A 63220-nucleotide genomic window follows, 5' to 3' on the forward strand; every position below is an offset into this window, starting at 1 on the left:
ATAAAATAGTAATAATAGTAGGGGTGGCTGAGTGGCAGATAGAGCATTGGCCCTTGAGCCAGGAGCACTTGGGTCCAAATCCAGCCCCAGACACCCAAAGATCACCCTGCTATGTGGCCCCAGGCAGGCCACCCAGCCCCATTTGCCCTGCACCCTTCCCCAAATAATAATAACAAAAAATGTGCTTCAATCTTTGTTCCAACACCAACAACTCTGTCATGGGTGGATCACATTCTTTATGATAAGTCCATCACACAAGTTGCTTCCATATTTTTTCAATGTTGCCATTGCTGATCGCAACTCCCTCCTTTCTTATTTCTCCACTACCATGTACTATATTTTCTCTCTCCTTTCACTCTGACTCTGCTGTAGGGTCACTGAGTGGCACAGCAGACAGATCCCTGGTCCTGGGGCCAAGAAGCCCTGAGCCCCCATACCACCCCTTAGGCCCAGAATCCACCTGGCCCTATGTTCCTGGGCAGGCCTTCCAATCCCAGCCCCTTGCTAGAAGTAAAAAAGAAAATGTGTTATATCTGACCACTCTCCCCCCATGGTCCATCCTCTCCTCCTTTATTTACATCCCCACCCCTTCCCCCTGATCCCCCCTCCTTCTTACTCCAGTTGTCTATACCCCATTGAGTATATTTGCTGTTTCCTCTCCTAGCCATCTCTGATGAGAGCAAAGGTTCCCTCATTCCCCCTTGCCTCCCCACTTCCATATCATTGCAATAGCTCATTGTAATAAAAGAAATCTTATTATGTGAAATATCTTGAACTATTCCCCCTCTCCTTTTTCTTTCTCCCCTTCCATTTCCCTTTTTTTCTATTGACTCCATTTTTACACCATATTTTATCTTCGAATTCAGCTTTCTCCTGTGCTTCAACTATAAAAGCTCCCTCTACATGCTCTATTAACTGAGAAGGTTCATATGAATATTATCAGTATCATTTTTCTATCCATGCCGTTCATCCTCATTAAGTCCCTCATATTTCCCCCCTCTCCTCCAATCTCCATGCTTCACCTGAGTCCTGTATCTGAAGATCAAACCTTCTGTTCAGCTCTGGCCATTCCAAAAGGAACATTTGAAATTCCCCTGGTTCATTGAAAGTCCATCTTTTTCCCTGGAAGAGGACATTCAGCCTTGCTGGGTAGTTCATTCTTGGCTGCATTCTAAGCTCTTTTGCCTTCCGGTATATTGTATTAGCCACCATTGATCACATTGAAGGCTGGAACTGGCAGGATGACTTCTTCATTGCCTGCAGGATTGTTTCTCCTTTTAGTTCGGGTTTTGGATTTGATTGCTTTAAAAGGTCTTTTGTTGGCAAAAGAAAAATTTTGTAATCCTTGTCTCTTTGTAAATTGGGGATAAAAGCTATTTCAAGGAATTTGGCAATATTGGTTTTGTTAAATTGACATTGTGTACTCTATTTTTTAACTTTTGTTTACAATTTATGTGGCATTCATTATGTAATAATTTTGTTTCAAAAACAATAAGGGGGGCAGCTAGGTGGTGCAGTGGATAGAGCACCAGACCTGGAGTCAGGAGTCCCTGAGTTCAAATCTGGCCTCAGACACTTAATAATTACCTAGCTATGTGGCCTTGGGCAAGCCACTTAACCCCATTGCCTTGTGAAAACCTAAAAAAACAAACAAACAAAAAAAAAAAAACAAGAAGGGGGATATGTTGGGAACCATTGTGTGTGGGATTATTGTGAATTATCTTCACCTGGTATCCTTGAACACCAGAATCATATCTTACTAAGTGCCACAGGAGTGGGAGTGGATTAGAGACTGGAAAGGTATTTGTTCACTGGTGTTTTGGTGAATAAATGGAGCACTTAGAGATCTTCATGGAGTACTTGTCTCCTTTGTAATCCTTTTCTTCCGCCCCTCCAACAGTTCCTGGGAAAGATAAAGGAGTCCAGGAACATAAGTCCAGGAAAGGGACTGAACAGACTGCCAGGTATTTTATATTGTCTGAAGTTACTTTGAATGGGCTTTCTCTTTCTAGTTCTTTCAGCTGTATCTTGCTAGTCACATATAGAAATCTTGAGGATTTATGAAGGTTTATTTTATATCTTGCTACTTTGCTAAAGTTGCTAATTATTTCTAGTTTTTTAGATGATTTTCTAGGTATACCATCATGTCATCTGCAAAGAGAGTTCTGTCTCTTCCTTCCAAATTCTAATTCCTTCAATTTCTTTTTCTTCTCTTATTGCTGAGGCTAACATTTCTAATATGATATTGAATAGTAGTGGTGATTATAGGCATCCTTGTTTCACCCCCTGATCTTATTAGAAATACCTCTAGACTACCCCTATTGCATATAATGCTTGTTGATGGATTCAGATAGATACTACTTACTATTCTAAGGAATGTACCATTTATTTCTATACTCTCTAGTGTTTTTAGTAGGAATGGGTGCTTTATTTTTTCAAAAGCTTTTTCAGCATCTATTGATGTAATCATATGATTTCTGATAGGTTTGTTATTGATATAATTAATTATACTAACAGTTTTCCCTTGAACCAACCCTGCATCCCTGGAACAAATGCTACTTGGTCATAATGTATTATCCTAGTGATAACTTGTAATCGTTTTGTTAAGATTTTATGTAAGATTTTGTCATCTATATTCATCAGGGAGATAGGTCTATAATTTTCTTTCTCTGTTTTAACTATTCCTGGTTTAGGTATCAGCAGCATATTGCTGTCATAGAAAGACAGGCAGAGTTCCACCTTCACCTATTTTTCCAAAGAGTTTATATAGAATTGGAACTAATTGTTCTTCTTCTTCAAATGTTTGATAGAATTCAATTGTGAATCCATCTGGCCCTGGAGATTTTTTCTTAGGGAGTTCAACAATGGCTTGTTGAATTGGAAACAGAATTAGTAATCTTAACTGTAAATATGAATGGAATGGATTGGTCCATAAAACAGAAGTGGATAGCAAAATGGATTAAAAATCAGAAGCCTACAATATGTTTTTTACAAGAACCACATTTGAAGCAGAGAGACACACACATAGGGTGAAGGTAAAAGGATAGAGAAAAATATATTAAGCTTCAGGGGATTCAAAAAAACAGGGAGAGCCATGCTGATCTTAGATAAAGCAAAAGCAAAAATCAATCATATAAAAAGGGAGAAGGGAGAAGGAAGGAAACTATAACTTCTTAAAAGTCACCATAGGTAATGAAGTTATATCAGTATTAAACATGGATGAACCTAGTGGTTTGGCATCCAAATTCCTAAGGAAAAGTTGAATGAATTAAAAGGAGACATAGACAGCAAAACTTTAATGATGGGTGACCTCAATCTCCCTCTCTCAGAACTAGATAAATTTAATCACAAAATAAACAAGAAGGAAGTTAAGAAGGTGAATGAAATCTTAGAAAACTTAAGATATGATAGACCTCTGGAGAAAACTTAATGGAGATAGAAAAGAATACACCTTTTTCTCAAAAGTACATGACACCTACACCAAAATTGACCATGTACTAGGGCACAAAAACCTTAAAATCAAATGCAGAAAAGCAGAAATAATAAATGCATACTTCTCAGTCCATGATGCAATAAAAATTACATATAATAAAGGGTCATGGAAATATAAACCAAAAACTAATTCAAAATTAAATAACTTAATTGTAAATGAGTATATCAAGCAGGAAATCATAGAAATAATCAATAATTACATTCAAGAAAATTATAATTATGAACCAAAATTTATGGAATGCAGCCTGGGCAGTTTTGAGGAGGAACTTTATATCTCTAAAAGCTTATATGAATAAAATAGAGAATGGGGAGATCAGTGAAATAGATAAGCAACCAAAAAAATTAGAAAAAAGAACAAATTAAAGATCCTCAATTAAAATAGCAAATAAGAAATTTTTACAATCAAGGAAAAGAGTAATAAAATTGAAAGCAAGGAAATCATTGATCTCATAAATAAACCTAAGGGTTTTATGAAAAAGTCAAGAAAGTAGATAAACCTCTGGTTAATCTGATTAAAAAAAAGAAACAAGAAAATCAAATTACCAGTATCAAAAATGAAAAGCATGAACTAACCACCAATGAGGAAGAAATTAAAAAAGATAATTCAGAGCTAATCTAAGCCAAGAAATTAACCTGAATTAAATGAATGAATATTTACAAAATAAAACTGCCCAGATTAATAGAAGAAGAAATAACATACTTAAAATTCCCTATTTCAGAAAAAAAATTGAAGAAACCATCATTAAATTCCTTAAGAAAAAGTCTACAGGTCCAGATGGATTTACAAATGAATTATACCAAACATTAAAGGAACGATTAATTCCTATTTTACATGAACTATTTTTAAAAATGGGGAATGAGTCCTGCCAAATTCCTTTTATGACATCAGCATGGTGCTGATACTTAAATCAGGAAGAAACAGACAAAGAAAATTATAGATCAATTTCCCTAATGAACATTGATGCAAAAATCTTAAATAAAGTTTTAGCAGTGAGAGTACAGCAATTCCTAGGATAATATTCCATGATCAGGTAGGATGTAAACCAAGTAGGCAGGGATGGTTCAATATTAGGAAAATACTCAGCATACTTGAACACATCAATAGCAAAACCAACAGAAATCATAAGATTGTCTCAATATATGCTGGAAAAACCTTTGACAAAATAAAACATTCATTTGTATTAAAAACACTAGAAAGTTTAGAAGTAAATGGAGTTTTCTTTAAAATAATAAGTAGAATTTATCTAAAGCCATCACCAATATTACATGTAATGGGCATAAAATCAGAATATTTCCAATAAGATCAGGGGTGAAGCAAGGTTGCCCATTATCACCATTACTATTCAATATAGTATTAGAAATGTTAGATTTAGTAATAAATGATGAAAGAGAAATTGAAGGAATCAGAATTGACAAAACTTTCACTCTTTGTAGATAATACAATGGTATAACAGGAGAACCTGAGAAAATCATCTTAAAAACTCCTGGAAACAACAAATTCAGCAAAGTTGCAGATGTCAAATAAACCCATGTAAATCATCAGCATTATTCTATATGAACTACAAAGCCAAAGAGCAAGATATAGAAAGAGAAATTTCAGTTAAAGTAACTGTAGATGACATTAAATACAAAAGGGATCTACCTCCCAAGACAAAGCCAGAAACTATATGAACACAATTATAAAGCACTTATCAACTAAATAAAGTCAGACCTAAATAATAGGGAAAATGTTGCTCATAGTTAAGTCAACCTAATAAAATAAAAATGACAATTATTAAGTATCTGAGGCCAGATTTGAACTCAGGTCCTTCTGATTTCAGGGCCTGTGCTCTATCCATTGCATCACCCAGCTGACCCCCCCAGAAAGACTTCTTAGAAGAGATTAGAAAGGAGTTTAAAAATGAATTGGAAAAATTGGAGAAAAGTAACATGAGAGAAAATTAGAACTTTGCAAGAGGAAATTATCAACTTGCAACAGGAAAACAAGAATAGAATTGAACAAATGCAAAAAAAGAAAATAATTCTCTCAAAACTACAATTGGGCAAATGCAAAACTTCTTCAAAAGTAGAATTGACCAATTGGAAAAGGAGTTGAAAATAGTAAATGAAGAAAATTCTGCTCTAAAAAAAGGATTGGAATCTGTGGAAAGTAATGATTTCATAAGACAACAAGAATCTGTTAAACAAAACCAAAAAAATGAAAAAATAGAAAAAATGTAAAATACTGCATTGGCAAAACAACTGACCTAGAGAATAGATTCAGGAGAGACAACTTAAGAATTGGGTTTCCTGATAACTTTGAGGACAAAAAAAAAAAGCCTAGATGGGTACTTCAGGATATAGGGAAGGAGAATTGCTCTGAAAGCATAGAACTAGAGGGCAAAATAATTATTGAGAGGATGCTTCAATGCCCTCCTGAAAGGGATCCCAGATTGAAAACATCAAGGAATATTGTCACCAAATTCCAGAGCTATCAGATAAAAGAGCAAATCCTGCAAGTAGTAAGAAAAAAAATTAGATATGAAGGAGCCATAGTAAGGATTATACAGAACCTGGCTGCATCAACCTTAAGGGATCAAAGGGCCTGGAATATGATATTACAAAGAGCAAGGGAGCTTGGAAAACTGAGCCTTTTCTTCTAAAGGAAAAGATGGATATTTAACAAAATTAGGAGAATTTCAACGTTTTCTGATGAAAATACCAGAGTTAATAGAAAATTTGGACTTCAAACAGGAGAGTCAAGAGATACATGAAAAGGTAAAAAAGGGAAAACAAAAAATAAAATTGCTATCCAGTAAGATGAAACTAGCTATATCCCCACCTGGGAGAAAGATTCTCACAACTGTCAAAAACTGTAACTCTATTAGAGAGAATACACTTAGCCATAAGTAATGGACACTCATGATTTGTCTGTGACTCTGATAGAATGATTTTTAAAAAATATCTCCTTAAAAGCGGGGAGACGGATGAGAGGATGGAGGAGATTGAATGGGGTAAATCACACTACATGAAGAGGTACAAAGGAGCTATTGCACTAGAGAGGAAGAAGAAATCTCATCAGGTTTGGCTTAAAGTTAACACACACATTCTGTTAAGAAATTTATCTTACCTTTCAAGTATTAAAGAGGGAAAGGGAGAGGCATGAAGAAAAGAGGAAGTGACAGAAGGAAGTGAAGGAAGAAGGGGCAAACGGGAAGGGAAAAGAAAGGGGAGGGGAGTTGGATATAAGGGGGCAAACACATTGAAGGTGGTGGTATTCAGAAGCAAAATACTAGGGAATATGGATAAGGTGAAAAAAGGGGAAGGGAAGATAGTATGGAGGGCAATAAAGAGTTAATAATTAAAACTTTGAATGTGAATGGGCTGAACTGTCCCATAAAATGTAAGCAAGTAACAGAATGGATTAAAACCCAGAATCCTACAATATGCTGCTTACAAGAAACTCATTTGAAACAGAGAGATCATAAAGAGTAAAGCTAAAATGTTGGATCAGAATATATTATGCTTCAGCTAAAGTGAAAAAGGCAGGTGTAGTAATCCTTATCCCAGACAAAGCAGCTGCAAAAATAGATCTCATTAAAAGAGATAAGGAAGGAAACTAAATTCTTTTTTTAGGTTTTTTTTTTTTTGCAAGGCAAATGGGGTTAAGTGGCTTGCCCAAGGCCACACAACTAGATAATTATTAAGTGTCTGAGACTGGATTTGAACCCAGGTACTCCTGACTCCAGGGCCGGAGCTTTATCCATTTCACCACCTAGCATCCCCAGGAAACTATATTCTTCTAAAAGATACCATAGATAATGAAGCAATTTAAATACTAAATATGTATGCACCAAGTGGTATAGCATCTAAATTCTTAGAGGAGAAGTGGAATGAGTTACAGGAAGACATAGACAACAAAACTCTCCTGGTGGGAGATCTCAACCTCCCTCTCTCAGAATTAGATAAATTTAATGATAAAATAAACAAGAAGGAAGTTAAGGAGGTAAAAAGAATATTAGAAAACCTAGATATGATAGACCTTTAGAGAAAATTGAATGGGGACAGAAAGGAATATTTTTTTTCCTGCAGTACATGGCACCTACACAAAAATTGGACATCTAAGAGGGCATAAAAATCCATAATCAAATGCATAAAAGCAAGCCACAATGCAATAAAAAGCACATTCAATAATAGGCTATGGAAAGATAGACCTAAAACTAATTAGAAACTAAATAACTTCATTTTAAAAAATGAGTGGATCAAACAACAAATTATGAATAGAATTAATGATTTCATCCTAGATACTGACAATAACAAGACAACATACCCAAATGTATGTGATACAGTCAAGGTAGTTTTTGGGCATATATATTATATCTTTAAATGTTTACATGAATAATATAAAGAAGAAATCAGTGAACTAATCATGGAGCAAAAAAAAATTAGAGGAAAAAAAATTTTTAAAACCCCAATTAAATACAAAATTAGAAATTCTAATACTTAAAGGATAAATTAATAAAATTGAAAGCAAAATAACTATTGAAGCCCATGAGTTGGTTTTATGAAAAAACAATAAAATAGATAAACTTTTGGTTAATTTGATTAACAATAAAGAAAAAAAACCAAATTATTAGTATCATGAAAAAAAGGTGAACTCATCACCAATGAGGTAGAAATTAAAGTAATAATTTGGAACTATTTTGTCCAGTGGTATGCCAATCAATTTGAAAATCTAAGTGAAATGGATGAATATTTACAAAAAGATAAATTGTCCATGTTGAATAAAAAGGAAGTTAAATATTTAAATAATCCTATCTGAGAAAAAGAAATTCAACAAGCCATCATTGAACTCACTAAGAAATAATCTCCAGGGTCAGATGGATTCACAAATGAATTCTATCAAACATTTAAAGAACAATTGGTTCCAATTCTATATAAACTCTTTGGAAAATAGGCAAAGATGGAACCCTGCCTCACACCTTTTATGACACCAATATATGCTGATAACTAAACTATGAAGACTCAAACATAGAAAGAAAATTATAGATCAATTTCCCTAATGAATATAGATGCAAAAATATCAAATAAAATCTTGCAAAGCAATTACAGCAAGTTATCTCTCAGATAAATACACTATGACCAAGCAGGATTTATTCCAGGAATGCAGGGTTGGTTCAATATTAGGAAAACTGTTAGTATAATTTACTATATCAACAAGAAACCTACCAGAAATTATTTGATTCTCTTAATACATGCTGAAAAAGCCTTTGACAAATTACAGTACCCATTCCTACTAAAAACACTAGAGAGCAAAGGAATAAATGGATTGTTCCTTAGAATGATAAACAGTATCTATCTGAAACCATCATCAAATATTATATGCAATGGGGATAAGCTAGAGGCATTCCCAATAAGATCAGTGTTGAAACAAGGATGACTGTTATCACCAATAAATCACAAATAAAATCAGATTTAAATAACTGGGCAAATATCAACTGATAATGGATAGCCAAGCTAATATAATAAAAATGACAGTTCTGCCTAAATTAGATTACTTATTTAGTGCCTTACCAAACTTCCAAAAAATTATTTTACTGAGCTAGAAAAAAATTATAATTAAATTCATAAGAAAAACAAAAAGTCAAGAATATTCAAGGAATTAATGAAAAAAGTACAAAAGAAGATGGTTTAATCTTACCAGATATAAAATTATATTATAAAGCATCAGTCTTTAAAACTGCCTGGTACTGGCTAAGAAATAGAGTGGTAGACCAGTGGGATAGACTAGGTATAAAAGAGATAGCAAGAAATGATTATAGTAATATGCTATTTGATAAATCAAAAAACCCAATTTCAGGCATAGGAACTCTCTCTTTGATAAAAACTGTTGGGAAAATTTTAAGTTAGTATGGCAGAAATTTGGATTAGACCAACATCTCACACCCTATACCAAGATAAGATAAAAGTGAGTGCCAGATTTAGACATAAAAGACAATATTATAAGCAAATTAGGAGATCAAGAAATAGTTTACTTGTCAGATCTATGGAAAGGGAAGCAGATATGATCAAGGAAGAGATGGAGAGCATCATTAAAAACTAACCTCATAATTCTGATTACATTAAGTTGAAAAGCCTTTGCACAAACAAAACCACTGTAACCAAGATCAAAAGAAATATAAAATTGGGAAACAAGTTTTACAACTAGTGTTTCCGACAAAGGATTCATTTCTAAATGAGTCAAATTTATAAGAGAACTGAGTCAAATTTATTTTTAAAAAACCAAGCAATTCCCCAATTGTCAAATGATCAAAGGATACGCAAAGGCAATTTATAGATGAGGAAATCAAATCAATCCATAGTCATATGAAAAATTGCTCTAAATCATTACTGATTAGAAAAATACAAATTAAAGCATCTCTGAGGTACCACCTCACACCTCTCAGATTGGCCAATATGACTAGAAAGGGCAATGTTCAATGTTGGAAGGGATGTGGGAAATCTGGGACACTAATGCATTGTTGGTGGAGCTGTGAACTGATCCAACCTTTCTGGAGAGCTATTTGGAATTATGATCCAGCAATACCAATTACTGGGTCTATACCCTGAAGAAATCATGAAAAAGGCTAAGAACATCATTTGTACAAAAATATTCGTAGCTCTGTTTGTAGTGGCAAAGAATTGGAATTTGAGGGGATGTCCATCAATTGGGGAATGACTGAACAAACTATGGTATATGTACGTTATGGAACACTATTGTTCTATTGGAAACCAGGAGGGATGGGATTTCAGAGAAACCTGGAAAGACTTGCCTGAGTTGATACTGAGCAAGATGAGCAGAATCAGAATATTGTCCACCCTAACAGCAACATAATCAGGCACAATTTTAGGGTCTTTGTGATGGAGAATATCATCTGTAACCAGAGAAAGAACTGTGGAGTTTAAACAAAGATCAAAGATCAAAACAGTAGATCAATACCAACTTTTTTACATATTATTTCATTTTTTTCTCACAAACATGTATCAATAAAATTTTAGGATTCATTTTTTTCTCCATCATTCTCTCTTCACCATCCTTCAGAAAATGATAGACATTTGGATATAGTATATACATGAGCTATCATCTGAAACCTGCCTACTCTGTCTTTAACCCTTTATCAATTGGTAAATGGTTTGTATTCTTATAAATTTGACTCCATTTTCCTATATAACTGAGAAATTTCCCCTTGTTCAGAGGCACTCACTATTACGATTATTTCCCAGCTTTCTACTTTCCTTTCTTTCTTGGTTACATTGCTTTGATTTCTGCAATTTTTTTAAAATTCAAAATAAACTGTTTGCCATTCTGTCATACTTTATTTGTCATACCATTCCTTGTTCATCTAATTTCCTTATGCTCTGCCCATTTATGTCAAAATCAGAAACATATTTTGATCTCATTTTGTGACATGATATAAGGTGTTAAATTAAACCCAACTGATCAATATGCTTTTCCAGTTTTCCCAGTAGTTTTTTTTCTGAGTCCTTTTCACAAAGGTTAGGGGAAGCAATTTTTTTAAACTAGAAAACTTTTTATTATAGGTAGAGCAACACAATTTAGATGATTCCAATCTTGATGGCAACATCTAAAGCATCATAGTCTGAAGCAAATAAGACATAGGCCTACTTCTTCCCATGAGGCTGGATCAGTGTGTTGATATAAGCCACATCAATATCTTCTTTACTGCCTGTTTGATTTGATAATTATGACCTTGATTTTTTCAATGAAGACTTGGGTGTTGTTGACCTCAATCTTCTTCAAAGAAGATTCAGTGGTTAAGGGAAACTTAATGATGGCATTGTTATCAAGCTTGTTTCTCCAAGGGGGCACTTTTTCCAAGGTTAGTAGAGATGCCTTCAAAGTCTTGGTGACTTATTGTAATGTAGGGGTCATTCGAATCTTCTTTTTGTGGCTATGCACACCCTTCAATACCATTTTCAAAGCCTTCAAAGTCTTGGACTTTGTTTCTATCTTGGGGAATGTAAGAGAAACTCCTTCCCTTTTTTTACCTTCAGTGCAATCTTGGGGGAAATGGAATGCATATTTTTTTATTTTTTTAATATTTATTCTCATTTTGTACAAATAATTTTTTGACATTATTAAAATATTCTTGTTCAAGAGTAAATAAAATACCCTCCCCCCATAAATATAGACTTGCTTGAGTGATAAAGTAAAGGGAAGAGAAAAACATTAAAATTAAAAAAATAATAGTAATAATTGTAGATATGGCCAGGTGACGCAATGGATGGAGCACCAGCCCTGGAGCCATGAGCACCCGAGCCCACATCCGGCCCCGTAGACCCAACAATCACCCAGCCGTGTGACATTGCAAGTCACCCAAACCCCACTGCCCTGCAAAAACCAAAAGAAAAAGAAAAAAAAGACCCAAAATAAAATAAAATAGTAATAATAGTAGGGGTGGCTAGGTAGCAGACAGAGCATTGACCCTTGAGCCAGGAGCACCTGGGTCCAAATCCAACCTGAGAAAACCAACGATCACCCTGCTATGCGTCTCCAGGCAGGCCATCAAGCCCCATTTGCCCTGCAACCCCCCAAATAATAATAATAATAATAAATGTACTTCAGTCTTTATTCCAACACCAACAACTCTGTCATGGGTGGATCACATTCTTTATGTTAAGTCCATCGCAAAAGTTACTTCCATATTTTTCCACCGTTGCCATTGCTAATCGCAACTCCCTCCTTTCATATTTCTCCACTACGAGGTACTATATTTTCTCTCTCCTTTTACTGACTCTGCTGTAGGGTAGCTGAGTGGCACAGCAGACAGATCCCTGGTCCTGGGGCCAAGACACCCTGAGCCCCGACACAACCCCTTAGGCCCAGCATCCACCTATCCCTATGGTCCAGGACAGGCCATCCAATCCCAGCCCCATTCAAGAAGTAAAAAAGAAAATGTGTTATATCTGACCATTCTCACCCCATAGTCCATCATCTCCTCCATCACTCACATCCCCCCCTTCCCCCTGTCCCCCTTCTCTCCTTACTCCAGATATCTATACCCCATTGAGTATATATGCTGTTTCCTCTCCTAGCCATCTCTGATGAGAGCAAAGGTTCCCTCATGCCCCCTTGCCTCCGCCCTTCCATATCATTGCAATAGCTCATTGTAATAATTTTCTTTCTCGCATTCCCCTTTTTTTCTATTGACTCCATTTTTACACCATATTTTATCTTTGAATTCAGCTTTCTCCTGTGCTTCAACTATAAAAATTCCCACTACCTGCTCTATTAAATGAGAAGGTTCATATGAGTATTATCAGTGTCATTTTTCTATGCAGGAATACATGCAGTTCATCATCATTAAGTCCCTCATATTTTCCCCTTCTCCTCTACTCTCTATGCTTCACCTGAGTCCTGTATCTGAAGATCAAACCTTCTGTTCAGCTCTGGCCATTCCAAAAGGAACATTTGAAATTCCCCTAGTTCATTGAAAGTCCATCTTTTTCCCTTGAAGAGGACATTCAGCCTTGCTGGGTAGTTCATTCTTGGCTGCATTCTAAGCTCATTTGCCTTCCGGTATATTATATTCCAAGCCCTACCAGCTTCCAATGTAATTGCTGCTAAGTCCTGCGTGATCCTGACTGCAACTCCACGATATTTGAACTGTGTCCTTCTGGCTGCTTGTAATATTTTCTCTTTGACTTGGGAGTTCTGGAACTCGGTTATAATATTCCTGGGGGTTGGTTTTTTGGGGATCTCTTTCTCAGAGGGATTGGTGGATTCTCTCCATTTCTATTTTGCCCTCTGCTTCTAGAATGTCAGGGCAATTTTCCTGTAGTAATTCTTTGAAAATGATGTTAAGGCTCTTTTCCTGATCATGACTTTCAGGTATTCCAATAATTTTTCAATTATCTTTCCTAAGTCTGTTTTCCATATCAACTGTATTTTCAATGAGATATTTCACATTTTCTTCTAATTTTTCATTTTTTTGGTTTTGAAGTATTGATTCCTGATTTCTGGTAAATTCATCAATCTCCCTGAATTCTATTCTTTGTCTGAAGGTTTTGTTCTCCTCAGAGAGTTTTCTTATCTCTTTTTCCATCTGGCCAATTTTGTTTTTTAAAGCATTGTTCTCCTCAATAACTTTTTTAACTGTTTTATCCATTTGACCTAAGCTGGTTTTTAGCATGCTATTTTCTTCAGCATTTTTTTGGATTTCCTTGACTAAGCTGCTCACTTCATTTTCATGTTTTTTGTTTTGTTTTTTTTTTCATTTACTGAGTATATATATATCCATGTATTGTGCTAAGTCTTGACAATGCAAATACATAAGAAATCTAGTCTCTGTCTTCAAGGAGTTTGCATTCTTTTTTTAAATTAATTTTTATTAAAGATATTATTTGAGTTTTACAATTCCCCCATCTTGCTTCCCTCCCCCACCCCCCCACAGAAAGCACTCTGTCAGTCTTTACTTTGTTTCCATGTTGTACCTTGATCCAAATTGGCTGTGATGAGAGAGAAATCATATCCTTAAAGAAGAGAAGAGAAGTCTAAGAGGTGAAAAGATCAGACAATAAGATATCTGTTTTTTTCTGAATTGAATAGTCCTTGAACTTTGTTCCAACTCCACAGCTCCTTATCTGGATACAGATGGCACTCTCCTTTGTATACAGCCCAAAATTGTTCCCGATTGTTGCACTGATAGAATGAGAAAGTCCTTCAAGCTTGAACATCACTCCCATCTTGCTGTTAGGGTGTACAGTGTTTTTCTGGTTCTGCTCATCTCATTCAGCATCAGTTCATGCAAATCCCTCCAGGCTTCCCTGAAATCCTGTCCCTCCTGGTTTCTATTAGAACAATAGTGTCCATGATATACATACCACAGTTTGCTAAGTCCTTCCCCAACTGAAGGACATTTACTTGATTTCCAATTCTTTGCCACCCCAAGCAGGGCTGCTATAAATATTTTTGTACAAGTAATGTTTTTACCCTTTTTCATCATCTCTTCAGGGTATAGACCCAGTAGTGGTATTGCTGGGTCAAAGGGTATGCACATTTTTGTTGCCCTTCAGGAATAGTTCCAAATAGCTCTCCAAAAAGGGTTGGATGAGTGCACAGTTCCACCAATAGTGTAATAGTGTCCCAGATTTCCCACAACCCTTCCAACAATGATCATTATCCTTACTGGTCCTATTGGCCAATCTGAGAGGTATGAAGTGGTACCTCAGAGAAGCTTTAATTTGCATTTCTCTAATAATTAATGATTTAGAGCATTTTTTCATATGGCTATGGATTACTTTGATCTCCTCACCTGTAAATTGCCTTTGCATATCCTTTGACCATTTGTCAATTGGGGAAATGGCTTTTTGATTTAAAAATATGACTCAGTTCTCTGTATATTTTAGAAATGAGTCCTTTGTCAGAATCATTAGTTGTAAAGATTGTTTCCCAATTTACTACATTTCTTTTGATCTTGGTTACATTGGTTTTACCTGTGCAAAAGCTTTTTAATTTAATGTAATTGAAATCATCTAATTGGTTTTTGGTGATGTTCTCCAGCTCTTCCTTAGTCATAAACTGCTCCCCTTTCCATAGATCTGACAGGTAAACTAATTCTTGATCTTCTAATTTGCTTATAGTATTGTTTTTTATGTCTAAGTCCTGTAACCATTTGGATCTTATCTTGGTAAAGGGTATGAGGTGTTGGTCTGATCTAAGTTTCTTCCATACTAACTTCCAATTATCCCAGCAGTTTTTATCAAAGAGGGAGTTTTTATCCCAATGGCTGGACTTTTGGGGTTTATCAAACAGCAGATTACTATAATCCTCTCCTGCTTTTACATCTAGTCTATTCCACTGGTCCACCACTCTATTTCTTAGCCAATACCAAACAGTTTTGATGACTGATGCTTTATAATATAATTTGAGATCAGGTAGGGCTAAGCCACCTTCTTTTGCACTTTTTTTCATTAAGCTCCTGGCAATTCTTGACTTTTTATTTCTCCATATGAATTTACTTACAATTTTTTCTAACTCATTAAAGTAATTTTTTTGGAATTTTGATTGGTAGGGCACTAAACAGATAGTTTAGTTTTGGTAGAATTGTCATTTTTATTATATTAGCACTACCTATCCATGAGCAGTTGATATTTGCCCAGTTATTTAAATCTGATTTAATTTGTGTGAGAAGTGTTTCATAATTGTTTTCAAAAAGATTCTGAGTCTGTTTTGGCAATGAGACTCCCAAATATTTTATATTGTCTGAGGTTACTTTGAATGGGATTTCTCTTTCTAGCTCTTCCATCTGTATCTTGCTAGACATATATAGAAAAGTTGAGGATTTATGAGGGTTTCTTTTATAACCTGCAACTTTGCTAAAATTGCTAATTGTTTCCAGTAGTTTTTTTGGTTTATTTCTTGGGATTCTCTTGGTAGACCATCATGTCATCTACAAAGAGTGAGAGTTTTGTCTCTTCCTTCCCAATTCTAATTCCTTCAATTTCTTTTTCTTCTCTAATTGCTGATGCTACCATTTCTAATACAATATTGAATAGTAGTGGTGATAATGGGCACCCTTGTTTCACACCTGATCTTAATGGGAATGCCTCTAGCCTCTCCCCATTGAATATAATACTTGTTGATGGTTTCAGATAGATACTGCTAATTATTTTAAGGAACAGTCCATTTATTCCTATACTCTCTAGTGTTTTTAATAGGAATGGATGCTGTATTTTGTCAAAAGCTTTTTTGGCATCTATTGATATGATCATATGATTTCTGATGGGTTTGTTGTTGATATAATTGAGTATACTAACAGTTTTCCTAATATTGAACCAACCCTGCATTCCTGGAATAAATCCTACTTGATCATAATCCTAGTGATAACTTGTTGTAATAGTTTTGCTAATATGTTATTTAGGATTTTTACATCTATATTCATAAGTGAAATAGGTCTATAATTTTCTTTCTCTCTTTTAACTCTTCCTGGTTTAGGTAACAGGACCATATTGGTTTCATAGAAAGAGTTAGGCAGAGTTCCATCTTTCCCTATTTTTCCAAAGAGTTTATATAGAATGACAACCAATTGTTCCTTAATTGTTTGGTAGAATTCACTTGTGAATCCATCATGCCCTGGAGATTTTTTTGGGGGGAGTTCAATAATGGCTTGTTGAATTTCTTTTTCTGAGGTAGGGTTGTTTAGGTATTTAATTTCTTCTTCGTTTAACCTTGGCAACTTATATTTTTGTAAATATTCATCCATTTCACTTAGATTATCAAATTTATTGGTATAGAGTTGGGCAAAATAATTTTGAATTATTTAATTTCTTCCTCATTGGTGGAGTTGGAGTTCACCTTTTTCATTTATGATACTAGCAATTTAGTTTTCTTCTTTCTTTTTTTAATCAAATTGACCAGAGGCTTATCAATTTTATTGGTTTTTTCATCATACCAACTTTTGGTTTTATTTATTAATTCAATAGATTTTTTGCTTTTAATTTTATCAATTTCTACTTTAATTTTTAGAATTCCTAATTTAGTATTTATTTGGGGATTTTTGATTTGTTCTTTCTCTAGTTCTTTTAGTTGCATGTTTAGTTCATTGATTTCCTCTTTCTCCAATTTATTCATGTAAGCGTTTAGAGCTATAATATATCCCCTGAGAGTAGCTTTGAATGAATCCCATAGGTTTTGGTATGGTGTTTCATTATGATCATTATCTAGTATAAAATGGTTAATTCTTTCTATAATTTGTTTCTTGGTCCACTCATTTTTTAAAATGAGGTTATTCAGTTTTCAATTTGTTCTGGGTCTATATCGACTTGGCCCAGTATTGCATATGACTTTTATTGCATTGTGATCTGAGAAAGATGTATTTACTATTTCTGCCTTTCTGCAGTTGATCATTAGGTTTTTATGTCCTAGTACATGGTCAATTTTTGTATAAGTTCCATGTACTGCAGAGAAAAAGGTATATTCCTTTCTATCCCCATTCAGTTTCCTCCATAAGTCTACCATATCTAATTTTTCTAACAATCTATTTACCTCTTTAACTTCTTTCTTGTTTATTTTATGATTCAAATTATCTAGATCTGATAGCAGGAGGTTGAGGTCTCCCACTAGTAGAGTATTGCTGTCTATGTCTTCCTGTAGTTCTTTCAGCTTCTCCTCTAAGAATTTGGGTGCTGTCCCACTGGGTGCATATATATTCAATATTGAAATGACTTTATTGTCTATGTTACCTTTTAGGAAGATAAAGTTTCCTTCCTTATCTCTTTTAACTCTATCTCTTTTTGCTGCTGCTTTGTCTGAGATAAGGATTGCTACCCCTGCTTTTTTTACTTCAGCTGAAGCAAAATATATTTTGCTCCCACCTTTTACCTTTACTCTATATGTATCTCTCTGCTTCAAATGAGTTTCTTGTAAGCAGCATATTGTAGGATTCTGGTTTTTAATCTACTCTGCTATTTGCTTATGTTTTAAGGGAGAGTTCATCCCATTCACATTCAAGTTTATGATTACTGTTTCTTTATTGCCCTCTGTGCTATCTTCCCTCCGTTTGTATTTTCCCCTTTTCTCCCCCCTTTATCCATATTCCCCAGTATTTTGTTTCTGAATACCACCCCCTTCAGTATGTTTGCCCTCCTATTTCACACCTTCCCCTTTCTTTCCCCTTTCCCTTTTTCCCTTTTCCCTTCCCTTTCTCCATCCCCCCTCCCCTTTTCCCCTTTTAATACTTGAAAGGTTAGATGTTTTATAAGTTAACTGAGTATGTGTAGGTTGACTTTAAACCAAGTCTGATGAGAAGAAGGTTCAGGTGTTTCTCATCTGCTCCCTTCTTCCCCTCTATTACCATAGGTTTTTTGGTACCTCTTAGTGTAATGAGATTTACCCCATTCACTCCTCTCCCTCCTCCAGTCTCTTTCCTGTCCCCCTTTTTAAGGAGGTTGTGTTTTTTAGATTATTCTATCTAAGTCATAGACAATTCTGAGTGTCTGTCCCTTCTAATTCAGTATATTCTATCAAATAGAGTCAAAATTCCTGATAGTTATTAGGGTCTTTCTCCCAACTGGAGTTAAAGCCAGTTACATCTCTTTAGATAGCAGTCTCATGGATATGTCATGAATGTCCATCATTTCTGGTTAGGTATATTCTCTCTGTTAGAATTACAATTCTCAAGATTTATAAGAATCTTTTTCCCCCCATGCTGGGATATAGCTAGTTTCAACTTGCTGGATTGTATATTTTTTTTTCCTTTTACTGCCACCCTTTTTTTTACCTTTTCATGTGTCTCTTGAACCTGCTGTTTGATATCAAGATTTTCTGTTTAGCTCTGGTCTTTTCATCGGAAATTTTTGGAATTCTTCCATTTCGTTAAATGCCCATCTTTTTCCGTGGAAGGGAAGGATCAGTTTTGTGGGAAAGTAGATTCTTGCCTGCATTCCAAGCTCCCTTGCTCTTCAAAATATCTCATTCTAGGCCCTTTGATCCCTTAATGTTGATGCAGCCAGGTCCTGCGTGATCCTTACTGTGGCTCCTTGATATTTAAATTGTTTCTTTCTGGCTGCTTGCAGGATTTTCTCTTTTATCTGATAGTTCTGCAGTTTGGCCACAACATTCCTTGGTGTTTTCATTTTAGGATCTTTTTCTGGTGGGGATCGATGTACTCTTTCAATAACTATTTTGCCCTCTGATTCCATGATATCAGGGCAGTTTTCCATCACTAGATCCTGTAATATTAAGTCCAGGCTTTTTATCTCTTCAATGTTTTCAGAAAGTCCTATACTTTTCAGGTTGCCCCTCCTCAATCTATTCTTGAGGTCAGTGGTTTTGTTGATGAGGTATTTTACATTTGCTTCTATTTTTTCTGTTTTTTAATTTTGTTTAACTGACTTGCTGTCTCATGGAGTCATTAGTTTCTGCAGACTCCATTCTTTTTTTGGGGGGAGTAGTTTTCTTCATTAACCTTTTGCAACTCCTTTTCCCCTTGGTTAATTCTACTTTTGAAAGAGCTTTGCATTTGACCAATTGAGGTTTTGAGCGAATTAATTTCTTTTTTCATTTGCCCATTTGAAGATCTGAGAGATTTATTCTCATTTTGTATTTGTCCAATTGTACTTTCTAAGGTTTTGTTTTCTTGTTGCAAGGTATTAATTGTCTCTCCCAAATTTTTAAGGTCCTTCCTTATTTCTTCAAGGAAGTCTTTCTGTGCTGAAGACCAGATTGTATTCTCCTCAGAGGTTCCAGATCTCTTTGAGTTAGGGTCTTTCCCTTCCAAGAATTTTTCTATGGATCCACCTTTCCGCTGACCCTTCTTCATTTTGCTAAAACCTGAGTTGGGGGGGCGGTTCACTGGGGCTTGGGATCGCTAAAATCTTTACTCACTGAGTGCAGTTTCTCTGGCTGGCCAGTAGGAGGTGTTGGTTTCTTTCTCTGGAGTGTCTGTGACTTTGGTTGAGGCCTTCTCCTTTTGCTTGAAGGGAGGAGGTGGAGCAATTGAATTCTTTTGCCTTCAATCAATGGTGGGCTTTACTGTGGCCTGAGGTCATTTCTCAGCTGGGTTAGTTCTTCTGCTCACACACCTGCGCCTGAGGCAGAAGTAGTTTGCATTTGTTTGTAAGGGAAGAAGTCTGAGTTGTAATGGGACTCAGACCAGAGGAGCCCAGGGATGGTGTCTGAAGCCTTTCTGCTCCAGAAATCTCCCCACCCTCCCATCCGGGATCTCCAGGGGGACAGCTCCAACACCAGCGCCTCCTCTCCCCTGCTAACTCACTCCGCAGCAGTCCAGCCCCTCCCTGATCCAGCAGGTCCGGCTCTCGGGCCCTTAGACTACTGGTTCCAATTCAGCTGTTAGTATGACTGATCCGGTGCTGATCCTCCCTCTGAACCCAGACTCACCCGCCCAAATTCGGCCAAAGCTGCTGCAGGAGACAAATCCTAAGGTAGATGTTCTTTCTCCTGGCTTTTCTTTCTAGGTTTTGTGGGTCAGATTTCTTTTAAGAGGTTTGTTTCATGTGATAGATGGGAAAAGATCAGGAGACTTTAGAACTGTGCCTGTCTTCTCTCCGCCATCTTGGCCGGAAGCTCATTTTCATGTTTTTCCTGCATCTCTCTCATTTCTTTTCCCATTCTTTCTTCTAACTCCCTCATTTCATTTTCAAAGTCTTTTTTGAGTTCTGTCACAGCCTGAGCCCAATTTCTTTTTTTTTCTTGGAGTCTTTAGATGCAGGAGCTTGTGCTTCCTCATCTTCAGACTGAGTATTTTGATCCTTCTTGGGCTCATGAGCAAAATATTTCTCAATGGTATTCCTCTTTTTTCTCTGCTTGCTCATTTTCCCAGCCTAAACCTGGTTTTGGGGTCCTTCCTGAGCTTTTGGGACACTCCCACAAGGGTCTCAGTGTGTGAGGCTCTGTCCTCCCTCCTGGTCTGTGAATGATCATATGCACCCCCCTCTGCCACGAGACTGAGGTGGGGGGGCCCTTGCTGTTCTATGGGGGGGCCTAGACTGGGATCAGGATCTGAATGTGGTCAGAGCCCCAGAGTCCTGTTCCAGGGACAGAGGACAGAGCTCTGCAGTCTCTCCTCTCTCCCCTCCCTAGGTTCAATGGGCTCATGCCCTGGGGGCTCCTGCTTACTGGCTCCACCTGCTTCTGTTTCCTGGATCTGGGCTAGCGAAAGACCACCTTGCTCGCTGTGTGCCCTGATGGCTGGGCTCCATGTGCTTGCTCTGGCAGAAGTCCCCCCGCTGTTCCCCCAATTTGTGCCCAGTGATCCCCAGGGTGTAGCTCAGGAGACTCTCCCGCTGCTGTGAGCTGAGGCTCCCAGTGCCCTGGGGCTGCCTCCGGGAGGCTGAAGTTCTTTCGCTCTGGTGGGCCACCCCTCCAGCGGGCTGCCCCTCTGACCCAGGGGAGCAGAGCCTTTCTGCTCTTTTCCAGGTTACCTTGAGCAGAACAGCCTCACTGGGTCCCTCTGTGGGTTCTGTCTCTCAAAAATTTAGTTAGAGTCCTTAGTTTATGAGTTTTATGAGAGAGCACCTAAGACATGATCCTTTCTTTTCACCATCTTGGCTCCACCCCCTCTGGAATGCATATTTTAAACCAAAATATTTTTTTCATTTTTCTTGGGTTTTTTTAGTTGTTTATATTTACAACATGAGTAATAAGCAAGCATGTTTTGTATGACTAATATTTATAACCTACATAAAGTTATTTGCCTTCTCAATGAGAATGAATAAAAGAAAGGAAAGAAGAAGATTTGGAATTCAGAAAGTTGAAAGTAAATGTTTAACATTATTTTTAATGTAATTGAGAAAAAAAAAGTATTCGATTAAATAAATTAAAGACAGTGTTACATAGAATAAAGAAACACTAGAAACAATTTCAATAAACATAAAAGTATAATTAAACTCATCCCTTTACAATATTACTCTTTGACAAAAATTTTTAAATGCTAGTAAGAACAAGAAGATGTGAGCAAAATATTTAAAGAACTACAGAAAGTCAAAGACCTGGCAAAGCTAACTGTGGGACTTTGTTTTTTCTGAATCTGTTTCTGGAACTTAATTTTTTTAACAATCCAAATTGTAAACATTTGCATATTGAAAATGCTTCTTGACAAAATGAATAGAAAACAAATGTTGCAATCAGGAAAAACTGAGGTTAACTCAGTGGTATCAAATGGAAAGAAGAAACAGGACACTAAACTTTACCTTTGTATCATCATGGGCTATATATTGATTTCAAAAAGGTCATGTTATTTTTGTCTCTGTTTTACTGTCTTTTTTATTGTATTAATTATTTACCATTTTACACTTTATTCTGCTGCATGTTTTATATCTTTTATACATACAACTTATCTAAGCCTCTAGTTGCTTGACTGAAATAGAGGGATAAAACAGGTGGTTTTAAGAATCAAATAAGTTGGTAAATGCAAAGTACTTTAGAAACATTTAGGGAAGATATAAATGTGAGCAATTATTTTTTTGGCAAAACAATAGAGTTAAGTGACTTGCCCAAGGTCGCATAGTTTTGTAAGTATTAAGTTCCTGAAGTCACATTTGACCTCAGGTCCTCCTTATTCCAGGTTTGTTGCTCTATCCATTTTACCATCTAGCTACCCCATGAGCAATTATTATTCCAAAAATGTGATTTTTTTTCTTGTTGTGCTGATCAAAAAAATGTTCTCTATTATGTTCAATAGTGTGCTTTGCTTTGAGGATATATAACCATTTTAATTGTTTAGTGGCTTCAGTCATATGCAAATCTTTTTTGATCTCTTTGGGATATAGACCTAGTATTATTCTTGCTGGATCCAAGGTATGCTCCCCTCTTCTCTGCAAGTATGATAATAGAAATTGGTCATAGGCAATGGAGATGTAAAGCAACTGCCAGTCCTTACAAAGTGGTCCAATGTCAACTCTTTCTGAGAAGTCTTCTGATCACCTTTCCATCTCTGAGTTGAGAGCTCCTGAAGCTGCAGCAGCAAGCTATCATCCCCAAGGTATATAAGCGGTGTTGTGGCTCACACTGCCCTCCTAAATTATCTTGGACTGAGAAAAATCTTATTTCTACAATTTCTAGGTTGTGCTGATTTAGAATTCTACTTGTAGCATTAGTTTAAAGTTGTTTGGGGGGGGGGGGGTTGGGAGCTATCATGTTGCCTTTCCTGTACCATTTTGGCTTTACATCAGAAAAATTATTTATTAATCCATTATCATATGTTGAACACTGTACTAAGGGTTGCAATTGATTCTTACAATCTAAAGACAGTCCTCCTCTCATGAGACTTCTGTTCTTAAAAAAAAACTACTTATCATTTAACATTGCCCACATTTCTCAATGTATACTTCTTAACATCTTTCTAGAAAGTTAGCATTTATAAGAAGGAAAGAAGGGGGGGGAAAGTCAGAAAAATTAACCAATGTCTTGAAAGAGAGTGACATTATATGCAAAGTACTCTGACAATGGCCCCTCAGTTCTGCGAAGAAAAGGTAATTCAAATATGTCTTCTCACACTATTCATTGAAATCAAATTAGATTCTTCTAACTTTGTAGCATTTTCATAGTCTATTGGAAGAGATGTTTCTTCTCTCCTTTTGTATGGTAAGTCATTGGAGGTATATTGTTTTTCATTTCTTTGTTTAACTTAACTTGAATCTGTTTATGCATCTTCCCAAGCTTCTCTCTATTTATCACATTTATTGCCATTATAATCCTAAACCTCTCTAAGCCTCAGGTTCTTCGTCTATAAAATGAGATGTACAAGCATGATGATTCTACACTCATAATTCCAGCTTCTAGGGTTTAGGGATTTTAATCTATTGCTTTTCATCATGTGAACAACCAAAGGAGGTATAATAATGGTTCCAGGGAGAGAAAACAACTTCCCCTGATTATGAGCCTGTTAAGGGCCCAGGTGCAGCATAAGAAAATAAAATGTAATCCCTTGAGAGTAAAATAAATGATTAATTTACATTATTGTCTTTGATAGGCTTTGGAGAAAACTATGAGCAATACTTTCCCTATTTGAGGAGGGAAGCCCCATATGAAAATGTGGGCCCCAAAGAGAAGATAAGTGGATATATGTAATGACTGAAGTTAAACTAACATCCTCATAAAAACACATCTGAGCAATCCAGATACCAAAAAATTTCTAGACAGAAAAGACTTTGGAATTCACCAAAACTTTCCCCTCTTTCTGAAGATAGGAAACTGAAGCAAAGAGAATTCAACATAAATTTCCCTGCGAAAGATTCAATGAGACAGTTAGCATTGGAACTCAGGTTTCTTGATACCCAAACCAGTGATGCCATTACATCAAGATTTCTAAAGTCAAATGAGAAAAAGAGAAACCCTTAAAGCAGGAAATATTCTTTTTTCCTTCTCTGGTCCCTTTGCTCTGCTTATCCCAAACCCAACCTAAAAAGACCAGAAAAGACTCAGTATGGAAATGGGATAAGTTTCCATTAGTGGATCATAGACAAAAGATGTGACCTTTCATCTCTTCATAAATATATGATAGTTCCCTTTCCCTCCTTTGTGAATGAGAATATTCTGCTTGATCACAAAACGGCACAAATGAAAAACAAATGAAATAGAGAAATGCCAATTCCTTTGCCTTGGAGAACTAAAAATTGTTGTTTTCATGAGTCACTTGAATTGTGGGATTTTCTTCTTTCTTATAATTTGCTTCAACTACTTCCTGCCATCTTTTTTTCTTAACTTTCATGATTATAAACACCTAAGCTCCTTTCCTGTTCACTGTTTACTTCCACTTTTTCATTTTCTTTGATATTTTTGTATTGAACCCTTTAAATTCTCTATAATGGAAACACTCCATGCAGTTGTTGAATAATTGTTGAATAATTCCAGTTGTAATTAGTAATGATAATGAAAGCTGCCACATTTTACATATGTTAACAAATTTGATTCTCATAGAGACAGCCATGTAAGGTAGGTGCTATTATTCTCTCTATTTGCAGATGAGGAAAAAAAATAGTTGAAAGAGCTATTATTTGTCCATGGTCACCTATCTAAGAAGTGACTGTCAGGATTTTAAGATCTCCCTGACTCCAAGTTTATCCACTCTGCCATCTAGCTTTGAACATATTCTTAGAAAGTCACAAATGGACATTATCAATGTTCTATTACATTGTTAGGTATTTTGTTAAATATTTTTAATGTAATTCAGTCAGTACTCAGGACTTGTTTCTTGAAATGTAACCAATGGCCCTAATTTTGTCATATCTCAATCAACTACAGTCTACTTTGTTTCCATTTCTTTCCTTTCACTAAAAGTGTTCATGTAAATATTTTAACTCAATTGGAGACACTCTTCTTATCAATGACTTCCTTAGGGTATAAATTTAGTACTGGAATCGCTCATTTAAAGGGTATGAAAATTTTAGTGGATTTATTTCCATCATTATGATTCCTTTCCTGGAATTGTCTTATCATTTCAAAGCTCTACAACTTTGCATCTGTTATACCTTGCCTATAGACGCATGTATTTTAGAATAGGTTGTACCTTTCCTTTTAGACTGTAACTCAGCTGAGGGCACAATATGTTTTGCACCTGTGTAGCCTCTGAGTAGCACAGGTGTTATAGCTTCCTGAATTGCATTCTTGCAAAGAATCTTCTCTGAATTCATGGGAGATTGAATCAATATTTTCACAAGAGGTTTATTAATACAATGGTTTTATAAATAAATTAGAGCTCTTTAAAAGAAATCATTTTACATGAGAAATGTAACAATTCACAATAAGCTCAATATGAGTAATAGAAATGTTGCCTTCTATGAAGAATAAATATAAATATTAGCACTAACAATAAATAGTATAATAAATAGAAAATGCATAAATAGAAAGCTCCAGATTATAAAACATTCAGTTATGGAACACAGATGATGATTCCCTGAATTCAAACTTTCATTAGAGGAATAGCAGCTTGTATTGTGTTAAAAATCATTGAATGAATACAGATGATTTTTAATTGGACATAAAAATAATTTTTTCTAGTGCTTGCTCAATTTTAGGAAGCAGCTGATTCTTTGAAGAACTGAAAGTCTTTTTTTTTTCCTTTCTCAGTCTTTGAGTTATCTGGTTAGTTTACTCATGAATAAAAAGACACTCCTGATCTCTACTCACGCAATCTCCCAGGCACAGTGGCTATACTCTTTTCCTTGCAGGTACTGACTTATTCCTTGGAAATAGCTCTTCAAAGCTAGCCTGAGGTTCTCACTCTCCAAGAAAGATTCTTCCCACTCCCCCTCTTGCCCAAGACACTTTTCCAGTTGTTGCAGCTGCTGGTCCAGTCCAATGAACAGTTGCATGAGCTGGGTCTGATTCCAAGCAACAGGAACATCATTCAAACTGAAGATGGTGAAGATCTGCTGGAGCATCTCATGAATAATGACTGTGGCATTCCCCCTCTGAAGCTGGCTGCCTTACATGGCTTCCTTTGGGAAGTTAAAACTGGTCCTGTCGTTCCAACATGGCACCAGAGGAAATACACTCATTAGGTTCAAAAGTGAGAAGTCTTTGTGTAGTCCCTGAGTCAGGTCACAACTTGGAGAGCAGAGGGAACTGGATCAGAGCAGCACCAGGGCAAGTGGCAATAAGGCCCAGGAGGTCATGGTGATGCTGATGGATGACTTGGGTCTGGCTGAGCTGGGAGATCAGTGAGTCTTTGTCTCAATGTCTTGAGTTTCTGACCTCTGGGCTACTCTCTTTTAAATAGTGGTGAATGCAATTTTGATTACTGTAATGGAATTTCCACTCAAGCTACTTTGCTTTTTCATCTTAAAACAATCACATTTTAAAAATATTTGTGGAACTGCAACCAAATTTACCCCTAAAGAACATTTACATATAAAGCTCTTTATATGTAATGAAGTATCCTATTTTACTTTCTTTACATTCCATTGAAATCATATAGATTAATTTATGAAATGCTATTAATTTCATCATCTTACTCTAGTCCTTTTCCCAGTACTTCCTTGTTATCGCCTGTTTTTAGGTTTTCCTTATCTCTTGTCTTCCTTTGATTTCAATGATACTACTTTCTTCACTTCACTCCATGACTTCTGTCATGCTCTTGCAAAATTATGCCAATCTATTCTCCTATGACTTTTCTTAGCGAACTTTTAACTTTTTAAAAAATATTTCATTTGCTCTCTAATTATATGTTAAAACATTTGTTTTTCTTTGTTTTCAGTTTCATATTTTTCCCTTTTTCCTGTCCTCCTTTTGCCCCTCTCTGATACTTTAAGCAGTCTGATATTCATTATATGTGGGAAATCACATTAACCTATTTTCACATTACTCATTTTTAAAAGAAATCCAAAAAATAATCAAAGTAAAATATAGTAGGCTTGAGTATCCTATTGAATATACTATACTATATACTATATGCTATGTACTATACTATATTATATTTCCTATACTACACTATATTGTTAATTGAGTATGCTTTAGTATACTATTCTATATTGTCATTTCTTTCTCTGGAGGAAGGTAGTGTGTTGAACTTGATTTGGAGCATTGTATTACTGAGAAACCCTAAATTATCTACAATGCTTCATTGTATAATATTATTAAATTCAGTGCACTTCTGGTTCTACTCACTTCTCTTTGCTTCAGTTCATGTTAAGTCATTCCAGGTTTTTCTGAAATTATCCTGATCATCATTTCTTATAGTACCAAATAAAATTCAATCACAATCATATGCCACACGTTGTTGAGCCATGTCCCAGTTGATTAGTATACCCTTAGACTCCAATTCTTAGCCACCATAAAAAGAACTGCTATAAATCTTTCTGTACAAATAAATCTTTCCCCCTTTTATGTGATCTCTTTGGTATATAGATCTAGAAGTAGTTTTGCTGCATCATTAGATATACACAGTTTTATTGTGCCTATTTCAAAATTGTTCTCAAAGTACTTGGATCTGTATAAAACATCACCAACTGTAAATTATGAACTTCTAAAATTTCAGAAGAAAATACCCCCACTGACAACACTTTCCTAAATTTATTGTCGACAATTATTAGAATATAAGATACTAAATGAGCATCAAATCATCAATAAATAGTGGGGACAAATCACCTTCTCCAAACCCAATGAACTATTCCAAGAGGAATGAGGTACTAGATATAGATCAAATACAGCAGAATTTTACTTTACTAATCCTTTAAGTAGTCACACTTCAACCCTTCACTGTCATCCTTTAGGCTCTTGTCTGGTACATAAAAATTAGATTGTGTTCCCATACTTTGAATCATCTTGAAATTCCCCTGTAATCTAGCAATTAAATAGCATTACCACAGGCAAGGGAAGTCAATTTCCAAAAGGTTTGTTTTAGGAAAAGTTGGTGCCATAGGGGAACCTTCTCTAAGAGAAAGCTTTGTCTCCATACACAACATCCTGGTCCATGAGAAAGGATATGTGTACTCCTGGGGACAGATGGTTTTCAGGATGATGTAAGGATAAGCTTGTGTTGACTCAAATGCATGGAGTCTTAGAAGAGATATCTCAGTTAAAGAGCAAAAGAACAATCATCTAGAAGACAAGTGTTTTCAGACAAAGAAAAAAGAAAAGTTATCATTGTCCTTAGAGAAAATCAAAGGCACTATACTTTATAGCAGCATAAAAATAAATCCATTAAAACATATGCATTGTCATGTAGAGCCTATAACTTCATAAAGACAATTTAAATGAATTGCAAAAAGACAAAGATAGTTACATGAGCTTGTTGAATTGAATCAAAATGTAGTTAAATTTGAGAATCTGAAGCATCAACAGGAATTATTTCTAAAATTCCTCCTTGCTCCAACAGTCTCTTATTTTGAGATTTATGTTGCAAGAATGAAAAAGAAGTTTCCTGAAAAGTCAGATTGGTAAGACTCCATTGCAGGAAGTCACTTGTGAGTCTCATCATGAAATAGAGTAAAGCAGGGACTCTAGTCCCATGGATTTCCCTTTGACACTTGCTCTATCAGGAGACACTCAGGGTTCAATTGGTGTTGTGAGGTGCCCACAGAAATAGCCTAACTTGACCTTTCCCTAGTTAATGATAGTGTAACTGTATGCAAACTTTCTGAATCCTTCAGATTCATAGAATCCCCCAGCTAGTGATCCAATCCCCTGATACAACTCTTTTACTTTCCAGGATTTACTTAGATCATGTCCCTGTAGTTTTGGTTTTGCTGGGTACCCTAAAGTGCTGAGCTCATTGCCCTGGGATTACTTCAGATAAATTTGTTCCATTGATTAGAGGGAAACTACTTTCTCTACTTCTCTTTTCAATGTCTTACATGAGTTCATTGTCTTGTTGTGTTTTCACATCCCTTTTGCCTTCGAGGAATTTTTGATCTAGGAAAAAAAAGAATTCTGATGCTTTTAAAAACCACAAAGAGAAATTCTATACCCTTTTATTTCTGTTACCTTGATTCATTTGAAAAACTTCAAGAAGGGATATAAATTTTTCTATTTTGGTTAATCATACTGCTGTCAGCTCTATTTCATTTTGGAATCATTAATGATTTCTTTCCCCTTCATCCTCTTCATGTAGTTCATTCCCAGCTATTTGTAGGTCTCTGCAATTTGAGTGCAATTAGTTTGTCTCACCTTCCACCACAACCATACTGTTCAGGTCTTGATCTTCCTGATAAAGCTCTTCTAATTGTTTCCAATGTCTTTTTCCTGAGCCCAGGTTATCCTCTGTCCCATCTTTCCTCCTGAAAATGGCCTGAATAGTTTTATTGCTCTAATACAGACACTCATTCAAATACTCCCTGTGACTTCCCAATGCCAAACATGGGGAGAAAAGAATATTAGTTGAAGATAGAAAAACCAGGGTGTAATGCCACCTTTTGTATGTGCTAACCATGAGACATATCTCTCCCTATCACAGAGCTGAGGATTCTATTAAATAATGTGTATAAAATGGGTCACAAATCAGTATTTTCTAGAAACTGCTCATATCAGCTCATTTTCATAAATTTTCATCATAGATATGATGAAATAGGTAAACATTAATGAGTGTGACTTGTTTTATTGTTGATTGTCTAGATCTGTGAAAGAAATAGAAAATAGAGAGTTAATGCAGTTAAACTTAAAAAATTTGCTATGCTTTTGGAGAGCTGATTATTGAAATTTACCAGTTTACCACAGTTTACTGTAAAGCAATTATGTGAGTTACTATATAAGCTATTTCATGAAATTGACTTCATCTAGAATGTCAGATTTGCACAAAAATGTTTAAATTCAATCCCACATGAGACAATTATTAGTTATAACTAGTGCAAATTACTAAGACTGTCACAGTTTCTATTTCTTCCCCTATTAAAATAGACCTAAGAATATTTATATTAACTACCTTATGAGGTAAATAACAATTATACAATTTTAATAATGTTTATATAGTGCTTTAATATTTTTTAAAATGTTATATAATATGTAAAAAAAGAGATTTTGACAAATCAATACTGTTTTATGTTCAAAACAATACAATATTTAGGGCTAGAATTATTTTTATTTAGTAAAAAAAAGCTATCAAAAACTTAAAAGTAGAATTAGTATCTAGATAGCCAAGATTAGACAAGCTCAGATGCTCCTGAACTCTCCCACTCTTCAGACAACTTTAAATAAATCCTCAAAACAAATTTCGGAGCAGCAGAACACACAATATAGCATGGAGAGAAATAATGTCTCATCTTAAGACAACTTAGAAGCAGGAAGAAAGGTCTTTGTCACAAGAGAACAGGGCCTCGCTAGCACAAGTTGCTTTAGTCTGGACAATGAAGGAACAAATTCACAGCTGACCTATGGGAGTGGGAGGGGATGAATCAGTGGCTGCAGTGGCAGCTTCCACAGCTATCAGCCCACAGATTGTAAGAGGGTTGGACAACTGGTCCCAAGGAGACTCCAGGGGTGTATTTGGATGGCTCTGGGTGAAGGACTCTGTTGAAAAAATCCTCAGATTCCCTCTCCTGGGTTTATACATTTTAACCTCAATAATTTTTCCTAGAAAATATTCCACATTTTCTACTAATTATTAATTCTCTCAATTTTTTTTCCATTTTTCCTTGATGTCTCCAGGAATCTTTAAATTCCATTTGCCCAATTCTAATATTTAATGAATGATTTCAGTGAACTCTTGAACCTCCCTTTTGATTTGGTCAATTCTACTTAAAGTGTTGTTTTTAATGGGTTTCAAACTCTTTCACTATTTGGTACATTTTAGGGGTATTATTTTCTTCCATATATTTTGTGCATCCTTTTCCAAACTGTCAGCTCCTCTTTTAAAGATTTCTTTTGTAATAATACCATTTCCTTTCATATTTTTTCCCTCTACTTCACTTGCTTGATCCTTAATATCTTTCAAGGTCTGAAATCAACATTTTCCTTACTTTTGAACCCTTAGATGTAACAGTTTTGCTTCTGTTGTCTTCTGATCTTATATTTTGATTTTCCCCATCATCATACTAACTTTCTATAGTCAAGTTCCATTCTTTTTTTTTTGCTCATATTCTCAGCTTCTTTCATTGAAATTGAACTGTACTTCCAAGTTGGAATGATATCATCCCAAGCTTTAGATTTTTTGGTGAAACTCTTTTTAAGCTATTTCTGGGAGTTTTTCATGTTGCAGTTCCTCAGAGGTGGTATAATTTAAGGAGAGGTTTTTACTAGACTGAGGATAACCACAAACACTCCTTTCTACCCTGGAATTGTGGAATGTGTGAGGAGGGTCCCTGCTTTGCTATGGCAACAAGCTCGGTTGTTCCAATGCTTCTCTGCTTCCTAGGACTTCCACCCTAGACTGAAACCTAGATCAGAATATGGGCAAAACTGCAACATCCTTCCTCAGTGATAGCAAAGAGACCCCTGTAAACCCCTTATGTTATCCGTAAGAGTCTGTGGGCTGAGAAGCCAGGAAGCAGTTATGGCTGCTAATGCAATCACTCCCAAGAACTGCTCCTGGTCAGTTGGAGTTGCTGCTGAGGCCTTCACTGGACTGTGTAGACTCTCACCCTGGTAAGATTGATTGTTCTCCTGAATTTCCAAGCTGTGTTGGCAGTCTCTGGGTTGAGAGATCTGCAAACCGCCAGTACTGCCACTCACCCATTTGCCTGGCTTCCTGCCCCTGGATTGTTGGAGTTGTTCTGCTTTGCACTGTCCTCATGTTTCACCTCAGCAATAGACCTTTCCCAGCCAATCTTCTAAATTGTTTTGGACTGGAAAATTGTTTTACTCCATCATTTTTGTGGGTTCTGCCACTCTAGAGGAGGACTTTCGGGTAGACCTCTGGCAAGTCCTTGTTTTACTTTGAGATCTTGGCTCCACCCCCCCCAATCCTAAATGATAAAATGATATAATGATATGTAAATGATGTCTTTATGATAAAAAATGCTATCTCCAGAGAAAAAAAAAGAATCAAAATATAGATCTATGCCAACTTTTTAAATAGTATTTCATTTTTCCCACAGTTACATATCAATGAAATTTTATCATTCACCTTTAAAAGATTTTGAGTTCCAAACTTTTCTCCTTCATTCCTTCCTCTTCTCCCCATCAGAAAATGGTAGTCAGTTATATATAGTATAGGAAAACTGCCTGTTCATATCCTTTGATCATTTTTTAGTTGAGAAATACCTTGGATTCTTATAAATTTAACTCAATTTTCTACATATTTGTGAAATGAATTCTTTATCTGAGATACTTGCTAAGGAGTATTTCCCATGTTTCTGGTTTTCTTCTAATCTTGGTTGCATTAGTTTTCTTTGTATAAAAGCTTTTTAAGTTAATATAATCAAAATTATTCATTTTACATTGTGTCATGCTTTCCTTCCTTTGACATGGATTCTTCCCCTCTCAATAGATCTGACAGGTAGACTATTCCTTGCACATCTTATTTGCTAATGGTGTCACCCTTTATGTTTAAATCATACACATATTTTGACCTCAATTTGGTAGTTTTCTTTTCCAGTTTATCCAATAGTTTTTGTCTGACTTCTTATTACAATAGCTGCTGGAAGTAATTTTTTTAACTGAAAAACTTTTATTTGTAGGTGGAATGATATAGCTGGACATAGTCTAGTTGACTCCAATTTTGTTGGCAACATCTACAACATAGCATTCTGGAACAAATAGAATATAGGTCTTTTTCCCAACAGGTCAGATCAATGTGTTGACCTCAGTCATGTCCATGTTTTCTTTACTACCTCTTTGATCTGATGCCTATGACCTTGAGATGTTCAAGTAAGACTAGGGTGTTGTTTTCCTCAATCTTCTTCAAAGCAGATTCAATGGTTAAGGGAAACTTAATGATGGCATGGTTATCAAGCTTTTTTCTCCAAGGGGCACTTTTCCAAGAATATATGGGCCTTCAATGCCTTAGTAGGTCACTGAAAGTTAGGGGATGTTTGGATCTTCTTTTTGCAGATATGGACACCCTTCAACACCACCTTCTTGGCCTTCAAAGACTTAGTCACTTCTTTTATCTTGGAGGGTGGGGGAGCAATTGCTTCCTTTTTTCTCCTTCAATGCCATCTAGGGGAAAAGGGACAGCATACTTGTAATAAGTTTTTGTTTTTTTTTTTCATGGGGTGGGTTTCATTCTCTGTTTTCTTTCACAACAAGACCAATAAGCAAATATGTTTGGTATGACTATGCATGTCTAATACTACATGAAGTTATTTGCCTCCTCAATGAGAATGAATGAAAGAAAGGAAAAGATTTGGAATAACAAATTTGAAAACAAATGTCTAACTTTTTATATTTATTTATATTTATATATATTAAAGAAATTAAATATGCTTTATATTTAATGAAGAAACACTATATACCATGAAATCTCCAGGTCCAGATAGATTTGCAAGTGAATTCTACCAAACATTTAAGGAACAATTAATTCCTATTGTCTAGAAATTATTTATAAAAATAGGAGGAATTCTGCCAAATTCCTTTTATGAAACCAATATGGTACTGATACCTAAACCAGGAAGAATCAAAATGACAAAGAATATTATAGACTAATCTCCCTAATGAACATTGATACAAAAATCTTAAATAAAATTTTAGCAATGAGATTATAACAAGTTATTTCTAGGATAATACACCATGATCAGTTAGGCTTTGTACCAGGTAGGCAGAGAAGGTTCAATATTATGAAAACACTCAATAATTGAATATATCAATAGTAAAACCAGCAGAAAACATATGATTATCTCATTAGATGCTGGAAAAGATTTTGATAAAGTACAATATCCATTCCTAATAAAAACCACTAAAATGTTTAGGAATAAATGGAATTTTCTTAAATAATAATTAGTATCTATCGAAAACTATCACCAAATATTATATGTAATGGGATAAACTCAGAGAATTTCCAATAAGATCAGGTGAAACAAGGATGCCCATTATCACCATTACTATTCAATATACTATTAGAAATGCTAGCTTTAGCAATAAGAGAAAAAAAAATAAATTGAAGGAATCAGAATTGGCAATAGGAAGCAAAGCTTTCACTCTTTGCAGATGATATGATGGTATATTTAGAGAATCTGAGTAAATCATCTTAAAAATGCCTTAAAACAATTAACAAATTCAGCAAGGATATAAAATAAACCCACATAAATAATCAGCATTTCTCCATACGAACAGCAAAACCCCAAAACAAGAGATAGAAAGAAATTCCATTTAAAGTAATTATAGACAGCATTAAATACTTGGGAATCTATCTCCCAGTACAAACCCTAAAACTGTATGGACACAATTATAAAACACTTCTCACCCAAATAAAGTCAGATCTACATAATTGAAAAAATGTCAATTGCTGATGGTTGAATCGAGCTAATATAAAAATGACAATCCTACACAAATAAATTACTTATTCAGTGCTATACTCATCAAATTACCAATTCAGCAGTTTATTGAGCTAGAAAAAAATAGTAAAATTCATCTGGAGCAACAAAAGGTTAAGAATAGCAAAGGAACTGATGAAAAAAATGTAAAGGAAAGTAACCTAGCTCTACCAGATTTAAAACTATACTATAAAACAGAAATCATCAAAACTGTCCAGTACTGGAGTAATACATCAGTGGATTAGGATAAGTTCAAAAGAAACAATAATAATTGACTATAGTTGGAGCAGCTAGGTGGTGCAGTGAATAGAACACTGGCCCTGGAGTCAAAAGTATGTGAGTGCAAATCTGACCTCAGACACTTAATAATTACCTAGCTGTGTGGCTGTGGGCAAGCCACTTTACCTCATTGCACTGCAAAAACTTAAAAAATAAATACATAAACAAATACATACATACATAAATAAACAAATAAATAAAATGATTTAAAGTTATCTACTGTTTGACAAATCCAAAGACATTAGCTTCTGGGATAAGGACTCACTATTTGACAAAAATTGTTCAGAAAATTGGAAAATTGTATGGCGAAAGCTAGACATAGACCCACATCTCACACTTTATACCGAAATAAGGTCAAAATGGGTACAAGATTTAGACATAAAGTACAACAACATAGATAAATTAATAGTCCAAGAAATTATCTAACAGATCTATGGAAAGGGGACAAATTTATGCACAAACAAGTGAGTACATTATAAATTGCAAAATGACTGATTTTGACTATATTAAACTAAAAAGGGTTTTTCACTAATAAAATCAATACTGCCAAAATCAGAAGGAAAGCAGAAAGCTGTGAAATAATCTTCATAACTAGGAATTCTGATAAAGGTCTCATTTCTAAAATATATAGAGAATTACATCAAATTTATAAGGTTACAATTGATAAATGGTCAAAGGATTTGAATAGACAGTTTTCAAATGAAGAAATTAAAGCTAAATATAACCCTATGAAAAAATGCTTCAAATTATTATTGATTAGAGAAATGCTAATTAAAACAGCTATGAGGTATCACCTCACATCTATCAGATTGGTCAAGATGCCAAAAAGGGAAAATAATCAATGTTGTAGAGGTTGTGGGAGAATTGGGACATTAATGCATTACTAGTAGAGTTATGAACATATTCAGTCATTCTGGAGAGCAATATGGAACTATGCTCAAAGGGCAATAAAACTATTCAGACCCTTAGACCCACCAATTTCAGTTCTAGGCTCCATCCAGAAGAAATCATAAAAAAACGGGAAAAGTCCCACATGTTCCAAAATATTCATAGCAGCTCTCTTTGTAGTGGCAAAGAACTGGAAATTGAGGGGATGCCAAACAATTGGGAAATGACTAAACAAGTTATGGTACATGAATACTATGGAATATTATTATTCTATAAGAAACCATAAATGATCAGATTCTAAAAAAGCATGGAATCAGCTACAGAATCTGATGCTGAGCGAAGGGAGCAGAATCAAGAGAACAATGTACACATCAACAATACCATTGTGACATAATCAACCCTGAAGGTTGCAGCTGCTCTCAGCAGTTCAGAGAGCTAGGATGACCAGCTATGGACAATACTATCCCCATCCAGAGAAAGAAAAACAAAACAGAAAAAAAAAAAAACAAAAGAAAACAAAAATTAAAAACCCTTTAGAATCTGATGAACACTACATTCACTTTTTAAAAAAATATCTTATGTATTTCTTTCCCTTAATCCTAATTCCTCATACTAAAAGTGACTACTGTAATTATTTTAAATACAAATTTGCATGTATAATATTAACCTGACTGTTCACCACTGAGGAGGAGTGGGGGGGATGGAAGGAAATTTTTTAACTTAAAAATATTCATATGCATATGGGTGAATGTTGAAAAGCTTTCGTAACACATATTTGGAAAAATAAAATGTCAAAAAATTTAAATGAACTATGGGAGGAGCTCTGAAAATAATCCTTATCAATGAACCCCAGAGATTGCTAAATTTTAAAGGGGTTACTCTTCAACCCTTAACCTCATCCTCTAAACTCTTGCATAGTAAGTAGAAATTAAACTGCATTCCCATGCCTTCAATCATCTTTGAATCCCTGACTCATCTAATGATTAAATAGCATTACCACAGGGAAGGGAAGTAAGTTTACACTAGGCTTATTCTGAGAACAGTTGGTGCCATGGTAGACCCCTTCTCTAAGAGAATGCTTTGTCTACATACACAACATTCAGGTCAATGAGAAGGAATAGGTGTACTCCCAAGGACAACTGGCTTTCAGGGTGGTGTGACCATAAACTTGTGTTGACTCAAATGCATGGACACACGGATGAGATTGCACAGTTAAGGAACAAGACTACAGTCATCTAGAAGACAAGTGCTTTCAAGCAAAGCAAAAATAAAAATGATCATTGGACTTACAGAAAAAAGGTAATTTTTAACACTATAAATAACCATTAAAATATATATGCATTTTCCAGTAGAGCCTCCAGACTCATAAAGAAAATTTAATGGAATTATAAGACATTTACATGAACTTGTTGAAAGAAATCTATTAACACATCAAAATGTGCCAAAGTTTGAGGATTTAAAGTTTCAGCAAGAATTATTTCCATTGTTCTTTCTTGCTCCCACATTCTCTAATTTTGAGATTTATGCCTCAAGAATGAGGAAAAAGTTTCCTATGAAAGCAAATTAGTGAGACTCCTTTTCCAAGGAGCTCAGTTCATATTTTCATCGTGAGATAGAGTAAGGCAGGGACTCTTGTCCCATGGATTCCCCTTTGACACTTGTTCTACCAGGAGAAACTCAGAGTACTAGTGCTATTGTGGGGTGACCACTTAAATAACCTAACTTGGCATTTCCCTAGTCAGCGAAAGAGCATCTGTATGTTTATCTGAACCCTTCAGATTCACAGAGTCCCCTTTTACTTTCTAGGATTGACTTGGATCATAGTCCTATAGTTTTAGTTCTGCTGGTACCCTAAGTTGCTGAGCTCACGGTACTGGGGTTACCTCAGTTAAATTTTCTTCATTGGCAAGAGGGAAAACTATTATCACTCCTTCTGTTTTCAATGTTTGTCATGAATTCATTTTCCTTTTGTGTTCTCACATACCTTTTACCCTTCAAGAATTTTTGATCTAGAGAAAACGGAATTCTGATGCTTTAAAAAAGAAACCTTACAGAGAAATCCCACATCTTCTTATGTCTATTATGTTAATTCATTTGAAAATCCTCAAGAAAAAAGTGGAAATTGTTCTATTTTTGTTAATGATATCCCTGTCATCCTTGATTTATTTTGGAATCATTTGTGATTCCTTTCTCCTTCACCCTTTACATCCAGTTCATTCCCCAGTTCTTTGTCGGCCTCTACAATGTACCAGCAATTATGCTGTCTCTCCTTCCACAGCAATTATCCTATTCAAGTCCTTATCTCTTCTTGCTGAAGCTATTCTAATTGTTTCTTATCTTCTCATCCTGAGCCCAGGTCATCGTCCAGTCTCTCCTCTTGAAAATGAACTGAGTAATCTTATATTGCTGTAATATAGACACTCTTGCTCAAATGCTCCCTGTGGCTCCCCTTAGCCAATCCTGGGGAGAAAAGAATATTAATTAGAGATAGAAAGACCTCAATGGAAATTCTAGCTCTTGAACTTTCTAACCATGAGATTTGTCTCTTGCCATCTCTTGAACAGAGTTGAGGATTTTTTATTCAATAATGTATATAAAGTGCTTCACAAACCAGAATATTCTGAAGACTGAGCAAACATTTAATTTTCTTAAAGTTTCATCATGTTTTGAGCACTTAAGAAATAGATTAACATTATAGGTCGAGTTATTTTATTGTTTTGCTGATAGTCTTGGTTTATGAAAGAAACGGAAAATAGGTGGTTAATGCAGTTTATACTTGAAAATATGCTGTGTATTTTTTTTTGGGAAAACTTATTGAAGTCATTTACCAGCTTACAACAGTTTACTGTAAGTTAGTATATGAGCACTATTATTTAAACTATTTCATGAGAGTCACTGAGGCATAACATCTAGAATGTTAGATTTGGACCTTCAAGATTTTAATACAATTCCATATGAGACAATTATTAATTATAACCAGAGAAAATTACTAAAGTTCTCATAGCTTCTATTTCTTTCCCTATTAAAAGGGACCTAATAATATTTATATTAATTACCTTATGAAGTAAATAATAATTAGGCAATTTTAATAAAATATATATGGTGCTTTAAAGTTTTTCATTTGTTATAAGTAAGTGGTTGTTTTAAAACTTAAAAGATCTCGGGGTGGCTAGGTGGCATAGTGGATAAAGCACCAGCCCTGGAGTCAGGAGTACCTGGGTTCAAATCCAGTCTCAGACATTTGATAATTACCTAGCTGTGTGGCCTTGGGCAAGCCATTTAACCCCATTTGCTTTGGAAAAACGTTAAAAACAAAACAAAACTTAAAAGATCTCCTTAAATATGATTATTTCTAAATAGCAAATTCTTAGAAGTTAGACAATCCATAGGCAATATTCAATCTATACATATTCAAGCTTGCCTTTTATTTCTTTCTCTAACCTTATGATCTAACGACTCTGAATTTCATTTTTCTTCTCTTTTCTCTTATTCCAATTTGTATTCTTAAATCATGATCAATATCTTAATTGACCATAATCATTAAAATCCATTCCTTCTTATAATTCTGGAATCGCAACCAAATTTACTTTTAAAGAGTTTTTATTGATTCAGATTGGGGGGGGGTCAGAAAAAGAGCTCACAGGGGTGGCTAGGTGGCGCAGTGGATAGAGCACCAGCCCTAGAGTCAGGAGTACCTGAGTTCAAATCCTGCCTCAGACACTTAATAATTACCTAGCTGTGTGGCCTTGGGCAAGCCATTTAACCCCAATGTCTTGCAAAAAAACCTTAAAAAAAGAGCTCATACTTTATGTAGACTATAATTTACACAAGTAGTAATCAATGAAAGGAGCAGAAGCAAAAGCAATAGAACTGGAAAATAAGGATTCTAAACAAATATGTCAAAGAACAAATAAGAAAAATAATTAATAAAGTGATGAAAGACATTAATAATGAATACACACCAACATTTCTTTGAAAAGAATGCTTAGAGAATATATTGTATAGAAAAAAACTTTTACAGAGTATTATGACCCTCAATGAACTGAATACATACTTTTTAAATACATACTTTTTAAGAATGCAATAAAGACACCCAAACAGGATAGAAAAGAAATTCTAGAAAATTCAAGAAAAAAAAATGTGAATTAGAATAGTAAAATTCTATAGAATTCATAAACAAAACTAAAAATAAAAGAGCAAGTTTTTTGAAAAAACTATCAAATGACTATATGTTTACCCAACACAATTAAAAAGTCAAGTGTGCCAAAAATCAGCCAAAAAAGTATAGTCATAAAATAATAAAGAACAAAAACAAGTGATTATAGATTTTTCTGTACAAAATGATATGCTAACAATGGGAAATTTCAATAGAAATTTAGAAATGTACAAAGACAAGGTAGTGACATTTATAAAACAAATGACTTTATTTAATCATTCCCTCTTAATAAATGAATTGTAATATTTTTTAATGAACTATGAAAGAAAATGATGACACTAATCAAATTATAGGACAATTCAGCCAATCTGTGAAGAAACTATTGCTCTACTACTCTAATTATTCTCAAAAACTAAGAAAGACTGTTATATGCTCTTTAAGATAAATATAGACTTAATGTTTATAACAGGGAAAGATAAGAAGAAAAAAATATAGATTTTTATCAAAAAGAATAAATGAAAGAAAAAATAGATATCACTAAGAATATTTACTCAAATATTTGTAATAAATTCATCAGGCTAGCAATTTTTGAAAAATATTATTCAACATGAGCAAAATCATTTAAACTCATATAATATATATATGACTAGATCAACATTCAGAATATATGTGCCTTATATATATTTTTAAAGCCCTGAAAGATGCAGGTTTATGTAATAAACTTTTTTAAAATTTAAATTCAAAAACAATACAACATGTAGGACTAGATAGATTTTTATATAATAAAAAAGAGTTCTCAAAGCATGAAAAGTAGAATTGATATCAAGATAGCCAAGAAGAGACAGAGACTTGTCTGAGTTTTCCTTCTCTTTAGACAACTTTAAATAAAGGTTCAAAACAAAATCTGGAGCAGCAGGACCTAAAATAGCATGGGGTGAAACAGTGTCTCATCTTAGAAAAACAGAAGGAAGAAGAAAAGTCTGTATTGTGTCTCTCTCCCGGAGAACAGGGCCTCAAACTCAAGCTGCTGTAGCTTGGGTTTTGAAGAAACAAATCCACAGCAGGTCTATGGGGGACTGAATCGGTGGCTGCAGTGGCGGCTTCCCCAGCTCTCAACCCATAGATTATAAAGAGGATGGACAACTGGTCACAAGGAGACTGCAGAGGTGTATTTGGCTGCCACTAGGTGAAGGACTCTGTTGAATGCCCACCAGCACTCAGGTCCCAGTTGCACTAGCACACCAGAGTTGGTTTCCTGCCCCTGGATTTTTGGAGCTGTTTGGTGCTGCCCTGGTCTGCTGTGCACTATTCTTCTCTCTTACCTTGCAGCAACAGTTTTCCCAATCAATCTTCCCAGTTCCCTTGAGCTGGAAAATTGTTTCACTCTAAGTTGTGTTGCTAGAGAATTTGTTTGGAGTCTTTATTTAAAGATATTTAGAGGAGTTTGGGGGAAAACTTGGGCAAGTCCTTGTCTTTATTCTGACATCTTGACTCCTCCCCCTATTCTAAAGCTCTTATGGTAAAAAAAATGCTATTTATTTCCAGAGGAAAAAACTAAAGGAGTCAAAATGTAGATTGCTGAGAACTTTTAAAATATGATTTCATTTTTTTCAACAATTACATGTGATTAAAATTATAGCATTCATTTTTAGATGATTTTGATTTCCAAATTTTTCTCCCTCATTCCTTCCTCTTCCCCACTCTGAAAATGGTAGACAGCTGCATATAGAATACACATGTGTTATCATCTGAAAATTGCTTGTTCATATCCTTTGACCATTTATCAATTGGGGAATGTATTCTTATAAATTTGATTCAGTTTTCTATATATATTTTGAAGCCTTGATTAGAAACATTTGCTATTAGGACTATTTCCCAGCTTTCTGTTTTCTTGCTAATCTTGGTTGCATTGGTTTTTGCTAAAGCTTTTTGCTAAAGCTTTTTAGTTTAATATAATCAAAATGATCTGTTTTACATTTTGTCACATTTTCTGTCTCTTCTTTGATCATGAATTCTTCCCTTTCCCATAGATCTGACAGGTAGACTGTTCCTAATTCATCTAATTTGCTTATGGTGTCACCCTTTATGTCTAAATCATACAGATATTTTGACCTCATTTTGGTACATCATGTGAAGTGCTGTATTAAAGCTAGTTTTCCTTTCCAGTTTTCCCAGGAGTTTTTATTTCAGTTCTTATCACAAAAGCTATGGGAAGCAATTTTTTTAATTGGAAAACTTTTTATTGAGGGTGGACCCATATAGTTCAACACACTTTAGTTGATTCCAATCTTGTTGGCAACATCTAAATCATTACGGTCTGGAGTGAATAGGACATCTTATCTGATGCTTGTCACTTTGACCTAGGGTGTTGTTGTCCTCAATCTGTCAAAACTGACTCAATGGATAAGGGAAAATTAATAATGGCATAGTTATCAAGCCTACTTCTTCAAGGGTCACTTTTCCAAGGTTATTTGAGCTACCTTGAAAGCCTTAGTTGGGGGCAGCTAGGTGGTACAGTGGATAGAGCACTGGGCCTGGAGTCAAGAGGACCTGAGTTCAAATCCAGCCTCAGACACTTAATAATTACCTAGCTGTGTGACCTTGGACAAGTCACTAAACTCATTGCCTTGCAAAAAAACAAAAACAAAAGCCTTAGTTGGGTATGATAGGGGATGTTCATCTTCTTTTTTGTAGCATGGACATCCATTAACTCCACCTTCCTAGCCTTCAAGACCTTGGACTTTGCTTTTATCTTGGAGGGGTGCTTCCTTTATTGCCTTCAGTGCCATCTGGGGGGAAAGAGGAAGTGTACTTTAAACAAAAAAGCTTTTTTATTTTTCTTGGGGGGTTTTTGGTTCTGTATATTTTCACAACATGAGCAATAAACAAATATATTTTATATGACTACTTATGTATAATCTACATGAAATTTTTAGCCTTCACAATGAGAATGAATGAAAGAGCTTCAGGAAAGGAGAAGATTTTGATTCAGAAATTTAAAAACAAATGTTTAACATAGTTTCATGTAACTGGAAAAAAATAAAATATTATGATTATATATATTCTATATTATAGCATTATTATTATTGAAGAGGTTAAAGGCAGCTTTATATAGAATGAAGAAAATACTAGATACCATTTCCATAAATACAAAGGTATAGTCAAGCTGTCCCCTTTACACAATTACTATTTGACATAATTTTTGAAATGCTGACAAGAACAAGCAAAATATTTAAAGGACTAAAGAATGGTCAAGAGCTGCGGAAGTTACCATTGGGATATTGTTTGTTGAGTCAGTTACTTAAATTTTCTTTTATCAGTCCAGATGTAGATACCTGCACATTGGAAATGCTTCTTGACAAATGAATAGAACCGAAATGTTGAAATCAGGAAGAGCTGAGGTTGACTCCCACCTTGGACACTTTTTAGCAGCATGACCTTGGATAAGTCAATTAACTCAGTGGTGTCAAAATGGAAGAAGAAACAGGTCACTAAATTTTACCTCAGGATTGTAGTGGGGTATATACTGACTTCAAAAAATGCCATATTATATTACCCTGTCTTACTGATATTTTGTTTTATTAAATATTGAATATTTGACATTTTAATCTACCTGCATGTTTTATACCTCTGATATAACTTATTTGAACTTCTAGTAGCTTGACTGATAAATGAGGATAAAATAGGTGGTTTTAAGAATCAAAGAAGATAATAAATGCAAAATACTTTAGAAACATTTAGGAAAGATATAAAGGTGAACAATAATTATTACCAAATTTGAGTTTTTCCTTGTTATGCCAATCAAAAGAAATGTACTCTATTAGGTTCGATGGTTTGCTATTCTTTGAGGATACAAGGACATTTTTTGATGTCCAATGGCTTCAGTCACATCTTCTTTGATCTCTTTGGGATATATGCCTAGAAGTATTCTTGCTTAATTCAAGGAAATGCTCCTCACTGCAATGCAGCTATGATATGGAACTTGGACATAGACAAAGTAGCAGCCAGTCTCAATAAAGGGGTCCAAGGCAAATTCTGAGCAGTCTCCTGATTACCTTCCCATCTACTAGTTGAGAGGTACTGAAGCTGCTGCATGGTTGCTGCTGTCACCTCCTGGCCCCTGGCCTACTAAGTTATCTTGACCTAGGAAAAGTCTGAGTTCTATATTTTGTTGGTTGTGTTGATATAAAATTCCATTTGTAGCAATAGTTTAAAATTGTTTGGGGGGAATATTGGGAATCATCATGTTGCCTTTACTCTGTCATTTTGGCTTTGACTCAGAAAAAGCATTTATTTAATCCATTATATGAACTAAGAATTGAATTTGCTACATACAAAGTTCATGTGTTTTAAAAGAATTAATATTTAACAATCCCACAGTATCCTTTTTACCATCTTTCTAGAGAATAAACACTTATAAGAAAACAAGAAGAAAAAAAGGTCAGCAAAATAAACCAATGTATTGAAATAGAGTGTCATTATGTGCAAAGTACACTACCAAAGGCCCCGCAATTCTGCCAAGAAATGGGGGGAAGAAGTCTTCTCAAAATGATTCTTTGAGATCAAATTTTGCTATTTTAATTTTGTAGCTTTCAATTTGGATGGTCAAGTTGGAAGTGGTGTTTGTTCTTTACTCTCACACTGTAAGTCATTGAAGGTATATTCTCCACTTAACTTGAATCAGTTTGTCCAAACTTTCCAAACTTATCTGTATTTATCACATTTGTTGCCATTGTGACCATAAACCTCTCTAAGCCTCAGGTTCTTCATCTGTAAAATAAGATGTTCAAGCATCTGATTCAACACTCTTAATTCCAGCTGCAAGGGTTTAGGGATTTTAATCTATCAGTTTTCTTTATGTGAACAATCACAGGAAGATATAATAATGGTTCCAGGAAGAGAAAACAACTTTTCCTGATTATGAGTCCATGAAGAGCTCAGGTGCAGAGTAAAAAATAAAATCTAAGCATCTGATGGTAAACAAATGATTAATTTCCATTATTGTCTTTGATAGTCTTTGGAGAAAAACTATGAAGAAGACTTCCCCCTACTGGAAGAGGGAAACCCCAGATAAAAGTGTAGGCTCCAGAGAGAAGATAAGTGGATGTATATGATAGTTGCAGTGAAAGTAACATCCTTATAAAACACAATAAAATCCAATCCAGATATCAAAAAGTTTCCAAACAGAAGAGACTTTGGAATTTGCCAAAACTATTCCCCTCTGTCTGAAGAGTAGAAAGCTGAAGCAAAGAAATGCCAAGGTAAATTTCCCTGAGCCAGATATTCAGTGAGACAGTTAGCATTAGAATTGAGGTTTCTTGGTACCCAATTCAGTGACACCATTACACCAAAATTTCCAAGGTCAAATGAGTGAAAAAGAAAGCCCTAATGCTAAAGATCTGCATTCTTTTTTCTTCCTCTGCTCCTGATGCACTCCTTACACCAAATCCTGCCTGAAAAGACCAGGAAGGAATCAGCATAGATATGTGGCAAGTTTCCCTCAGTGAATCATAGACAAAACATATGAGCCTTCATCTCTTTGTGAATTTATGACAGTTTCCTTTCCTTCGTTTATGAATGAGAATATAGGATTAAGCTAAAAAAAGTGTTGATCAGAAAATGGTACAATTAAAAGACAAATGGAATAAAGAAATGTCAATTCCTTAACCTAGGAAGACTAAAAGTGATTGTATTCATTTAATCACATGAATTGTGGGAAATTCTCCTCTCATAATATGCTGCAACTACTGCCTGCCATCTTTCTTCTTTTCAGTCATGATCCTAAATGCCTAAGCTCCTTTCCTAATCACTAGTCACTTCCCCTTCCTCATTTATTTTGAACTTTTTGTATCAGACCTGGTAAATCCTCCATAATTAGAACACTCCATGTGGGTTCAATTGTTGAAAAATTCTGATTCTGATTATAAATAATAATGAGAGCTGCCATCTGTATAACACTTAACCTATGTCAACTAATCTGATTCTCAAAGCAATAACCCTGTAAGATAGGTGCTTTCATTTTCTCCCTTTTACAGATGAGGAAAATAAATTTGAAAGAGTTGAATAGACTTGCCCTTGGTCACTTATCTAGGGATAAACTAGGGACTTTTAAGATCTCTCTGACTCCAAGTTTATCTACTGTATCATCTAATTCTGAAAATAAAGATGTCTGCTGACCACATATTGACTTAGAAAATCACATATGGACATTATTTATGTTCTATTCCTTGTTTAGGGATTTTTTAAACATTTTTAATGTAGTTCAGGCAGTCCTTGGGACCATTGCTTACTGCAATATATCCATCAGTTTTAGTTTTGCCATTTCTCAGTCAATGGCAGTTTACTTTGTTTCCAATTCTTTACTATCAGGAAAAGTGTTTCTGAAAATATTTTGGCTCAATTGGAGATATTCTTCTTATCAATGGCTTCCTTAGGGTATAAACTTGGTAATGGAGTTTCTCAGCTAAAGGGTATGAAAATTTTAGTCCCTTTTATTTCCATCATTATGATTTCTTTCACAGAATTGTCTTATCATTTCAAAGCTACACAGCTTTGTCTTTGATATGTCTTGCCTATGCACACATGAATTTTGAAATAAGTTATCCCATTCCTTTCAACTGTATTTCATTTCAGGGCACATTATGTTTTGCAACTATATAAATCCACAGAGTAGGACAGGTGGTTTAGTTTCTTGAATTGAATCTTTGCAATCAATCTTTTCTGAACTCATAGGTGAGTAAATCAACAGTTTTACATTTTACAATTATCTATTAATAAAATAGAGTTCTTTAAAATAATGCATTTTATATGAGAAATTAAGAATTCACAAGCTCAATATAATTACTAAAATGTTTTCTGCAAAATAAATATAAATATTAGCACAAAAATAAATAGAAAAATTCATAAATCAAAAGCTCCAAATTAGAAAACATTCAGTTATTGAAAAAAGTTGTTAATTCAAAATTAATTGTATTCAAACTCCTTTAATTAGAGGAATGGCAGCTTTTATTGTATTAAAATCATTGAATAAATACAGATGATAATTTACTTGGTATAGAAATAATTCTAATACTTGCTTAATTTTAAGAAGCAGTCAATTCTTGAAAAACTGAAAGTTTTTTCCTTCCTCAGTCTCTGAGTTTTCTTGATAGTTTATTCATGAACAGGAAGATCTTCCTGATCTCTACTCCCACAATCTCCCATGCACAGTGGCTAAACTCTTTTCCTTGCAAGTACTGACTTATTCCTTGGAAATAGTTCTTCAAGGCCAACCTGAGGTTCTCAATATCCAGGAAAGGCTCTTCCCACTCCCCCTCTTGCCCAAGACACTTCTTCAGCTGTTTCAGCTGCTGATCCAGTCCAATGAGCAGTTGCATGAGCTGGATCTGATTCCAAGAAGCAGGAACAGCATTCAGACTGAAGATGGTGAAGACCTGCTGGAGCATCTCACAAACAATGACTGCGGCATTCCTCTCTGGAATTGACTGCCTTCCTTGACTTCCTTTGGGAAATTAACACTGGTTGTTTCCTTCCAACATGGTACCAGAGAAAATTGCTCATTTGTTTCAGAAGTGAGAAGTCTTTCTGCAGATCCTGTGTCAGGTCACAACCCAGAGAGCAGAGGGAGCTGGAACAGAGCAGGACCAGGGCAAGTGGCAATAAGGCCCAAAAGGTCATGGTGATGTTGATGGATGGTGTGGGTCTGACTGAGCTGGGAGATCAGTGAGTTGTTGTCTCAGTGTCTTGGGTATCTAACCTCTAGGCTACTCTCTCTTAAATAGTGCTGAAAGTAACTTTCATTACTTAAAACAGAATTTTCCTTCCTTGCCACTTTCTTTAAGCTACTTTCCTTTTTAATCTTAAAACTACCCCATTTTAAAAATATTTGTGGAACTGCAACCAAATTTACCCTTGAAGAGAGTTTACAGATTAAGCTCTTTGAGGAATTCTATTTTACTTATTTTTTCTCATTTCCTTTTAAGACACATATCATCATTTACAAAATTCCATTAGTTTTATCCCTGAAATATTTCTTATTACTTCCAATTATTTCCACTGCCATCATCTGTGTTTGTTGCTTAAAAGAATCAGAATTGGTAATGAGGAAACAAAACTCTCAGTCTTTGCAGACTATATGATGGCATACCTAGAGAATCCTAGAAAATCATCTAAAAAGCTCCTAAAAACAATTAGCAATTGTAGCAAAGTCACAGGATATAAAATAAACCCACATAAATGTTCCAAATTTCTATATATTACTAATAAGCTACAGTTGCAAGAGATAGAAAGAAAAATCCCATTTAAAATAATTTCAGACAACTTAAAATGCTTAGAAATCTACCTGCCATGGCAGACTCAGAAACTTTATGAAAACAACCATAAAATACTTTTCATAAAATTAGATCTAAATAACTGGGAAAATGTCAGTTGCTCATGGTAGTCCAGCTAATATAATAAAAATGACAATCTACCTAAATTAGATTCTTATTTATTTACCAATCAACTTCCAAAAAATTACTTTAATGAGCTAGAAAAAATAGTAGCTAAATCCATATGGAGAAACAAAAAATCAAGAATATCAAGGGAATTAATGAAAAAAAAATGTAAAGGAAGGTATGCATCTGGCATTCTAACAGCCCAACATAGTTGTACTATCTGTAGTAATTTTGGAATGCTAGGCAGTTTAGTTCAAGAAAGGACCTCAGTATCTGGTATCTTCTACAAGGTGATCTTCAGAATCTTCTTAGGACAATTTAAATGGAAGTGATTCAGTTTTTTGGCATGGTGTTGGTAGACTGTTCAGGTTTCACAGGATTATAGCAATGAGGTCAACACAATGGCTCTGTAGACCTTCAGTTAGGTAATTAGTCTAATACCTCTTCTTTCCCAAAATTTCTTTCGGAGCTTCCCAAATACTGAACTAGCTCTGGCAATGCATGTGTCAACCTCATTGTCAATACTGCCACGGCAAGTGACCTTGTCCACAGTACTCAAAATTTCTCCATTTGCTGTAATCGATGGTTCCATAAATGGATGGTGTGGTGTTGGCTGATGGAGCGCCTATGTATTCTTGGTGTTACCTATTAGACCAAAATTAGAACAAGCAGCAAAGAATAAATCCATACTTTGTTTCATCTCAGCTTCAAAGGCTGTATTGAGTGCACAATCATCTGCAAACAGAAGATCATGCACCAACATTCCCTATACTTTGGTCTTGGCTTGTAGTCTTTTCAAGGTGAAGAATTTGCCATCTGTGTGTAGCTGACTTTGAGTCTATGTTCATCCTCAGTGAAGGCATTTGAAAACATGATGCCAAAAAGTATAGGAGCAAGGACACATCCTTGTCCCCATTCCTTTGGGAGAGAATCTCAAGAACATTGCCCATTATCCAGAACCAGGAATGCATGACATCATGAAATTGAAGTACAATACTGATGAACTTCTTTGGGCAACCAAATTTTGACATAATTTTCCATAAATCCTGATGATTGCTGGTATCAAATGCTTTTATCAGATCTACAAATGTTGTATACAGCTCTCTGTTCTGTTCCTGGCATTTTTCTTTGAGGTGTTGAGCTTCAAAATATATCAACTGTTTCTTGTCCCTTTCTGAAGCCATACTGGCTCTCAGGAAGGTGACCATCTTCCAGGTGCAGAATCAGTCTATTGAGAAGGACTCTGGAAAGAATATTACCAGCAATAACTAAAAGAGAAATAGCCATGTGATTGACACAGGACAATCAACTTCCTTTACCATTATAGAGATGGACAGTGGAGGGAATTCTTGGGGGGATAATCTCTTCATACCATATGTATAACCAGGAAAATTTCAGTCAGTTTTTGGATGAACAAAGGACCCCCACTTTGTAGATCTCAGCTGGAATAGAATCAACACCAGGTACTTTGGCACTTGAAAGGAAAATTATGGCATTCAAAACCTCTTCTTCACTTAGAACTTCATCTAGGGACTGTTGACTTCAATTTGAGGTAAAAAGTCAATGACATCTTCAATGATTGTTGATGGTCTGTAAAGATCACTATGGAAGTGTTCAGCTCATCTCTCTAGGATCATGTTCCAGTCATTAATCAATGTGGATCCATACCAATCAGTAATTGAGATGCATCATATGTCTTTGACTCATAAATAGCATTCAGGGCATCATAAAAACATTTTGGTTTGTTATTGTCTGCATAAAATTGAATTTCATCTGCTACTGAGTAAAGAGTCCTGAATCTCTCTAAGCTTCCCTTGGACTTCACTTCTGATGGAATTAAATGTTGCCATATTAGAAATGAAGAATTATCAAGCTAGTAAACCCTGTGGAGTTTTTGTTTTTTATTTACCAGCTTCTATATTTCTCCCCCATTTTCATCAAACCAATCTTGGTGTTTGAGAGTGTTCTGGCCCAGATGAACAAATGCAGTGCTATACACCAGATCTCTGAAAGCTGCCCACTCCTTTTCTCCTCCACCATTGCCAACTGTGTGTTGGTTCAATTTTTCCTCCAAGTTGTAAACAAATTGTTCCTGCTCAGAAGACATTCTAATCTCTTGACATTAATTCTTCTTGCATTCATTTTGCCTTGGGCCTACCACTTTTGTTGAACGTGAATGTTTAGCTTAGATAGGATGAGTCTGTGATCAGTCCAGCACTCTGTACCACACATTGCCTTTGTCACTCATATCCTATTTTTCTCTCCTTCTTATGATCACATAGTCTAATAAATGCCAGTATTTGTTATGAGGAAGTTTTATTACATTCAGGTAAATGGAAGACAGTATTTATGATGAGAAGGTCATGAGATGCACAAGTCTTCAGTAGTAGGGAATAGGTTACTATTCCCAGTTACATTTCTCCCAAGCACTCCCTGCCATGTCTGGTAATCTGAGCCTACTCTAATATTAATGTCACCCAGAATTATAAGCTTGTCTTCTTTTGTTACATTGATAATATGGGTCTCCGGGTCTTCATAAAATTTTACTTTAACTTTATTAGTATTCATCATGGTGGAAGCATTGGCACTGATGATGGTGGGATGGCATTTTCCTGGAAGTGGCAATCTCATTGTCATGAGCCTGTCATTCACTCTTTTGGTAGGCATTAAAGAATGTTGACTAGATTAGTTTTGATGGAAAAACCTACCCAGTTTCACAAAGTTCCCCTTCATTGCAGCCACTCCAGAAAAACATGTATCCAGCTCCAACTTCAGTAAGCTAGCCTTCATTTGCCAACCTTGTTTTATTCAGGGCTCCTATTTGGATTCCTTACCTTGCAACAAGAACTGTTTGTCTTTCAGATCTGTGTTGTCAGATCTTGTGTTATTTATGAGTATGTGCACATTTCATGCACTGATGGTGAGTGGAATCTTCTTTGAAGAAGTTTTTGTAGATTTTTTTTGTATCCCAACCATACTGTGGGATTCCCTGCCTGCCAGGATAATCAGGCCAGGGTTGGGTAAGTAGAGAATTTGGGGCACATTTTCTAGCCCCTTTCTCATATCAGGAGGTAAGCAGTGCAATCCTTAAAAGGGCTGCTCAGTCACCCGGGGGTTGTCCAATTCCCACTGCTGCTTTCAGCAAAGAAATGGCACTATGGCCGCCTGTGGGCAGAGTTGTGACTACAGCTCCCAGTCTATCTGCACCTGCTGCTTCAACATTTGCCTGTCACCACAGGACTTTGAGGAATGGTTATGATTGATGTCTTTTGATGCATGCATAAATTGAATTTAAGTGAGGTAGAGCTGTACGAAATCAACCGCCTCACTCTCTTTTCCAAAGTCATCATGATCCAGCATGGCAAGAGTCAAGATAACTGGTGATAGTTTTAGATGCAGTGAATGACCTTGATGTCCTTCGATGGCTAACCAAGCTCTAAGCGCTCCACATCACCTGCTTCAGCTGGGTTCATGGCCATTTGAATGAATTGTTTTCCTTTGCCCATTTCACCACAGGAATAGATTACCACCACCCCCACTACTCACTAAATGGGTTTGAGACTCCTGAGGTTACCTTCAGTTAGCCCACTGCTGAAATGGTTAGTCGAGGTGTGACCACTGTGCATAAGTTATGTTCAAGTAAGACTAGTACCTTGGTGTGAGGGCTGTAGAGTCGGCTTCAGGGATACTTTCAATCTTTGATGTCCACATGAGCCACCTAACTCTCACTGGAAATATAAATTCCAGCAAAATGTGAGGACGTCCCTTCCGTTAAGGAAATTTCATTTTTTTTTTTTTTAGGTTTTTGCAAGGCAAATGGGGTTAAGTGGCTTACCCAAGACCACACAGCTAGGTAATTATTAAGTGTCTGGAGACTGGATTTGAACCCAGGTACTCCTGACTCCAGGGCCGGTGCTTTATCCACTGTGCCACCTAGCTGCCCCATGGAAATTTCATTTTAATAGAGAGAAGACACCATGTGTAATGTTATATACCTCTGACTCAATAAAGGTCTCTTAAATCCTGAGGCAATGCTCTTTCCACTGTACCAACTCTCCCTTTAGGAGAGTTGATTGCATTAAAGCTCTTTTCATCTTCTAGTATGTTATCCGATGGTATTGACATTATGACAGTTTCAAAATGTTTCCTGCATTAATAATACAAATTAATGTATGTGTATGTACTGGAATTTCCAGACTCCTCAATGAGGTTTCAACCCATAAACCAAGACACACACACACATACACACACACACACACACACACACACACACACACACACATAGTATAGGTAGGAAAATGTCATCTGTCTAGATTATGATGTATAGTTTGATGGATACTTTTTTTTTATGTTTTTGCAAGGCAAATGGGGTTAAGTGGCTTGCCCAAGGCCACACAGCTAGGTAATTATTAAGTGTCTGAGACTAGATTTGAACCCAGGTACTCCTGACTCCAGGGCCGGTGTTTTATCCACTGCACCACCTAGCCGCCTCTATGGATACTCTTTAATACTCATTCATCAGAATGCAGAGCATCCCCAAAGTCTGAGTACAGTTTTAAGCTATCAATGCCTAAAACTCAACAGTCTTCAGTTTTGAGTATTGGTAGTTCAGTTTTCAGCACTGGTGTCTTAAAATGGAACTCAGACTTTTAGACAAGCTGTGTATCTTGGAAAAAATAAAGCAGATGGAAAAATCAGCTCAACTGAGGTTCAACTGGAGAAGGAGCATGAGTCAAACTGTTTTTGGAAAGCACATTTTTAAAATATCATGACTAATGCTGCATGGCATGACTGAATGTCATAGTAGCAAGGGAAGTAAAGTTTCAGGTCATCTAAAGGGCATAAGATACCTTCTCCTTCTTACCAATCAAGCTCCATACGTGAAAGCTCCACAAACTCCATGCAGAAATGCCAAGTTTGTCATGGTAAAGGTCAATGACTAGAAAACAAATGGGTCAGTTCAAAAGTAAAGGATCACTGGTGGAAAGCCTGTCTGCCTCTCTGGTAAATACAGGATGCCATGAAATCTAAAAGACAGCCAGGTGGCACAGTGGATGTTATGTTCAAGGAAGATTAATACCTTGGTATAAGGGCTTCAGAGTACTCTACAGGGCCACTTTCATCCTTTGATGTCCACCTGAGCCACCTAACTCTCACCTGTGGCTCTAAGAAGCTGTAGCATGCACAACAGTCACACCTCAGTAAACCATTTCAGCAGGTAGGCTAAATCAGGTTGGGTTGAGGGTAGTGGAGGAGTATCTACCCGTAATTGTGTGAAGTCTTCCATTGGTAGAATGGGGGAAGGAGAATACTTCATGCTCAATTACAATCCAGTGATGTATCAAGATAAACTATTTGAGTAGGCACCCTACAATACCCAGTAACACCCTGAGTATTTCACAAGATTGTAATTCTTTAAGCGAAATTCATAGGACTGTCTCTTCCTTATTATGCACCATTTAGAGAGTAAAAACTGAACCTGGTAATCATTTTATTTAAAGTTATTCAAGGGAAATTTAGTTCTCATTTAGGTAACAGGCATAAATCACAGAATTTAAAAAGTTAAACAAGGAGGAACTCCAGAAATCATTCTAATTGAACCATTGTGTTCTTCAAACATATCCTATGTCTTCTTAACAAAATTCAGAAAGCAAATATTGACTGTCTATTAACTGTAAGGTTCTCTTTGGGATTCTCCCTCATTAGACCTCGAACTCCTTGAAAGCAGAAACTATGTTTGAATATTTGTTTTGATACTTTTTGTATCCCCAGAACTTAAGTTTCTGGTACAGAATAGGTGCTTAATAAGTCCTTTAAAAATACATTTTTAATATATATAAAGAGCAGAGAATATCTGTTGTTTTACTGAGATCATGAAGATGAAATCATCACATTTCCTGCATTTATTGGGTTTATTGTCAAGTACAGTTTATTTATGTATACAGTTATTATGTAATCATAAATAAGTGTAACACAAGCTAAGGATAATTTAGTGCATAGGAATGTCCAGAAAGGTATAAAGAAATAAATACCATTTCTTGGCTATAGGGTAAGAAAAAAATAACAAGATGTCGATCTTGAATTCGACCTTGGTGAAAGAGGAAAATTCCAATAGAGTGAAATAGACGGTGCATTTTAGGAAAGAACTAATGCAAAAAAGGAGATGACAGCTGGAGATGTGCAAGTAATTAAATTGAAGTGTCAGACTGAATATGTGAAGGGAATTTTTTTTTTGCTATATTTACTAACTATGGAACTGAGAAAGTTACTAAATATTTCTGAAACTTTCTTTTTTTTTCCTTTGGAAAAAATAGATAAAAATACTGACTAGAATCTGCTAAAAGACATGTTGATAAAATAGAATTATCAAGACTTGGGAAATGGTTGGCTGTGGTGGCTGAAGGTAGCAGGGAGAAAGAATCAAATATAGCTTGATTTTATGAACCTAAGTGATTGGAAAAGTGTTTCAAAAGGAATGAGGATGTTTTTAGGAGATTAAGGACTGGAATCATAGGTTTGATCTTCAGTCAGTTACTCCAAATCACACATTTTGCAGGTAAATAAAAGAAAGTCTAGGGAAATTAATGTGATACAAAGAGTTAGCAGTCATTCCTAGGACCTGAATTGTCTAATTAAGTCCAGAGATTTGTCCCCTGTGTTATTAATTGTGTTTCCCAGTGAATAAAAGCACCAAGTCTGGAGTCAGAAATATTATTCCTTGTGAGTTCAAATCTCGTCTTAGATACTAACTAGTTTTGTTACCCTGGGCAAGTCACTGAATTCTGTTTGCTTCAGTTTCCTCATCTGTAAAATAAGGTGGAGAAGGAAATTCCAGTATTTTTGTTAAGAAAACACCAAATGAATTCATGGAGTCAGACATGACTGAAAAAACTGAACAACAAAATCACTACCTCCCATTTTGGAGAAAAGGAAAGGAGTTCTAATGGAAAGATACTGATTTGGGGATACTTATGATATCACTAAGAGAATATGTCTTCCTGTCACCTCAGTATTTTGAGATCCTCCCCACCAACAAGAAATCAGCTGTCTTGATTCCTTTAATCTTGATTTTCCCTCCCTCCAAATTATTATATTAACTTCAATCAAGGTTCTAGGTAATTGGTTAATGAGAGCCTTTGATAGTTTATTTCTGCATGCACATGCATTTCTAAATAATTCTTTCAGTTTTCTTTATTCCATCATAATAGTTATGGTGCCAATGCAGGGACTGAAACTATTGAGTCTCCAGATAGAATGATTTTTAAAAAAACACTACCTCCTTAAAATGGGGGGACAGGAAGGAGACGGGAGGAGGGAGGGGATTGAATGGGGTAAATCTCATTACATTAAGAGGTACAAAATACCTGTGGTAATAGAGAGGAAGAAGGGAGATGAGAAACACCTGAATCTTCTTCTCATCAGACTTGGCTTAAAGTCAATTTACACATACTTAGTTAACTTAAAAAACATTTAACCTTTCAAGTATTAAAAGGGGACAAGGGGAGTGGGGATGGAGAAAGGGAGGGAAGGGGAACTAACAAAAGGAAAGGAAGGGGAAAAAGGGAAAGGGGAAATAAAGGGGAGGGAGTGATATAGGAAGGCAAACACACTGAAGGGGGTGGTATTTAGAAACAAAATACTGGGGAATATGGATAAAGGGGGTGGAAGGGGGAAAATATAAACAGAGGGAAGATAGCAAGGAGGGCAATAAAGAATTAGTAATCATAACTTTGAATGTGAATGGGATGAACTCTCCCTTAATATGTAAGCGAATAGCAGAGTGGATTAAAAACCAGAACCCTACAATATGATTTCTCTCTCAATACACTCAATTTGGATCAGTATACAACATGGAAACAAAGACTGACAGATTGCTTTCCTTGGGGGGTGGGGGTGGGGGAGGGAGGTAAGATTGGGAGAAAAAATTGTATAACTCAAATAAAATAAAAAGAAACTGTTGAGTCTCTATGTGATCTTCACTGAAGGAACACAACTAGGATTTCTATTAAGAAATTTACTTGGCAAAGAATTGCCTATTTCCAGACCTCCATGTTCTCCCAAACCACATTAGATAGCCAGAGATGAGTGGTCCCTGATGAGGGAGCCATAGGGGATGGCTCTAGATGGACACCCTCATAGGAAAATTTTAATCAGTCTGAAATCAAGAGAAAGTTCTCATTAAGAAGGAATGACTAGGGGCAGTTAGGTGGCAGTGGATAAAGCACTGGCCCTGGAGTCAGGAGTACCTGGGTTCAAATCCCCTCAGACACTTAATAATGACCTAGCTGTGTAGCCTTAGGCAACCCCATTTGCCTTGCAAAAACCTAAAAAAAAAGGAATAACTTAAGAATAAAGTTCTCAAATTATGTAGATTGGTTAAGATATATGTAAGAATCTCAGGGGGGTCCCAAATTTGACTTGAAGAAGGGATTTTTCAATTACTGAAAAATTAAGGCTATGAGGTTGCTTTAGAAAATTGTATGCCCTAACTTTTTGTATTATTTTCTTGTTGTATTGTCAATGTTTTATCTCTCGATAAATCAAATTAACTTCTTCCTATGACCTGATCAGTCAAAGGAAAAAGGGTGTATTTTTCTGAACTTTCAGTCTTCTGAAAGATAGTGTATCTCTCCTCTCCCTCTCCCCCTCCCTCTCCTTTCCCTCTCTCCTTCCTCCCCCCCCCCCCAAGTTAGAGAGGCTGAAAAAAACACAGAGAAGAAGGAGGAGATTTTGGTTCCCAATCTACAGGGATTTGTGGAACTGTAAACTTAACAGGGACTAATTTTTTTTTCTCTCCTGTGTATTTCCAAATTACAGTTTGAATATTTTTATAAATATTGAAACATTTCCTTGAATATTGGGGTACCACTCTGTCGAATGTTTTATGGAAAAATAAGACTAAAATTTTTGTGAAAATTACATGAAAAATACTACTTTTCCTAGAGTAACAGATTTATTTGTAAAAGTGAGAACAGTGATTTTACTGATTAGAGAAGGGAACTGAAGCAAGTTTGAAAGTAGTATCAGCAAAATTGCAAAGCAAAAGAAAAAGATTAAGAACTGCCTATTATTAACTATTTTTTGACTGTGAAAAGAACAAGCTTTGTTTAAATAAGGGAGCAACCTTGATGAAAGAGGTTAAGTAAAATTTAATTTGGAAGAATGTTTTGTGTTATCACTTTATTTTCTTCTGTGAAAGAAATAATGGAACTTAATTATTTAGGTGTTTATTATTATTATCTTTCATCCTTGAAGAGGACCAAATGACATCACTTTAGGGGCCAAGGAACAGTGTGTCCAATTATGACTAATCAGATCAATATGAGTTCAGAAAGCTCTACTGTGGGGCAGCTGGGTGGCGCAGTGGATTGAGCATCGGCCCTGGAGTCAGGACACTTAATAATTACCTAGCTGTGTGGCCTTGGGTAAGCTACTTAACCCCATTTCCCTTGCAGAAACCTAAAAAAAGAAAAAGAAAAAGCTCTACTGCAATTCAGGTTCAAATTGTTCTTATGAACATTTGAAACGGAGATGTTTTTAATTTGTCCGTTAAGTTTTTTTGAGCTACTTCATTTTTACTTTTCTCAAAGACATGCCTTCCTTGATGCAGGCATTCCTTGCTGAATGGTCCTGTGCCAGTGTCTCCCATGTCTCACAATTAATACTAAAAATCTTCAGAGAGGCTTTGAGAGTGTTCTTCTATTCTTCCTTCAGACTTCCATATAAGCACTTGCCTTTTGAGTTTCCTGTAAAATAGTCTTTTAGGCAAATGAATCTTTGACATTTGAACAATGTGGCCAGTCCATTGGAGTTGCACTCAATGCAGTAGAGTTTGATAGTTTGGCAGTTCAGCATGACAAAGGACTTCCCTGCCAAGTACCTTATCCTGCCAGGTGATCTTTAGAATCTTCCTAAGATAAATAAAATGGAAGAAATTCAACTTCCTGACATGGCCTTGGTATACTTTCCAAGTTACATAGGCATACAACAATGAGGTCAGCACAACAGTTCTATACACTTCCAGTCTAATACCTCTTCTCTCATACATTTTTCTTTGGAGTCTCCCAAACACTGAGCTAGCTTTGGCAATGAGTGTGTCACTTCATCATCTATGTGGGCATCTCTGGAAAGTATACTGCTAAGGTAACTTAGGCACCGTATTCAAAATTTCTCCATTTGCTATAACTAGTGGTTCCATATTTAGATGGTGTGGTGCTGGCTGTTTTCTTGGGGTTAATTGTTAGGACAAAATTTGTCCAATCTTCAGAGAATCAATCCTTACCTTGTTTTAACTCAGCTTCAGAAGTTATATTGACCTCAAAATCAGCTTTGAATAAAGTCAGGACCAATTTAGTCTTGGTTTGTAGCCTTTTCAAGTTAAATAATTTTATCATTAATATGGTAACTGATCCTGATATTCTTTTTATCCTTATTGAAGACCTCCAACAACGGTGATAAAAATAGCACGCTAAAAAGCATGGAAGCAAACACATGGCCCTGTTTCATTCCTTTGGTGACTGGGAAAGCATCTTCATAATCTTGCCAGCAATGAGAGACCCACTGTGATTATCACTACACAACTATTTCCTTTTCCTTCATAGAGATGGACAATGGAGGCATCCTTAAACTCCTGGGGGATGACCTCCTTTTTTCTATTTAACCTGGAAATTTTTAGTCAGTTATTATATGAGCACTGGACCACCCCTGCCTTGTAAATCTCAGAACAGAATCAGTACCAGACATTTTTGCACATAAGAGGAATCTAATGGCATTCAAAAGCTCATTTTCAGTTGAAAGTTTGGTTAGAGAGGTATTGACTTCAACCTGAATTATAAAAATCAGTGGCTTCAGCATTGATTGATTGATTAACAACCTGTTGAGAACACTTTGAAAGAGTTCAGCTCATCTCTCCAGGATCACTCCTTAATACTAGTCAATATGGATCCATAAGAACTGAGTAGTTAAGATACTCCTTAGGTCTTTGGCCCATAAAGAGTCTTCAGCGCATCATAAAATCACTTTGGATTGTTAATCAGCTTAAAACTGAATTTGATGTTAAGAATCTTGCATCTTTCTAAGCTTCACCTGTACTTTCCTTTTGATGGAGATAAAACATTGCCTTCTTAGAGATGGGTGAACTATCCTGTTAGTAACCCCTGTGGAGTTGTTTTTCATTTAGCAGCTTCTAAATTTACCCATCATCTTCATCAAAACAATCTTGTTTGCAAAATGATCTGACCTGGATGAATAAATGCAGACAACTCTGAAAACTGTCTACTCCTTTTCTGTTCCACTGCTGTCAATTGTGAGTTGGCTCAGCATTCCCTAGCAACAAACTGTTAATGCCTAGAGACATGCTCTAATGTGCTAACATTGTCTTCTGTTAGTTGCCTTATGGCTCTTCCTTTTGTTGAATATGAATGTTTAGCCTGGAGAGGATGTCCATGATAGATCCAGCACTCTGCACCACACATTAGCTTCATCTCTTCCATATCCTGTGTTTTCTCCTTACATAACACAGTCTACTAAATGCTAATGTTTGCTGAGAAGATGCATCCGTAAAATTTTATTGCATTCAGGTAAATGTGTTGGTGAGGATGTCATGAGATACAAAAGTCTTCAGTAATCAGTAATCATAGCTATTGTTTTTTCTGACTCCATTCCTCCCAAGGACCCCTTGCCATATCTGCTTATCTGTCCCTTCTCTAACATTAAAGTCACTTTGAATTATGTCACTATAGAATTAAAGTATAGAATATTGTCCTCTTGCAGCACATTGGTGATGAGGTCTCCAGGTTTTCCTAAATTGTTCTTTGATGACATCGGGTTTTGACATGTTGGGGGAATAGCCACAATGATGGTGATGTGATGTTTTACTGTAAATGGCAATAACATTGTCATGAGCCCCTTTTACTCCTTTTGGGAGGCTAACAAGCCAGTTGACTAGATTATTCTCAATTGTAAAACAATGCTGTGCATCAGTGTGGCTACTCAATAAAAACATTTATAAAGATCCAGTTTTGGTAAGCTGGCCTTCATTTGTCAAACTTTGTTCAAATGAGCTAATTGAAAAATAGTGGGCCCTAGTTCTTGAGAAAACTGAGGTTCTAAATATTACATTTGAGATTGTAAACCCAAACTTGATTTCCTTGGAGTTTTGTCTTAAAACTAAATTATGTGGTCTCATTTACAGTGAAATATGTTCTCCTATTAGAAAAATTGTAGTAAACAATTATTGTAGTAGTAATACAAAATATATTTTAACATTACTAAAAATGCATCAATCAAGTAAACCTAAATTAAAATTCAGCCTCAGAAATTAACTATGATCTTAAGCAAGTTACTGTACCTGTTTACCTTAATTTACTAATTTATAAGGGGGATGAATGATAGCAAGCACCTTTCAGGATTGCTGTGAAGATCAAATGAGTGTAAAGTGCAGTGTAATACATGGAAGCACCAGACAAATGTAAGTAAATGCAAATACCTTATATTGCTTTTAAATGCAAGCAATATAGAATACCAAAAGTAATAAGTGATTTTCTATGTCAGACATTTTGGGAATACATTTGAATTGATATCATCTGACAAGTAATAACTTTTATTTCATATTTTAAACACACGGTATTGAGTATGTAATTAATTTTTTTTCTCATATTGTGAAATTTGGGAAACTATTATAACTGAAGTGAGTAAGAAAAGTAACTCCTCATTTTATCTTGATATTGTTAGATTATGAATTGAGTTGTTACATGAGCATGATCAAAATGTTTTATGTTTAAATTTTAATATTTAAGGAGATATGTCAATTAGACCAATCTGGCCTCTAACCTGTGAATGACACTGTCAAAAATCAATCAGAAATTTAATTTCAAAGTGGGGGAAATGGCTTGCAAATAAGGAGGGGATCTAGACACATGTGCTAGGACCCTACCCTAGTGGGATGACTGAGGCAATGTGCAGAGATCTCAATATGTATACCCCATAACCCTGAAAATGTGGAATAACTGCAACAATGAGACAAGTTTGATTAATACCAGGGGTTCATGGCCGAAACATGAGTACTTATCCAATGTTTGTCCAAGCTCAGAGAAGTCCTGATGATGGTCAAAGCAATGCAATAATTAGGTGTTTTTGCCAGAGGATGAGATATGGAGGGGGAGTGCAAAATTGCTTTGCCAAACTCAGGGTACAGCTTGCTCGTTAAGTCTGAGTTCTGAAAAACAGGGCGACTCCTGATAATTTGAGTATATTTGCTTTAAAGTGAATTCTAATAATAATTTATTAGTCTTGCTTTTATAGATTAGAAACAATCAAACAAGGACTTTCTAAGTTGGGAGGTAGAAAGCAAATACACATGGAAACAATATTTGATTGATCAATATAAGTGTTATCTCATACGACTCATTGAATACTTGAGATGTACAATTATGAAAAGAAAAACTCCTTGCATCAATTTTTGTATCTAACTTGGTTTACTCTTAGTTAAGGATTTCTGAATGGAGGTAGAGGTGGTTCAATTTCCTGGATATACAGGCCTAAGTTCACACAATGCATTAAAATCTTCCCCTAATTCCCACAATTGAATAAAGTTTTCTCACAAGACAAGAGTTCTAACTAAACATCTAATTAATAAAAAGGGAACTGATCTAGCTTCAGAATTGGGTCACAAGATGAATTCAGTTAAGTTCCCCAAAAATTAATCATTTGTTGTCCTAATCCTCTTTATTCCTTCAGCTTCCTCACTTCATTTTCTTTTATGGTAAATTTCTATAATCAAGGCCAGAAAATAGATGAAGTTTAATAGTTGCAATTCTAGATCTATTAATTAATAAATTAATACAAAAAACCTGATTTATTGAAATAGTATATAAATCTTAGTTTTCAATCTGAATTGGTAGTCAATTCTAAAACCGAAGCAACTAAGCAAATAGGGTCTTTGGGCCTGCTATCCATCCACTTATAATAGTTATATATTCATTTATAAGATTATGTCCTTGAAATATTTCATTCTACCTGGGTAACATGGGGATAATATCCTCAAAATGGGGCATTAAGATAAGATGTCGGGCCGCTAGGTGGCGTAGTGGATAAAGCACCTGCCTTGGAGTCAGGAGTACCGGTCTCAGACACTTAATAATTACCTAGCTGTGTGGCCTTGGGCAAGCCACTTAACTCCACTTGCCTTGCAAAAACCTAAGAAAGAAAGACAGAAAGAAAGACAGAAAGAAAGAGAAAGAAAGAAAGAAAGACAGACAGAAAGAAAGACAGAAAGAAAGACAGAAAGAAAGAAAGACAGAAAGACAGAAAGAAAAAGAAAGACAGAAAGAAAGACAGAAAGAAAGACAGACAGACAGAAAGACAGAAAGAAAGAAAGAAAGAAAGAAAAGAAAAAGAAAAAAAAAGACAAGATGTCAAAGTTTTCTCAATTAAGTAGAAAAATTTAAGATAGCAACAGGGAACTAGACACACACACACACAACAATCAAATGTTTCTAATAGGATATTTAGATCTTGTGTATGTTTTAATACAGATTCTCAAATTTGGATTAAAGATTTTATATTTAAAATTGCATTAACAATTAAAAAATATTTTAAATCATTTTCCTCCATTTTTGAAGCCTCT

General features: G+C 35.5%; 2 pseudogenes; both read right to left on the reverse strand.

Annotated features, from left to right (window-relative positions):
• Positions 1–25930: 25930 nt before the first annotated feature.
• Positions 25931–26774, reverse strand: LOC141498165 (interferon alpha-16-like; annotated as a pseudogene).
• Positions 26775–47163: 20389 nt separating this feature from the next.
• On the reverse strand, positions 47164–57220 carry LOC141498259 (interferon alpha-16-like; annotated as a pseudogene).
• Between the last annotated feature and the right edge of the window lie 6000 nt (positions 57221–63220).

Source organism: Macrotis lagotis, chromosome X, assembly GCF_037893015.1.
Source record: "Macrotis lagotis isolate mMagLag1 chromosome X, bilby.v1.9.chrom.fasta, whole genome shotgun sequence".
NCBI lineage: Eukaryota > Metazoa > Chordata > Mammalia > Peramelemorphia > Peramelidae > Macrotis > Macrotis lagotis.